This window comes from Nipponia nippon, unplaced genomic scaffold (assembly GCF_047370975.1).
Source record: "Nipponia nippon isolate SJK-2023a ecotype South Korea unplaced genomic scaffold, ASM4737097v1 scaffold_10, whole genome shotgun sequence".
Lineage (NCBI taxonomy): Eukaryota > Metazoa > Chordata > Aves > Pelecaniformes > Threskiornithidae > Nipponia > Nipponia nippon.
Window position 1 is genome coordinate 21,000,228 of NW_028262291.1, and position 72,089 is coordinate 21,072,316.

The window sequence follows — 72,089 nt, forward strand, 5'->3', positions numbered from 1 at the left end:
AAATGGCATGTTACAGCAGCCAGTAAATATCCACATGAAGCAGCCCTATAGAGGTGAAAGGCTCTGCTGAGCTTAACAGCTCATGAGCGTATACCATAGTGGCTGATACTGGTGTGCAGCTAATGCCCCTTTAGCCTCTTCCTTCTGAATCCCTGCTCAGTTGATGATCTCCAGTGTAGAAAAGTTGTGATTTAAATAGACACAAATAAAAATAAGAGAAGCGTTATTTCCATTTTACAGAGGGGAAAAGGGGGACAGGTTTGCCTGTAAGCAGGAAGCAGTGGCAGGGCTGTGAAAAAACGTGACACTTTCCAAATCCCTGGAGTTTGGCCAAAGTCATCCATCTTGTCTAGCTGCACGTGCTATGCCAGCTTTGTGAAAGCTTTCATCCTGGTGATGCAAGGATGAAAAAAAGCCTTGCTTGATTCTTAATAGTCTATGAGAGTCATCCTATGATACCACGTTAGGCAATCACGCAATCAGCAAAGGTCACAAGACATACAGCTATTCCTCTTGGCTTTATAGCCGCTTTCCAGAGCCAAGACTCCTCCTTCTTACACCATTTTGCAGTCAAGTGCAGCAGCAGTCATGCCTGCCAAGCACTGGGAAGCCATACCATAACAGTCAGGCCCTGTTAAGAAGCACATCAGTTTTTTGTCTACAGGCGCCAATAAGAGAACCATAATGGATTTGCAAAATCTAATTAGCGTAAATAGATTCTTACTGACTGCAACTGCAACTGCTTGGCAACATAAAAGTGATGCAAGTCTCACTTTTACAGATATGCTAGGTTTGTGGGGGAGGGGGAAAGAGCATTTCCAACAGATAAAAAGGAATGTAGGAAAGTTACTGCTGTCCTGTGTCTTCTACAAGCTAAAAGAGGAGAGGTCTTCTAGTCATTTTACTGTTCTAACTATGGGAGTTATGGTTACCTAATTCAAGACTCATAATACATACATAATAGTTTGCATAACTAGGAAAAGTCCTTGTCCTGAGGAGCTTATAGCTTTATTAGACTTATAGGCTTGTAGCTTTACTAGGTGACAGGTGGCATCATCCCTGTTTTACGGACAGAACACAAATCCGGAGCCAGACTTCAAATGCTTCACTGTAAGGCAAGTCTAGTAAGACAAGTGTGAAGGACACACAGGAAATGGAGAAATAATAAATATAAGGTGGAAAAGTTCAAGACTATAAAAAATAATATAATATCCCTTGCAGCCTTCCCTGACCAAAGCAACCAAGCAGTCCAATTCCCAGGCACTCAAACAAACTGCTCCTTTCCCCCCCGAGACTGCCATCTCTGCTGCTGGGGCTGCGGCATGGGATGGTAGCCAGTGCCTTGGACTCCACAGTGCACAGCCCTGTGCTTTGTCACCAACCCACCGCTACCAGAGATAGTGAATGCAAGCTGGGTGGCTGAGGTGGGGGTGCAGGTTCCCTTCTGCCTCCCTTGGCCTGCTACTTCTGGCAGAGGCATTTCTCGCAGTAATCTCTGGAAAAGCTCAGCTCTCAGGGCCCTTACCCCACTGATATCTATGACTATTTCTTCACTGATTAAAAGCATCTACACATGCTTTAGATTTGGCAGAGCCTCCTATCTCCTCACCTTCCTTTCTGTGAGACAATTTGACTTTCTGGAACACCCAACTTAAGCCAGACTTTCAGAGCAGATCAGCATTTGGGTATTGTTCTGCTCTCTTTTTCTACAGAAGTAAAATTCAGATTCTGGGGCCCAGTTCAAGGGCATACAAACAGCTTTTAACAGCCAGCCGAGATTTCCTGCATCTCTGACCACTGTCGTCCCACTGGACTAGCCAGTCAGTGTCAGGGAATGCTTAAACGTGCACAGAAGGCAATGCATCAAGTCTTTTCTCTGCACTTTAAGCAGTGTTTAGGCGATCAGTACTATTTCAGAGTCTGTATGTTCCCTTAAGGAAGCCAGTTCACGTTTCTGTGCCCCACTGCCTCCATCTCTTTGCCACTGTAACTCTGATCTCCTTCATAGATCGTTGTGATGCATGGTGGATTATTGCTGCATTGTTCTTGGTAATCCTTGATCCAAAAAAGGCATGGACAAAAATAAGAGTCCTGAGACTTAAGCCCATGGTTTCTGTAAGAGCAGCAAGCCAGGGCTGCAGAACAAAGAAAAAGGGCGACAGCCTGGATTGAAGGAAGGCCAGGTAGTGTTTGGCTACAGCTCCTCCATAGTTTTCATTAAAACTTTATAGAAATTAATCTCCTAGGTCAGTTTAGATAATAAATACCTTGCAGTGTGGGGGAGAATATCAAGTAAACCAAACATGAGAGCTCCGTATTGATTTAAAAGCACCGCATAGCAACAGAACAGGCCGCAGGCAACTTGTTCTCACTTGATTTTGGGAGCTGTAAGACCAGCCAACAACCCCTCCCCCCTAAGAATGCATACAGCATTCCTGAGGCAAGTGTTAATGCTGGACCTTGACCAAGAAAGGATTCCTACAGACCCAGCGGAGGAGAGGAGGATGTTACGCTGCTTGCCTCTTTCCCCTCTTTTCCCCACAAGCCCCATTCCTCCTGTACTTATGCTTCCCCTTGTCTGAGGACCTTTAACAGAGTGGCAAGAGGCTACCAGAAGGATGGGAGGCACAGCAGCACGCAGAGCCTGCCTGCCCTTGGCAGGAGTTATTCTGACTAATGGAAACAGCAGAAACTCAAGAGACAGGCATGGAAAAGGCTGGAAAGTGCTGAAGGGGGAACCTCCTCCTGGTGGAATGCAAAAGGATTAAAACTAGCAAGAGCACAGCTGCATTCAGCATCAAGTTATTCCCCAATTCCCTTTGCCGATCATTGCTCTGTAACTTGGATCGTTCCCTCCCTCCAGATCACTGCTGACTAGTTGTTTTCTTCCCCCAGGTATCATTCAGATGCACTTCTGGGTTATCACACAGTAAAAAGCAATAAATGCCCAAACAGCTTATAACTAATAGGTACTGGTTTCTAAAAGGGAGGCTGCAGGGCTGAGAAATTCCTCTCTTGGAATGTGAGTGCCACCTTGTGCTGGGAACGGTAACACTCAATGGATAAAAACCAACTTGTCCAGAAAATCAAACGAGAGAAGGGGGACAAGAAGACATCTTTGGAGCAAAGCTGCATTAGGCATTTTGGCTTTTGGAGATCTTTTCTCCTGGTACCAACCAGCATCACTCTCAATATCCTGCTGCAGGGTAGATTCTGCTTGGGCTACAGTGAGCAGCTCTTTGCAGATATGCTCTGACCCCAAACAGCAGCATAAAGCAGCAGCAGCATAAACCCAGCCATGTCAGACCTCAGAGGTAACCATGCATGAACAGCTACAGCTGGCATGTGTCAGCTCTGTCCTCAGCACGGACAAGTCCAGGAAGAAACAAGGTGTCACCTCAGACAGTAAAATTTTGCTGAGTGTTACCAACATCTGCACTGGAGCCTGGTTTGCAACAGATAAGCCTGTGAGTAATACAGGTGTGGAAGATGAACCAATAAAATGCAACAAGCATCTTACAGAGCAATTTCCAAATGTAAAATACTGCTATCCTAAACCAATATGCAGGTGAGAGAAGCCAGCTGGCTTGCTAGGGGAAAAGAAAAGCAGGATTTGAGTTTCATTATTTGTTTCTTTAGAATTCACTTTGAGGCTTTTACTCTAAAGATGGGTTAAGTTTCATCTGGTCAAATTACATGAGGTGCCTCAAAGGAACTTCTGAAAATGCCTGCTTCTCTACACTGATTTTTAGGGGAGCTTTAGCATAGTCAGCCTCATGGAAATGTTTTTTTCGTTTGTGTGTTCAAAAATGGGAGGTAGTTACTGTATGAAAATACATTTCAAAGTCAGCCTGAAAGATTTTGCATTGCTGTTGATCAATTGGGGTTTAATCTTTTTATAACTTGGAATATTTTCATAAGCTGGCTATAGACTTGGAGACAGTATTGCTTTGAGTTTTATTCACTTGAGCGTTCTTCACAAACTTAAGAGGAAAAAAAAAGCAGCTTCTGGAAAGTATTTCTGTAACAAGGTAGGAATTCCTTTGCAAATACCTTGGAAAGGAACAGGGTGTGAGTATCCTGTTCATGAAAACTGCTCGCAATCAGAATCCAGTAACCTGAATTTTGAAGTTAAGACTACAGCTAGGTACTCTAAGGATTAAAACGCCACAAGGACAATACTGTTTTCTGTTAGAGCAAGAGTGATAAACCCAGGAAATTCAGAATTCAAGTTATGTTCAAAAGAAATCTGTCTGTGCCACAGAAATGCAATTAGAGCACACAGCTCTTATCCCAAAGGGTCTTACACGAAGCATAATTCCAAAGCTACACATCTAAGCAGTCCCTCTGTCTCCAGCAAGACCAGAGTTGCATATAAAGGTTACCCTCTGTGTACATACTCACAAGGCTGAGTCAAACTGAAAGAGCTAGATGGATCATTTTTCCCATAGTGATTAACCATCACAACTGCATATGGGCAGAGGGAGTACATCTTGGCTTTTCTACAGAAGGTAACATCACATCCTGAAGGGAGAGGGAGGACCATCAACTGAACCTTCAGAATGCTGAAGGCAGAGAGAACACCACCAGACTTGAATTTTGTCTTCCACTTCCCTCTCCCAGACTCTTGCCTTCTTTGGCATTTGCAGCACACGAGCTCTGATGTAACAGGGCAGATGAATGTCATTAGTGATGTCACCCCGTTCAGCAACTAAGGGGGCAAAGAGGTGCCCATGTTGGTTCCCAGCAGAAGGTGCTGCCAGTACAACCTCACCAGAGAGATGAAACTGCACTGCAACTGCACAGGGGTGAAGGTCTCAGTTTGACTGAGGCAGTGGTCCTTAAGGTGGTGCCGGGCACTGACCATCCACATTGGCATGTGGACAAACATTAGCACCTACTGGGAGCACCGTTCAGGGTTCTTGCGGACTGCTAGCTCAGCAGTCCTAGACACAAGCTGTTAGGTGTTTTCATCCAATCTGCAGACACCTCTCTCCTCCCTCTGTAGATGTGCCACTTCTAGGGCAGCAGCTACATCTTGCATGCAGGTCAGCTGCATGGGATGGAAGTATTATCTTGGAAAAGCCCTTAAGACAGAGTAAAACATTAAACTCCCAGACAGAAGCAATAAGCAGGGAGCAGGAGGACTGTGTGACCCAAATATTTCCCAGCAGGGACGTATACCATTTAATTGGATGCTTGATGCCATTGATGTGGTATCCATGTACTCTGACCGACAGAGCTGCAAGAAGGGGTATGTACATATGAACAAATCACTGATTGGCCTAATAACATGATCCATAATATTTGATTACAACACTTTTACTGACAGTGTAATTACTGCCCAGCCTAACAGAGAAGCATTACACACAAGCAGGCATGAGACAGCAATCAGCTCAGCCCTTATCTAACCTGTGCGTCCTCGCTAGCCAACAGCAATCGCTTTCCCTTCCTTCCTACCAAACACTCCTCATAGCTCTTCCCTCTTGGGGTTTCCCCCTCTTCAAGCCTCTCAAAGTCCTGTACCTCCTGACACATCTTGTATGAGCAAAGCTGTAGTGGCTCAGACCAGAAAAGGTCCATCTATCCCAGCATGCAATCTCTCATAGTGACCGATAATGTAAGATTGGCACATAGGTAACAGGTTCGCACACTCCTTTTTAAGAGTAATACTGCCACTGTTTCCCCACCACTGCTTGAAGCTCAATGGTGTAAACTCACTCCCTGTCAAGTGACTACGCTTACAAATACTACCATCAGTGTTTCATAGGTATAATTACAGCTTTAGAATTTGTCAATAACCCTAGGAAATATTAATCTTCTGTGTATTTTTTCTACAAAGAAAAACTTTTAAGTTTTGGGGTTTTTAATAAAAAGATGAGATGCTACATTCCAGTCTTTCTTCAAACTTTCTTGAAATGTTCAGAACACTTAATATCTGAATTCCTTAACCTTTCCTTAACCCTTCTCCCATTTATTGCCTGCTATTTTTCTTCTATCTTAAGTTCACACTTGATGCTATTTGTATCTACCAAAATAACTGAAACACACACATATGGTTACTTTCACCAGAAGTTACATTTGTCATCCTGTGCTGTAAATTAAAAGTAGATATGCTAACAGCTTTGGGCTTTTTGCTAGAAATCCAATAAACCTGAAAAGATTTTCATTTTATTACACAACATATTCCCCAAGCTGGAATCATTCCCTATTAGTCACTTACCCCAGACAGCTGAATCATCTCTGCTACTCAATACCAGCCTCAGAATTCAGAGTTACCTTCTAGAGAAGAGGACTTACTCTAGGCTTAAACCCTATGCAATGCAGCATGGAACAGCATGGATTTGGGGGTGGGGGGGTGTGAAACTATTTTTCCACTTGATTTTACAAGACTCAATTTCAATATAAAAGTTAACAAGGCAGCTGAGAGAGGACATGAAAAGATAAACTGTGCCTCCTCAAAACATATCCCTTCCCCACCCCCAACAGAAGAATAGAATAATATTTTTTTATTTCAAAATGGTTTTAAATGAAAGCCAGCATTCAGAAAATGCATGGGACATCTACAGATTTTTAACAACTCAAGATTTTAAAAAACTCATGTGTTATTCAGCTATCAACAGACACACAACTTTGAAAAATAAAGAAAATACATTGAATTTTCAGGAGTGATTAACATGGCCTCAGAAGCTATGTTTGGTCCCATATTTAAATAAGTAGTTTGGCTTCTGGATTTCACTGTAGATCTAAAATAGCTGGACTCTACATGACTTTTCTGCGCCATGTCAAGAAGAAAACTTTAAGAAACATTTAAGTCACTTAAAAGCCTAAATCTCGTTCTTAAAAGTCACTGTAAACCCTGTCTTACTCTTCATACTGAAGGCATCAGCACAGTGTCTTCCTTTCTAAGAATGTATACTTTGAGGTCACACCCAAGGCTGGATCTCAAAGCTTGCTGTTACTTCTGAAGTTGGAAAGCGTTATGCACTGAAGCATTAGTGGTTTGGCGTTACGGGAAGGTAATCCCTCCTGGACTGTAGCCTCCTGTGACTGGATGGGCCATGGTTAATCTCTGGCTCTAAAACATTTTGGGCAGGTGTTGCACCTGAGCTACAGGAGAGGACAATCTCTGGATCTGGAAAGACTACCTTTCTGTCTCAGCATCCTGTATTATCCAAGAGATTCTGGTAACCCTGACCATGAATTACCCAGCAGTCCTGTCCTAATGCTGTATACACAATTTATGCAAATACGAGTAAAATCATCTCCTATCCAACACATTTCTATGATTGTCATTCCCTACCTTAGATCTACCAGTTTACAGCCAGTTCTATTGTAAAATGTTGCAGTGACACATAGTTCGGAGAAGAAAAGCCTATAAATCTAATTACAAAATAGAATTGACTTCTGATGAACATCATAAAGCATCAGTGGAAAAATCTATGGTTTGTGGGACCCATTGATAGCTCCACACTTGACTGAAACTCACTACCAAAACCATGAATCTTTGCTTGTTAAGCTAAAACCATTCCTGAGCAACACTGTTTAACTGGCCCCATATCTGTTTCAGTGCTGACATACCTGTACCTACAACAAGGATTCCTCCAACATCACCACCTAAGCTATTGTTTCTGTGGCAGGAACTGTTCTGATAAAATTTCATGCAAGGATGAATCCAAGTAAAACTATAGTTAAATCAAATGTAGTTGCCTGGGAAGAAGGAATAGATTTCCTTTGCCTGTGGGGAGCAGGAGTAACACTGAAACAACCATGTATACCTTGCAATAATAAAAATATTCCATGGAATTAGTGTAAATAAGGTATGTGATCTGAAGAAACCAGAAAAAATACCAGCCAAAAGCAGACATGAATACATACTTCACAGAGTACCTTGGGTGCATTTAACACATAGTGGCTGGCAGTGTAACTGAATAAAGCCAATGCATTGTGAACAACAGAGTAACACTGAACAACTGCAAGCTTCACACATGCGAATACCTGAGCATTCAAAGTACATACAGAAACAACACCTAATGCTCAACAAAATCATGTTATTCTTGCAGGGAATCCACAGCAATTTCAGGCACAATTTTTTCAAGTGCCCCTGCTTGCACCCTATAGCTGGAGTTACAGATGAGGTAGAAAAGAACATGCACGATCATGTCAGAAGGGGACTCATTTCAGACAATATTATGGTAACATCCAACAATCACAAGCTTCTGCTGCTTGCATAAGCATTGCTTCTTGGCACAAGCAATTTTCCAGAAATTCCCCAATGTCCAGGGAAACGTCCCGGTACACGTGAAGCAGGAAAGGCTTGATTCTTATTTGGCTATTTCCAATCAAATCACTCTTCCTCAAATAAATGTAAAATACCTTTCTGTATCACTCCAATGAGACATGGGAAAGGTTGGACTGCCTTATGCAAGGCAGACAGAAACATATCGAGTAATCATCTCTTCTGTCTCTTTGGGATTGACACGAATAGTATCCAATAGGATCAAACTGCCTGCAATGTATTTTGCAGCAATTTTACTGCACAGTAAGTCTATGCAAACTTCTACCTGAGTAGAGCGCTTAAGAGTGCTCCCTCCCCCACATGCTCACTGCATTCCCCCCCCCCCCGCGAGAACACTCACAATTCCATAACACTGTTTTGTGAAGAAACAGTGTTTATTTTTGTCTTGCGAAGAATCAACACCTCTGCTCCTACCCTATTAACTCACCACATCAAAAGTGCAAGTCAGCTAACAGTTACATCTGCTACCCAAATGTTCAAAAGCTCATGGTAAACCCCTCCTCAACTATATGGCAGCTTAGTATACACTGCCTGTGCCAGGATGCTCACAAATCCACAGCCAACCTGCCATTTTCGTGGTGGTTGTAATGTTTCCTTTTTAGCCTCACAACCTGTTACACATAACACAAAACTAGCTGACAAAGCCCATCTGTAATGTGCTTCCTCCAATTCTTCAGCCCGCTGGAAGTTGTGCTGTGGTCACCCTGAACCTACCCAGCTGTTGCATCTTTTCGCAACAGTATCCTGGGAAATGAGAGACAGAAAGCCTAGACAGTCACATCACTATTAACTTCACAGTGCTTTGTGATCTGAATTGGACAGCAAGAAACATCCCCAGGTTGTCAGGTTCTCATACATGCAATACAAACATTCATCTTCCCCTACTACTAAGGTCAGGCAAACATCACGATCTGCCAATTCACATATAAATGATGAAAAAAAAACCACCAAAAACAAACCACTTTCTGTGGCAGGGGAAGGACAGAATAGACAATAGACTGGGGTTGTGCAACCTCTGCCTACCTGATCAACTTGGTGGAACGCATTTCATTATTTTCAAGGTGTCTGCAACACCAAAAATCTGTGTAGCAGGACATGGCTATGGACCTGTCTACCCTGGAAATAACTAAAAGCAAATCCTCCAAGACAAGAAGGTTGTTCAATGCTCAACAAGAGCAATCCAGAGCTCCTGATGCCCAAAGAGCTACTTGTACTTACTTCCGCATCAGAGAAAAAGAAAAGCAGCTCTCATGAAGGGGTTGGCTGAACTACGAGTTAGTAGGAACATCTACTTCAGGAAAACAGCTTCTACATGTAAGGGCAAAATTCTCTTGCAATTTTTTCACCACCTGTTTCATCATCTGCTTTCATTGCTTGATGCTGGTTTAGCAAGCCCTAAACTTGCTCCTGGGCATACTGGTCAGTAAATACCAACAATGGCTGGCAATGTTTACTTGCTGCATCAACACCCTCTTCCTCAAATGCCCAGGTGAATTATGTTTCTGCAAACCAATCACCACCCACTAGACCGACCAAGACTGCCAGAGGACCACTCAGCATGAGTCTGCAAGCAGAAGCAGCAGGGAGACAGAAAAGCTGCAAGAAAAACTGACTATGGAACAAAGTAGGGGAACTGGTATCCCAGAGCACACGACAGTAATAACCTATGAGGCAGTGAAGAGAAAGCATGCAGATGCTCTGTTCAGCTCTTCACATCTTTCACTGACACAGCCACATACTTGCAGGGCACATCACCCTGTGAAAATGAGAGTAAATTTTTGAGGAAAGAGCTGTATTACCATTATTTATCAACTGTTTGCGGGTAAACTTCCTACTACAAGGCAAGCCCTTAATAACACAACTATCTTCCCTGTAACCCAACCTTTAATAACCAATTTTTATATGATAAATCCCACAAGACAACCCACCAGAGCTGACTCAGTACTCAAAAATGTCAGCATACTTACCAAAGCTTTTCTGTTCAGTCTTCCGCAAACTAAAAGACCAGGTCTGACAGGAAAGATTGTGCATTACATACAAGCCTACCCATTTTTTAAAAGTATATACACTCTGTACATGAGACACAGCTGGCCTTTAACAGAGACTGGACATTGTAAAAACAAAGTTACAAGCATTATGTTTAATTCTACACTCAATTCTCTGCTAAAAATACAGAAGGGAAGTGAAATGAAGGCAGATTCCACCATCTGATTTGCAGTCTAACAAATTACTGAAATGCAGTTGGAAGGATTTCTTTGAAAAAATTCTTCATTTCTGTGAGAGTCAGAGAGATGGGCCAAACCATTATGATCAGCTCACATGCAAATTCACCCACTCATTTCCACTAATGCTTTCACAACTGGGTAATACAGTGGTCATAGACCTCGAGCTCTTGCTCTTCGGGCAGAGAGTGACAGGAAAACACTATGCAGCTAACAGTGCATTCAACTAATCCAACAGCACATGTTTTATGATGTGACTTGCTTCTAGATCCCTAGATACAAAAAATCTAAACCTTAATCCATGGTTGAGTAAAAACACAAATACCATAGACCAAAGTGCTACACAGTTATGTCAACTATGACATTTTAGACCCGTTTCAAAAAAATGGCTTATAAATGAGCCAATCTATACATACAAACAAGTCCATTGTGCCCAGAAGTTTCCTAACATTCTTTATTGTAAACAAAAGAGCCAAAGATTGACCTGATGCTCCTCATTGTTACGAAGCAGACTCTGAAGTGTTAAGTGAACTATGTATGAGCAAAGAACTCCAACTGATGCAGAGTTTAAAACTAGGTTTACAATTTCCTATTTTATTGGCATGGATGTATTTCTAAACTTAAAAACCCTTCTGGCAAGTTATCTCAATTTCTTATGACAAAATTTCTCACAACACACAAATATTTACAACATATACATATTTTTTCAGTCTTTTACAACTAGTTCTTAAAAGACAAACAATTTATAGGTTACCACAGAACAAAAGCTGTGACTTAGTTGTTTTTAATTTCATAAAACTATCATAAGTTAAAGTGAATAGATTTTCTTTAAATTCCTTGTAGCATTTTACAAGTGCAACAGAAAAATATGAAGAACCAATTTAGGATAGCTGCAGTTCATTGGATAAATGTTGCCCGTTGTAATCACATTATTTCACAGCAAATTCTTGAAAAAATAAGCACCAATCATTCTTGCAAAGAACAATTTTATCTAAAAGTATTGAAAAGTGTTAAATACAAGGTGTTTAATTTACATAACAAGCAATAAATACACCATATCCAAACTTTTATTCTGCATACTGCTACCCTTGTACATATAATGTACTAAAAAGTCAGCAAATTGTCAACACATTTTCTTTTTTTTCCTCTCTTTTTTTAAAGAAATCAATTTGACTTCCAACCAACGGTTTGCTACTATAACAAAGGCCACAAACAGTACGTCTGGGACAGCATACAGTGTTAAAACTGACAAACTCCAAGGGGGAAAAAAACATCTAGCAAATAAATCGAAAAGCTGTAGATCATTGCTGGTGATAATAACATATACTAGAAAACCTTAATATGCTGCTACTATGATTTTTTAAATTGTTTAGTCAAATATTGTAAGAGCAAACTAATGCTCTTACTGATCAAAAATAATTATGTAGCCACACTGTATTCTCATTGTCCTGCATGGAAAGATTTGATGCAATTTCATAACTTTGCTTGAGCCTTTATTTTACAACAGAGCGTTACCTCTAACTCAGAATTGCACATAAGAAGGCTATTAAAAAGTACAATAAAAATCTGCACAAATCAGACTTAACAAGAGTCAGTATGCTGTACACTTTCTACAGTATTATGTTGATAGGTGAATAAACAATAGAGAAGTGCTGCCACTAAGTTTTTCAGAAAGTTCTTCAGTTGAGGAATAATCAAATGGAATTTTTGTAGGGCTTTTTGTTGTGTTGGTTTTTTGTTTGTTTTTTTTTGTTTTTGTTTTTTTTAAATTATTTTTTAAAAATGACATCCAGGTCAGTTTAAGACCTATAAGCTTATGCATTGAGCCTTAAAGACTGATCTTCTCTCCTCCTGGAAGAAATATCAATATCTATTGAATCCTTGCCAACAATAAGCCTTAATCTCTTCGCTGGAGGAAGAGGAATAAAGTCATCAAATTCATCATCATAGTCATCTTCCTCTTCATCATCCTCTTCTGATGAAGATTCATCTGCCGTTTCCTCTTCATAGTGACCATAATCATCTACTTCCATTCTTGACTCCAAAAGGGAGAGAGTTTCACTACAACACATACCATTTTCATGAAGGTCCTCAGGGTATGTCCCTCTATTTTCTTCCTCTCGTTTTAGCTGTATTTTTAATTTTGTTGAACTATTGCCTGATCCTGAGTTAAACCCATTATTTAGCTTTGCTACATATAAATTATTATCTTTTTCATGGTCTTTACTTAATTTGATGCTTATTTTCGAAGAATTCATTCCATCGCTTTCTTGGTCATTTGCCTTGCTACTGCTATCATGGCGTCTACGAAGAGTCAGTTTAGGGATCCCAGAGCTATTTTCAAGGATGAGTTGTGCATCATACCTCGTGATTCGTCTTTTCTTTTTACTTTTTGCAGTTCTAAAGCTGTCTTTTGCTTTAAAATTGTCAGATGTTACAACAGAGCAGCCACCAGATCCAGGGATACAGTCTTTATAGCCGACAGGTGTGTCCACCACATTATTCCTCTCTCCGAGTTCTGAATGAGAACTAATCAAATCTGGTACTTCATTTTTCACAGGTGTATTGGGCGTAGTATCAGTTTCTTCTATTTTTGCAGATGGTTTCACAAGTTTTCCTTGTCGAGATTTCTTTTTTGACATGCCTGCATCATTTTTCTGGCACCTGATTTCCCCCTTATGTGATGGTCCATGTGCCACGTCATTTTTGTTTATCACATGAGACTGCTGGTCTAAAACGTCCGATTGCATTCCGGTCAAATTATTCTTATAGCTATCCAACATATTTGGTTCAAGCTTTATGTCAGAGGTCTCCTTCAAATTCATCCTTGTTCTCATTGACCTCCTTGTTATGTATGTGCAGGGTGGTATATCACCATGCTCATGAGCACCTTTCACAGAATTCAGTTTATGTTCTCTTGCTGCATGCCTTGTTAAGCATCCACTAGAGACTGCAACTTTGACTGGTCCCTCCAATTCTTTATCCTTTTTAATGGGCAAGTTTTTATACAAAACTACTTTAGGCTCTTTGAGAACTAAATTTCCCATTTCGAGCTTTCTAGAAGCATTCTTTTGCTCTGGCCTTTTACACTGATTTCTCAACTTTATCTTTGAAAGTAAAGGCTTTGCAGGCTTTTTCAGTCTCTTTGGTACCCTGGAATTATTTATATGAGTTAGTTTAGATGAGGTAGAATTTGATGATGCTGGAATTCTTGATATAGACTGTCTTGTTAATGTTCTATTTTTGCTGCTCTTCTTTACGCCAATTGAAGATTTTCTGTTAGCTGTAAAAGAAAAAAGTGGTTTTGTTACGACACTGCTTTATTCCGAGTTTCCCACCTCCAAATACTGTAGTTATTTATTTTAAACACTTCATCAAAATCTGTCAAACAGGCTAGACAGTATGCAGTAAGGAGCAAGACTGCTTAACTTGCAACTCAGACATGAAAGGAATTATCAAACAAGTCAAAAGTACACCTGAATTCCAGGTACACTTCCCTCACTGCCCCCAGTATACCAAGTTTGTTTTTACTGAATTTCTTCTTCTACTGATCCATCCCACATTATCCACAGTTTTTACTGAGTAGTATTCCAGCAAAATCTGAGGATCAGCATGCTCCAGTATTAACCCCAAAATTTTTTCTACAGGGGAAGAAAAAAACCCCCAAAACCTTAACTACTGTAATGGTTTCAGTTTCAGGTATCTAGTTGCCTGTCACCTACTGTGGTAAGCAAATGAGTTTTGTCTGCCCAAGCAAACCTGCAACTCTAAAGCTTTGTAATTAGAGATCATAAGAGGGGTTTGAGAAATGTTTTTTTTTTTCTCCTTTTTTTTAAATATCACAGCAGCAAACAGGAGCCAAACAGAACCATAATATTTTATGTGGCTCCAAACCTCTTTGCTAGTTATGTCAAAGTTTAAGTTATTTATATTTTGCCTATACTGAGGGTGGCAGGGATGGGGAAGTGGGGGAAAGTAAACAAATAATACTGACTACTCCATGAAAAGAAGTCTCTCAGGAACACCACAAACAAAAATCCCTTCCAATTTCTTCTGAGATTACTAACTGTGCACTTTCCACATCCAGGACTGATAGTTCAGGTACCTATTCTGAAGTGAGAGGGAATAGCTGCCCAATTTAAAGGATCTCTAAAGGAAATGACTATTTGTTTAATAATCTCTACTAAGAGCAGTTTTTAACTGCTTTCCTAGAGAATGTAAATAACTCAAACTATCTGTTTTCTTTCCTAAACTGTTCTACTGCATGTGATAGTCTACCATATTTTGAAATACATACATTATTGACAGAACTTTAACTGACGTGTTTAGAAATATGACACTAACTATTTGCTTTTGATATCAAGAAAAGAAAAAAGAACACACCACCTATTGTTCCTGAAACACTTAAGGAAAACCGTGACTTTGCTATTTAAATTGCCTTCAGATTCCTGAACAAATTAGAGTTCTAAAGACCAGTATCTGAGATGCATCTCAACACTAAGAGAGGAATTACATCACAGTGAAAGTTGTTCATGTTTTTATGAAACCTTTAATCCTGCACTCCAAGCTTTTCCTCTTACTTACTTGCATTAGCTTTTTCCTGAGTGGTATCTGCATCAGTGTTAGAGCTGACGGACTGGCTGTCTGAATTTTTGCTGCTATCACCCAACTTTTTAAGTCTGTTCAATCGTTTATCTGTTTCTCTCAGTCCATATTTACTATTAATTACAGGAGTAGGTGCTGGCAATCCCACTCTTGATTTAAAAGCACCAGTTCCGCGTCTACAAAGAAAAAGAGGACACAGTGTATTAATAACTCTTAACAGAAACTCAGAACTTTGTTTCATATACAAGTTTGAATCCCAAGGATATTTGGATAAACAATACCACTGAATTTATTAACATTTTGTGGGCTGTTTTAATGCGTATCTCTATACTTATCTCATTTTAGTAAGGTGCACAGAAAAAACTTCCATTTATTCCTTGCAAGAAGAAAAACTGCAAAAGTAGGTCTCCCTTGCTTTATGTCTATTTTAGTATCGTTTCATAGTCAAATTATACTTTTGAAAATGAAATATGGTAGTTCAAAATACTACTTATATTAGCTTAGATAACAACTTAATTTCTTCCTAATCACATCAGGCTAGTAAAAAAACTCCAGCTTCAGTTACAATGCTTGTTACTGCAACAGCAAGAGTTGAAAAGTACAGAAAATGGAATAAAATTATCACATAGTTCTGTGTTCCTTCGTAACTGAAAGACTCTGGTATGTATTCACCATGAATATGAAGTGTCTGAGCAAACCTAGAACTTTCTTTCTTCTTCCTTTAAAGTAATCACAGAAAAGGATGAAGATTGAGAATTCCTGTACTTGCACGTGAACCACTACTACTAGGATTCCTTTGATACTCTTCCAGTGTGTTGTACTAGAAGAAGATCTACAAAACTTAACCAAAAGTGCACCGAAAAAATCAGACAGGATCTCAAGCTCCACAAGGTTAATTACTATGCAGACACAATACGTGTTCTCAAATTAACTGGTATTTTTTTGATATGGAACATTCTTTCAGGTTTTTTTTTTGAATTCTACAAATTACAGGCAGCTTAAGATACTAGACTGAACTTAGCACAAGCAACAGCCACTTCAGATCAGAAAGGAACGGTGCTATAAACAACCAACTGCCTTCTGACATGTCTTTGGTGCCCAGTTGGCTCAGTTAGCCAGCATGAACAGGAGGCTCACCTAAAAAGAGTACGTGCACATATGTAAAGATATGCAAATTTTCTTGGTGATGATTTTCAGAGGCTTGAAAAAAATTGTACAGCACCAACCTTCCCACAGCTCCCAAATGTACCCCACAGATTCTTAGAAGTCTAGCATTTTAACATCACAAATTAACATTACAAATTAACACATTTTAACATCACATTAATTAACATTAATTAAGTTACAGCATAGTCAAAATTGGGTCACTTAAAGATGATTTTCTTGTGGTGAAGCAACAGTTGCCTCATCAGTGCTGGTAAGGACTCATTTTTCCTTGCTCAACAGCCCTAAATTCAAATCTCTCATATTTGATTGCTGTAACACAGCCTTGTGACTGAAAAGCAAATTGCTAAAGTTAGAATTACCCCAACATTAGCTTTAAAATATAACATTTTAATATACTTAAAATGCAAAGATGACAAGTTAGTGAAAATGTTCAGATACGTAGAATTGGTTTGTCCTGAAAGAGGAAGTATGTCCATATTACATTAAAATCAACAATCAAAGGAACTTGAGCAAAAAGAAGTGTATCACTCCAAGCAACAAAGGAAGAACAATCGTGGTGCCCATTTATTCAATATTAAACAGCTCCCAGGACTGAAGTACATTTTCACTAGCAATTCTCTAGATAAAGTCTGAGACTGTATCCTTCACTTGGAATGATTACCAACATCGTATGAGCTTGGAGGTTCACACAAGAAGGTTTTCCCTTAAGTTGCAAGAATTGTTAGTGACCTAAGTAGGCAGTAAAAAAAGAAGGTAGGATTATTAAACTATTTATATGTAGGTGCACTAAGCTATTTCTTAAAATGCTTAATATTTTGTCCTTTATAGGTTTTTTCTCTCTACAGTTAGGTCAAACAGTAACAGAACTGTTATAAGTTCTGTGTAGTTCCTCTTGGAACTAGGTGATGCTCTCACAAATGATGTTGTGCCTCCATGCTGACAGTAAGCAGAAGTTTCAACATGGCAAAAACCAACTATGAAATTCTTTCAACTGATTTTGTGAAGAAACTAGGTTGGGACAGCACAGATGAAAAACAAATGTAACAACAACTTTGCTGCTATTGTGCGACAGATATAGGCAAGTACTCTCCAAACCAGTAGATCTTTACAAATACACAAACCCCCGTGTTCGAATAACATAGGGTGAAAACTATTTTGCCCATTCCCAGTAGAAGAGAACGTCAGGTCAATGTAGAAAACACTAATGAAATTTGCTTCTTCTAGTGCAAAAAAAGAGCAAAAGTTGCAGGTCAGTTGCTAATGGTCTCGTAGAAACTGCAACTGCTTTTCCTTCCAATTCTACTTTATTCAGTACAAATATTTTTAAGAATCTACACTTTTTTTTTTTTTTGTTATTCTCATTTTGGGCTATCTCTAGAACAGAGAATCAAAAGAAAATCAGAATGCAGGAGTTCTCAGGAAACATTCAGTAACAACATAAAAAAATCATTACAACAAATACCTAGGAAGCAATTACAATGTATCCAAAAATCTGAGTACTCATAATCAATGACTTTCAGTTTCACAAAATCTATCACGAATATGCCCAATTCCATTTGAAACTTATTTACATCAATGCATACCTTTCACAGGTGTAACATTCGCAGTATTCGTTATTTTCTCCAAAAAACCCATCTCCATAGTAACAAGAGATTTCTTCTCCAGGTTCAATATCTCTTAGAGCTTTCACACATGCTGTATCTCTGCCCGTTGATACAAACTGGAGAAGGAGATGATGGGGGGGGGGGGAAGAGTTAATCATTAAGGTTGAACAGTATCTGAATAAGAAAAAAAGTGAAACAGTTGGGGAGGAAGAGGTGCAGGGACAAAGGGAAAAAAAAACATATGGGGTGCTTTATTTATTTACTTTTAATTTCTTGCTTACCTTACAGTTAGGTCTGCAATCTGAAAAAGGTCCAAAAGATAAAGTCAATTAACTGTTGATAAGACCTGAAACATGAATAGTTGTAGATATCTAAAGTAAGGATTCACTCTGACTTCAGTAACTGTAGAATCTCAACTAAACACTGGGAGTTATGTTAGTACTGCACAAAGCTATACATCAAAAGATACCTATTTTGATATGGTTTGGTTTCTGAGCTCTTCCCTATGCTACCACAAATGTTCAATTTCCCTTCTCTTTAAGGTAATATGATTTATTTTAAATCCTACCTGCTTTTCCTTCAGCATACAAATGCAACAGAATCAGTTAAGCTTCTGTGCAAAAGGTTAAAGGTGGCATGAGACATTCACCTCAGAAATACATTACTGTTGACTAAGTCTACAAAGAATTCAAGGTAACCCAAAATATGCTCCACTAATTTAGCTGCCAGTTCCAAAGTCTCTGTGAAGGAAGAAGGCATCACTTTCTAGAGCCTTCTGTGAGTTTCCCAGTTCACAGCCAGTCAGCTCTGGTCTGGGAAAACAACAGGAGATTGTCCTACAGTAATCCAGTATGCCAGATTCAGACATTTTCTCTAAAGTGCTGTGTTATTCAGCTTACATATAACAACACTTTGAGTAGAATTGCTTACATCCTTTAACACGCTTCCTGTACTTACTACTCACCATGATTGATAAATGCAGCAGGACCAAGCCACAGTTGTGCACAGTTTTTCCGTGTGGAATACATGACACTGAAGTCATTTTCCCCATGTCTCAGTAGCATGTTTTCTTCCATTTCTGATAGTTCAGCAATACAGCCCACAAGTAATTCTATTTTATCATTTCGTTTCCTTTAGTGTAAAAAGAATAGCAGAAATAAGAATATATATTCCAAAATTACACAGTAATTCCACAAAAAGAAAAGTTGTCAATAACAGGAAGTGTTTTGTAAACCATTTCTCAACCCCTATAAACGTCATGTTTTAATTCAGCTAGAGACAGGATATTAGGCTAAATAGACTTTTTGTCAGACATGAAATAAATGTTTTTCTGCTACTGTATAGAATCAATTACATCAATTCTGACAGACATTACTACCATTGTTTCTACAATTTCCTGAAACTGTAAGCAAGAAATTACAAGAGTTGATTACTTCAGCTTCTACAGTTGTTAAAACCAAAAGCAAGATTTTTTCATTTGTGCACACTCTGTCCCCATCAGCACTTAAGACATTTTGACTTCCTCCAGCTGCTCTTGTTTGCATTTCCTATACTTCTTCCTTTGGCCAGGAAAACACAGCATAGCAAAGATGCTTACAACTCCATGGCTTCTTAAAAAAGGCCCAGTATTGACTCAAAAAAAGGCCAGAATTCACACAAGATGTTTTCCTCTTTCACGAGTAGTTCTTCAGCATCAAGCTGGTCCTTGAAATAGACCACGGGGCTGGCAGGGTACAGACACGGGCCATGACCAACAAAACCATGACGCCTTCATGTGCAGACAGCCAATCTGCCATCATAAACATAGCAGATCAGAGGCACCAAATACTCAGCCTAGGAAGAAGCGCACAATTTCCATTATCTTGCAATTGAAAGAGCATTGCTTCCACTGCTCTTCAGAGTGCCCATTCCAAATTTTGGCCACATTACTCTAACACAGATTAATATGGAGATACTAAACATACACGAAGGACACAAACTAGAAGCCAAGCCTTTTAAGTGCAAAATTCCCCTTTTATAGAGAGTGCCGAGAACTCTCAGTTTTGAGTCTCACTAGTTTTCCAGATATTGGCAGGGCTAAGAAGCAGTCCTCCTGCCTTGCTCTCTTCTCAGGTCACTCAAGATTTTGAGCATGAAAAATTCATTCATTTTCAACACCCCTAAATACAAAGCTTCCACCCCAAAGTATCAGCCAAGTAGAGAATTCAAACCGAAAAAAAACAACCCGAAAAATACTGATTATATCATGACTGTGGAACTTCCAGCTACAGTCATGAAGAGCTAGAAACTGGCCGCAGCCTTCTCAAAGCTTACTCCCACACATTGAGGCCGTAGCCCCACAGTAACAGCATGCTTACTTGGTACACTGCCAGCATCATGTCTAGCCACTCAATCTTAGCCCACACATAATAGCATACCATCATCTCAGATGTGCTGTTATGAGTATGTACTGCCACAAAGCAACACAAATATAAATTTGGGGGGGGGAGGGGAGGGGAAAGGCAGGGAAACATTTATGTTAAAATCTGAATTAACCCAGGGATCTGCTAGTGCTGCCATGGACATACTTATACTGAAACTCAGATGTGTCAAGATGAGATGGGGAAATACACTGGGGCTCCAACTTTGTGTTTCCAGGAGAGATTATCTTGCATAATCAAAATATGCAAATAACACCCCTCAGTTTCACAAAGGTGAAAAACTCATTTCCCCCACAATTATTTGTTGTATAACAAATCCATCATAATGTGAGTCTTGACATGGTTGTGTTTCTCACAGGAGGCCAGCAACTCATGATTAGAGGAAAATAATTATCTGACTGAAAACAAGATAAAAAAACTTGTATACTGAAAACTATATGGCTACATTCAAATATACAAAGGGGTGTCTTACAGATGCATGTATTGTGTGCTAAGTACTTAGCAAAAACAGACTCCAAATTTCATTTGTAAGTAAAAATACATAACTTCGTTTTTCACTGGTTGCAGTTCTAATTCTAAATTATACTTTTTAAATATCTTTTTTTATAATCTGTCAAAATAATTCACAGAAATAGAATGCAACAGTAAACTATATTTCTTACCATTCTTTCGTTGCAACAATTTTGGCTCCATTTTGCTCAGAAGAATACCGATTACAAGGCAGTATCTCAAACCCACTGTCAGTTGCAAACATTCGTAAATAAATAAATACCTGCAATGAAAGAAAACTGTACTTTTCAGTTACAAGCAAAACAAAAGTAGTGAGGAACTTTACATAAAATAATGAAAGTCTGTGAACTGCACAAAAAAAACACACAAAAAATGGATATTGCCATACTGGATGTTGTTTGCTGAAATGCATTTCTGATTATAAATTTTAGCTATACACATTATGTTAATCTTATTTCTTCAGAGTGACTTGCAGGAATCCTCACATGGATAACATGACTATCCAAAGAGTTTAAAAAAATAAAAGATGCCTCAAATGGTACAAAACTGGCCCAACCAAAGAAAATGGATAATTTCTTCTTAAAGTCACTGAATAGTTGCATTCAAGAATTCTTCTCAGATCTTTAAGAAACACTGCAACCTAACAGTCTAGAGGATCCAATTTTATTTTTTTCAGTTCTGAAAAAAAAATATTACTTCCATGACAAATCTAGATAGTGAATTCAGGGACTGCTGGATCAATTCTTTTTAGATAAAGTGTGGTTGTACTACTCAAAAAACACTTTGGGAAAGCAGAATTTGTTGACTATTTTTTTCTACACTGCTAGATTTGATACACTTTAAGCCAAATTCCTTTTGGTTGTATCTGAAAACAATGTATTCATTCCTGAAGGAGGTGAGGGTTTTTTGGTGGTTTTGTTTTGTTTTGTTTGGTTTGGTTTTTTTTAGTAAAAAACCCCCTATGATTTCCTTGCAACTTTGAGAGTCAACAACCTTTATGCTAAAATGGATCTGGGGTGTGGGAAGTGGAGGAAGAGGAATAACACTCCCACACAAAGTCTCTACATCCAAAACAAAAGAGGTATTTTGAAGTAGCAAGGCTTCTCTCCCTTTTCCTTTACATTTCCTTGTCACACAATTTGATTTACAATAGCTGTAAGGAAAACAAACAAACAAACAAAAAAAAACCCACAAAACACCCAAACCAATGCAAAAAAAAAAAAAAAACAAACAAAAAGGGGGCAGGAAGGGGAGCCTTCCAAAGGAGGAAAGAAGTCCTTGAAACTCTTGTCTCCTGGAAGTAGGTCTTCTCTCTTCTACTATGACTTAAGCCAACAGCAAAAGATGCAAATGTGTTTTCCTTTCTACATGTGTATTAAATACAAGGCAATGGTAAGTTAACTCAAATAAAAGGGGCGGGGAGGAGGAATATAGCTGGGTTTTAAAAAACAAAGGAAGTTTCTGTTAGAAAGCAACCAAACAAATAACATAACAGAGCAGTGGATTACTTTATTTTACTACTGCTACATTCCTAAGAAATTTTTACATTTTCTTAGCCTTTCAACCATCTGAAAAAGCACATTAATTACAAATACACCTACATGTTCCTTGAACAACCTTTCCTGCATTTTGTTCTTGTTAAGAAAATAGTGCCGGGCCCAGTCACCTGACGTCAAGGACTTGAAGGCTTTTTCTAAGTGCTCATCTTTCTTAAAACGTTCAATCACCTCTTTTAGTTCTTCTTGCCTTCCTTTAATAGGTCGAAATCTGAAATAAAGAATAAAGCTATTCCAGTCCACTGTTATTCATTCTCAATTCTTCCTTGCAGTTACTCGCAGCACAGAATTCTTGTGTTAGCCGTATAAATATTTAACTCCTAGCATAAAGAAACTGACCATTTTGTACTCAAATCGTAGGCCCTCAGTTCCTGAGGTAATGGTAGAGGTAAGGTAAAGCCAAGCATACTACTTGGAACGTTAAAACCCTCCATTCTGCAGAGAAGCACAATTTACTTATGAAATAAATCTCTGATAAGATTAACCAACATTTCAGTTTTCAATGCCTATCATTTGGAACAAAGCAGCTAAATAACTAACATAATACAAGTGTTACTGTCCTTACTTTCTTAATAAATTTACTATCATTAAAAGTGCATGTGTAAAACAATCCAGCAAATAAACTGGATGCTGTAAGTTTCCTAATTAACACTGGTATCAAGGGATCTATGCACAGTTCTGGCTTTCGTAGCTGGGCTGGGTGGGGCAGCAGCATGCATGTGTGTGAATTTAAATTTAAGCCCTCTACAACCTCACATACTACACTAATTTTTTTAAAATAGGGAGCAAACAATTAGACAGCGCAACTGAGGAGACTGAGTAAGAAATCTCAAAACAGAAAAAACTCACAACTATCTTGAAGAGTTCTTTCAAATTAACTTTTGCCCAACCCAAAGCCCTATTATATTGACAAATCCACTGTATGGGTTTATGTAGATTGCAAACTTAACATTTGCTTTCATATAAAACACACCTCAATGACTATACAAGAAGTATCTATAAATAGTAACACACAGCATAGATACTACATCTGTGGAAGACTGAAGTTCCACAAGTTAGTGCAATTGTAAGAATTTTTCCCTAAAATACTGGCTACAGAAAACAGCTAGCTGAAAATCATGGGTAGGTAAAATATGAAAATAAAACCCCGTACATTAGCAGAGAATTCTGCCTTCTTCCCAAAGCTTGAGATTTGAGAAAAACTATCCTTCGTATCTTCAACAGGAAAAAACTAGTTATAGAAAAAAAAAACCACCATACAGTTGCAAGAAGCAGGAGCTCCATTTTTGAGCTGCAACACCAGCAAGGGAAAGCAGAACTTAATTAGAGATTATGTCCAATCTCTATAAATTGCCTTTGACTGAGCACATACCCATATATGCTCCACTTTGGGGCAAAGGTGGGGTGCATGTACTTTTAAGTGTATGGCACATCCCAGGGGACTCTTCATGAAGATAAAAATTTTCTAGGGTCATGAGAAAATTTTCTGCAGCTCCTTTCACAACTTGCACCTTTTGCTTACATGGCATATGACAGAAGTTTTAAACAAGCTAACAGCTTTTGATTAAATCCGTAAGACTAAGTCCCATTACTTGTTGCTTGAAGTGTGTTACCATGCTGATTTTATTTCCTCTTACTTACCAAATGAAGTCTGTATTTGATGACAGAAGTAAACAAGGGGAAATAAATTCTTGAAGTCAGTGGAAGGAAACCTCACCAACTCCCTCACTGATACTCTGTTTTTTAAATTACCTTATTGCTTATCCTGATCTTAGAACACTGAATGTTGCAAGTAACTTTTCAGATGACCAAATAAGATTTGCTTCTACCATGCAACTTGTATGAAGGAAACAAAACACCTTAAGTGTTACACATCCCAATTTTATTTCACCTTGTAAAATAGTAGGAGTTTAATCAGAAATAACTAATCATGACGAGGATGCAACTTCCTTCATTAGGAGTAAAATGCTGTATTTATGCCCCTGATACAATAAAGGCCTCCTAACAGCAGTATCACTTACAGCAGCAGTGCAGGTTATCAGTGTTCCATGCTATGGCTTTTACATATCTTCTCTGCATTCTCCATCTGAAAAACTTCCTTCTAAGATAATGACTAAGAATCTTTTAGATCTTTTTGAGTATGGCAAAAATTATCAGCATAAACCTGTATGCTTTCAGAGAAGAAGATACAGTAAGGAGTTCTGAGAAGACATTAGATAAGTTTTCTTCTGGCTGGGATAACATCTAACAAGATAGCAAGAGTCAGGCAAGAAACAGATGCCCACTTAGAACTGTAGTATGTACCATGCCAAGAAGTTTCAAATGAAGTTCTTTACTAAAGAATATACTTAACCCATCTCCCCAAAAAGCTAACTGCCTAACAAGTGCTGAGACCTCATTATGGAAGAAAACTCCCTTCAGACTACAGATGACATGATCGTTATTATTTCTGTTCTGTAGCACAGCAAAGTCTCCCTTGACTTGCCAGTCAGATACAAGGAGAATACCTCCCAGTTCTCCCAAAACCAGAAAGACTTCTCCCAGATTTGATAGTCATAACTCACAGAGCATCCTCAGACATTAAAGGAATTTAAAATGATACAGCCTGAACTGAACCTGACTAATTTCAGAATAGGACTTGCTCTCATTTTCAATCAGAAACAGTTTTCCCAACAAGGACCCAACTGTGTTTACATCATGAGAAGTACAAAGCACACCAATATGCACAAACACGACAGGTCAACAATTTGTTTACATCTTTAACTGCAAACATTATAGGAGGAAAAGCCACAGGATTTACAGCTAAAATTGGTCTTCAGCTATGTCTATTCTTGCGGGGCTAAATGAATGATCGCCTTCTCCCTTACATTTTATATGTTGAAATGCACCAATTATTTTTTAGCTAAGTGACCTGCAGGAGCAAAGACAGGTGGAAAAACCATCACGCTCAAAGTTGCATTAGCACCTGAGACAGGCAAGATATGTGCTGATAGACATAATCATACTTATTTATCATCAAGAAGCAGCTTGGTCTAGGCTAGCTAAAGAAAGGAGTATCCCAACTCAACCACCAGTGGGGGGAGGGGGGGGGGGAAAGAAGAAAACAAAAAAGCAGGGCAGATGCTAAGCTTAAACAGTGGCTCTCAAGAGCTACAGAGAAAGAATCAACACCCTATATTTTCTAGCAATTAGAAGTCTATCTTATAGCCCCAAAGCAACGCTCATATTTCAGGTCTTTCACAACATACCATTCTCAGAGGCTGACTAGATGTCTACCTGACTAGCTACTTTAGATAGCTCAGAACCTGGCCCCAACCCTTTAAAAGTCACCCGCGTACGTCCATGGATCACATTCAGCGGGTGTTTCTATGGGTTCTCATCTCAGGGATTCCACAGTGCTGGTGGAATTCCTTTAAATGTCTAGCAGAAACTCATGTAACATCATTCCTGATAAGTATAATAGTTAGTGTATGCCCAAGTCTTGAAAAGGCCAAAAAGAAGGCTGGCAACAGGAAGGGGGTGAAGAGATTTTAAAACCCCAAAACATTAAAACGTCAGATGAATGTTACACTGCATGCCAGGCATTTGAAACTTGCAACAGCAACTGGGTTTTTCAAAGAACATGACTCTCGACACCCAAGGGTTCAAAAATTAACAGCAAGGACCTCCTGCAGCACCTCTATCAAAAAGTTGTACTGATATTTTTTACATGGTGACAAGACAGATATAATGAGAAAAGATAAGCAGGAATCCAAACAAGCAAGAAGTGTCCACAAATACATAGAAAGATGCTGGAAACCAACATCATGATGTACAGCATTTCACTTCAAGGGTTCCCAAATCAATAAAACAGAATGACACTTTGCACCCTGAGCCTGAGTTGTTCACAGTTCAACAGTACATGTAAACTGCACTGAGAAAATACGAAGTTTATGAGCAAATCCAGAACACTACAACCCAGACTCCTCATGAAAGCTTCAGTACTTTCACAGGTGTATCTCCATATATACTTTAAAAAGTACCTTCTGATTTGAGACACTGAAGAAGCCAGTATGCCAAGAAAGCCTAGAAGTTGAGCATTCCTTAAGAATTTGAGGGTCTGCTGATAGACACTTCACTTCTCCCAGGAGTATCATGAAATAGCAGTTTATTCACTAGTCTTTCCCAGCACTACCTACCAAAAAGCCAATCGGTTTTGAGAAGCAACCTTAAATACTATCGTTTTGGTGTTACAGGGCTTCCTCATTTACACGACATTAAAAAATTTACGCACCTGCTGGAAGAGTCTACATGACTGTTTTTGAGCACCACCGTGAAGAAAGCCTGAAACAACCCCACAGCTAAATGTATATATATACACCGAGCCAAAGAAACTGGCTTTTAAGTGTCTGTAAAATAGGAGACTAGTTTAAAGAAGAGAAATAGAGAGATAGAAAGAGCACAAGAAAACCAACAAAACAAACGAGCCAACCCAGTTGCTAAACAGAGAGTCAATTAAAATCAGAATTGTTTATCCAGACTTCATGAACAGTACCTTTATTAGATTCCATCATGGAAACTGAACAAGACACTCTGGTGTTTGAATCTGCTGACAGGCACAGACTCCTTGAGGCACCCTACAAACAGCTTCAGGGGTCAGGTCTCACAGAACATGGAGTCTGCCGCAAAACAGTCTGTCGTTAAGAGTAAGCTAAGAATGAAAAACTCAGCTACCATAGTATCTTTAAAGAAATAATAATAGCCCTTCTTCCTGACAAGCTGCAGAACAGAAACTTTTCATGCTTCCCTAGGAAATATTTTTTTTTCCCTAGTCAACAAGATTCAAAAAAAGCTATGGCTATTTCAATTTCAAAATCAGATAGAAGATGACCTTATCCCAGTTAAGGGCAAACTGCGGTGGTCTCAATAAGGAAGATGTAGGAAAATGGCTTGGGGAAGCAAAGCTCTTTCTCTCTCTCTCAAGTTTCTCTTACCTCGGGAATACTTAAAGAATCTTGAAACTCCAAGGTATAAAGCCAAAGGTCAGTGAGATGCTTGCCTATAAAGGAAGTTAAAGGAGAGTTTCTGGTAAGTTCAGAAGCACAGTACCTTGCTCAGTCTCAGTCACTGAGAGCAGTGAGTTTGAACAAAAAGGATAAATTGATCCTGCAAGAGATCCAGTATGGAACTCCACATAGCATACCAGTGCATGATAAAGAGTTACACTTCTAAACCTATTTCTTAACTTCTGACTACGGAACATCAAGAAGAGTGAATTTATCGAAACATAGCATCCCATTAGCCTCTTAACAACAGGCACTTTGTCTGGATGATATTTTTATTTAAGTGGCTATGGATAGACAGCAAGTTACTGTTCATCTAATACCAGAGATTCAGCACAAAAGCTAAAACTGCAAGGCTGTTAAGCATTCAAGATAGCACAACAAGAGTTGAAAACCATCTACTAATAAGTGGAAATAGTTTATTTAGTTAACATACACTTTGGCTCCCCCCCCGCCCAACCCTGTAGTATGAGTATCTTAATTAAAAGCTAGTTTTGTAAAAATCAACTTGTTCTGTGTTTAATCAACAGCGCTGTTATCCGGGGAAAAAAACAAAACAAAAAACCCAAACATGTTCTTTAAAGGCCAGAGTTCAAAACGGCATTTTTAATACAGAAGGTAATCCACATTACTTAAATTTCTTGAACTGAAACTATACACACACCAGTGTGGTCAAAACTCCAATATAGCCGAGAATATAAGTAAAGAAAATTCTAATAGCTGCATAACTTCATTCTCCTTAATATGGTTAGCAAATAAATGCTTTTTTTGAAATAAATATGGGGAACACAAACCCCTCCCCAACACTTTCCTTCATTCGTATACTGACACTCCACAGGGTAAATTTTATTTAGCAGTTACCATGACTACTGGATGCAAGCCACTCCATCTTTTGGAGATATAACACCTTCTATTGAAGTTAAAGGTGCAACTAGAAAAACTGTGTAGAAGTAGGGTGGTGGGTATTGGTTTGGTTGTTCGGGTGGGGGCTTGGTTGGGATTTTTTTTTTTTAAATCCAAAACATTCAGCAGCAGCAAAACAGTTAGTTCCAATGTAATCACACAGTGATTACACACAGTGAAGGAAGACAACCATGAGCAAGCTAAAGGATTTTAGTGAATTGTTATCACAAAAATTAAAAAAATGGAGAAAGCAGATTTTACACAAAAGTAAAACAAAAACATTTTGCAAAGTACACAGACACTGAGGTCTGAAGAATGTAAAAGCTTCGTTTTGAAACAGGGTGTCACTATTTAAGAGCTGTGTACCTCTAATCCAGTATCTCCATAGTGCCACAACACTGAAGTTGAACTATACGGCCATGTAACCTTATTTAGCAGAAGCCACATAACTTGTTCTACCTCCAAACCTCATTCAAGATGAATACTGAGCCCTTTAATTATTACATTGAAATGAGCTAAGGAGCACAGAAGAGATTCAGCACAGACTCATGAATGCAAGTGACATAGAACTGCTTTGCCTTTTTTGTCTTTGCTGCTCAATGCTGACTCTAAGGGACAAAGAGTGACGTACCCTGTCAAGTTCAGGAATGACTGACAGTTTAAATCAGGGCCAGCAATTGCTCTTGGCGCAGTGTTGAGAGAAAGCAGCTTCCCATATATCATCATCCCCAAACATTTCATGTTTGCTATGAAAAACAGGGAAATTCTTAAAGCTTGGTCCTTTAGTCTCACGTTATCAGACAAAACCACCTGCACCACACATCAGTTTGTAACCTCACTGAAAGCAGCAATATGGAGTTAGGAAGCACCCCTAGATTCTCCTAAAACAGATTATAATGTGTTTGACTTCCTAAATCACTTGCAAACTTAGAAAGACATTGGAACTGCTCTCAGTATTCCCTAGCATGATGCTGGTGCTTTAGGGAACCAGGAAACAACAGTGACTGGCAACAGCAGCAGTATGATCAGGAGTCTGGCTTAAGATTTAAATACTAACACATTTGTATACAAGATAGTCAAGAGTGGATTAGCCATTAAGGCATGCAACTTCAAGATTCTGCGCTCAGCCTAGGGAAAAATCATCTGAAAATGAGAGATGGTAAGATAAGCAAGAATTCACTTGGCTTTCTACAAGTGTCAGTTTTAATCTCTAGTGTTAAGACAACCTTCAACCCAGGAAGTAATAGCTTGCAAAATCAGTTTTGTTTTTACAAAAACGACAGGCATGCAAGACTAAGTAAAGACTAAGTAAATCTTACAGCCAGGATAGCCTTCGTCACAAGAAAAAAAAAAAAAAAAGCCTGATATAACAGGAACAAAACCTCTTGGAACAGCTATACTTGACAAGATTATACTTCCTAACATATTTTTTATTAACTGCTAACCTACTATTTTGTCAAGATAAGAGCTACCAATTTGATGAAAGAATGACCACAGGGCCTGTAAAGAGGGCCAGAATCTCCGAAAACAATCTGCTTTCTCTTGAAAATCCAAGAGGATGAAAAAAGTTACTTTTGGGTAAAGCCACTGAAGACCTTTCCAGAGCTACATTTTATGCTGTCTGTCAAATCCCTGGTGACAAGAAGATATTTCAGAGGAACACTGGACAAACTCATTAGGGGATCTGATTGTCATCTTTTGAGAACTAGTCTTCAGCTCTTTCAGACATTACTGACTTGACAGCTTATAGAGCTAATAGCCCAATTCCAAAGATAGAGGGCATTCAGGAATTGCAGGACTTTATTTTTATGGCGTCCGGAAAAAAAAACAAAAACCCAATCATGTTCTTGTCACCACTCTACCATAGGATTCAGTATAAAGAAGATGGAAAACAAAGACATTCCAACAATAATCTAGATATTTTACTAGAATGTTATGAAGTTTTTTTCCCCCTAATCAGTATATTCTGAGCAAAACAAGAAGTCTTCACAAACTCTTCAACTAAAGAAACGAATGAAGTACAGAACGTGCTTATATAGAAGACACTTATACATACAAAAATACAGACTTGGCTTCCAGAGGTAAGGTAAAGTACAACTTCAGTAAGAGGCCATCAACTTATGCTGGGCTGCTAGTTGCAAAAATACAAACCTCTTATGTGTTTCCAACAGCAAAGCAGAATGCTGGCACAGTCACTTCCACAGCATGTCTTCAAAGAAATCAGAACAAGGGAACAGGAAATATTTGCTTGCCATCATAAATGGCTGTTTTATTTTAATACACGCACTATGTAACTAACATGACTTCATCATACTGAAGCAGAAGATGCCCAAATATAAGCTGTAAACCTTAATTTCTACTACAATCATGCATTTGGGTACTGGCATCTGGTATTTTGAAAATGGTCTAGTCTTTTCATATTTGCTTTCCCTCCATCTTCCCTCAAAGCCATACAACAACAATAAATCTCAGGAGCTCTAGAAAGACTACAGCTTACTAGATGGAAGGAAGATGATCTAAGCATCACAGCTACAATAACAAGCAGATGTCATCACTGTACCAAAAAGATAAACAAGAACTATGCTGATGCCTTTATTTTAATTTATTCCAACAATAGAAACTCTCTCAATAGGACATTATGAAAGAGGCAAGAAGATGTGTTTCTGGTAGAAGTTGTAAGCCTCACCTAAGTATTTCCCACAGTGCTCCAAGATTATTAACTATTGTCCTTGAAGACTGCCTGTAACTGTTCTCCAAGTCTGAGAAAGGAAGAAATACATGATGATAGCCTTTGTGTAGCCTTTTGATTTAAATTAGTAATTAAAAAAGTATTTTAGGTTTTGAAAACATATCAGCAGAAAACAACATTTCTGAAAGTAGTTTCTCCAACTATTAAACCATGAGTACATCATTTCCTTAACAAAAAGCTTAAGAATTAACTACCTGTACATAACCTGTAGACTACCATTCATGCCACAAAACAAAGTCTTTTGAGCATATATACTTCACTCAATTAACTGCTGGAAATAAAAAGACACTCCAAACTGAACTATAAGAGTATCTACCTAGACACCGTTTCGGGCACAATGTGCTATTGTAACCAATAGCATAGAGGGAACAGGAAGAACTCAAGCATTCCTCTTAAAGATGGATGCTGCACTCTCCAGCGAAAAAGAAAAATCTCTTTGGAGTAAGTCTTTACAGTTATTAGGACCACACTGCTGCAATGTCATGTGCAACTCTTGCTGTCAGGTTATACCAGCAACCATGTTATGTGACAACACCAGCAGTCATTTTTGAAGCAATCAGCTTGTTACATACATACAAAAATCTATTTAACTGATACTCTGGTTATGTGACTGTGCTACACAAGTAAACTGTTCTTTAAAAATAGCCACAGCAACAGTTTGAAGGGTTGAGCAGCCTGTTTCCCATGATGGGCTGCCTGGAAATCCCAGGTCTTACTATTATACAATAATAAGCACACAATCCCTGTCCTTAGAAACTTATCATTTATATATAGCTTCTCCATTAAGCTAGCAATGCAGATCTTGTATGCAAACGAAAGCTTAATAGAGAGCTACAGGATATGCTTATCATCAGTGGTACATCTGTAAAACAGGAAGAAGCGTGCAACAACTAAACCCTAATACCACACTGAATTTAGACCAGAAGTATTCAGACAGGTGCATAACAGTGCTAAAGTATGTGTAATTCTGGTAAGCAAGTTCCCAGTGTGCACATTAATTTTTCTTATACATACAGACATGTCTGAGTAGCATTCCTTCAGCACGAGTCTGCAAGAACTTAAGACCAAGCGGCACTAACACTGAAGTCGTCAGGGACTGTATCTTTCTTGTGATGTCATAACAGTAAGGAGGAAAAAAAAGTGCACCCAGGCACATGAAATAAACAGAAAAGTCCCCAAACACTAATTCTGCCTTTGAAATCTTTTGAATAACTAATGGTTTAACACTTATGATTAGTTAACTGTTTAAAGTAGGAAACAGTGTCCATTATCAACCTGTTCTATAGCATAAACATGCGTGAGGGCTAATAGAAAGACCTATGACAGCGTTACAAATGCACGCTGCTACAGAGCTCCGAGTTCCAATCTCACATGCAACACCATTTTAAAGGTGGAAGCTATTCACAAATTGCTATTTTTCAGACTTTTGTAAACATGCAAGAAATTCCACAGTTTTGCTCTGATTACATCAACCAAGATCATCAATTTTTTTCCAGAAAAATAAAGACAAGTTACCTAGTATTCATTTTGTGTGTCTGAAAACCTAAATAGGGATCAAGAACCAAACTAGTTGCTAGGTCATCGTTTTCACACAGTTCCTTGGCGGACATTCCAGAGGAAGGCACATAACGACTTTGACCCTCAAATCCTGAAGCACCGCTACCTGCAAATAAGAGAGCATAAATTAGACATCCTTAGGGAATGTTATAAAGCCCAGCTACACTTGGGGACAGCCAGCCACAGGCTGGATACAAAAAAAAAAAAAAAATAGAACAATTAAGTAAGATGATAAAATATCTGAAGAAGCAGGAGCAGTTAATTTTTTACTCTTGCTTTTGTTCATTTATGTAGCAGCCAATGGAGAAAGTATTTTAGAATATATTTTATGCATGTCTAATTAATTTTGGTTTCCTTCTCTCTTCCACTCCCCAACTACAAGCATCTTTCCAGACTACACAGTTCAGTCATGCCTGCCTTTAAAATTTCTGACCTATAAACGTGAAGAAGCCATGAAAATATCAAACCTGATTTTCCCAAAATCTGAATAAATTATTTACTCTGAATTTGTATTTAGTCCTTCATTGCAGACTAATAGCAAAAATAAAAATGCATGTTCCTTAAAAACCATTCCATAATGACTATTGATATATGTGACTTAATTCAAAATGGGATTTACTTCTACATGTGCGTTCACTAAAAGTTGGGCTAGTAATTCAAATTACATGTTACCCACTTCCAGTCACACTAGTTCTCACTTAGTGTCAATCATGTATTTTATGCTTATACCAGTTCAAAATTAATTTACATCCAGTAATTCTCACATAACTTTTAAACTGATCTTAAAAGATCTATATTCCTGAAGTGGGTTAACACATCCAACAAATATAAACATAATTAATACTTCTGATGATAGCTACGTGCTGAATGCAGACCTGCTTCATGAATTAAGACCAGATAGAAGCCCCACTTGCAAATCGACAGATGAATCACATACAGTACTAAGCTGCATAAACATGTACATACATCTACTTGATCTTCTCTCAACTCCATTTTTGCCTGTCTTCGGATTCTCCTTTCCTGCATGCTGCAATTTGGTCTGATTCTGCGCATGGTCATTAGACGACTTGCTTCCACTTCTCCTGCCATTCACCACCATGTTCTTGGATTCTCCCAGCCACTTCATTCCCACAGACAATCTGACTCAGTTGCATTTAGTCACTTTTCAAAAGGCTTGGAGAAGTGGATGAATAATTTCAGTTCCAATTCCTACTGGAAGCAAAACATAAACATGATTAGAACTTACTGGGAAACTGTTTCCAAGACAGACTTCAACAAAAAGAAAAAAAAAAAGTCGGGAGGGCAGGGGGAAGAGGAAATACGGTGATCTGCATATGCATTAGGAAGAAAGAAAAGCAGTTCATTAGCACTAGGCACAGGGAACTGTTGCAAATACAGATATCCACAGGTGAAGTATTGTCCTACAACTTACAACCACATCTGGAAGCAAAGACGGAATTCTAAAGCTGATAAATTGCTAAGGACAGCTCTATTGTAAGAGCTAAACTACAGATACATATATACCTATGCATTTATATAGGCATACATACACATGGATAAATACACACACAGCTACGTGACTCTAAAAATGGAGTATTTTCAAATACACACCCAATTAAGATTATATTTCCTAATTAATAAAATCTGTAACCTGTTTGGAACTCTGCAGCAAAGAATGCCATTATACAAACATTCTCCAAGAACTAAAGATGAACAGTTAAAAAAAACAAGGGGGGGAGGAGGGACAGGATGACAAAACCAACCAGAAAACTGACAACATTTTTGGAATGGGGGTGGGGGAAAGATGTTAAATCTTTATTTAAAAATCAGAGTTCAGAAAACCCTCAATGATGATCTAGAGGACCCAGGCTACTATTTTTACTGTTCCATATAACAAAAAACCAGTCACAACACATCTGGCTCAATAGGCCAGTAGTAAGCGGGGTCACAAGTAGAGCTGAAATTTTACAGTACATAAATGCCCAGCAAAGCACATGCTAGTTTTTGTCTGCAGCCTCAATGCCTTTTGCATAAATAATTATAAGCAAGCTACTACTGCTTCTGTACACAGTTGTGTCTCGCTCTGTATAACTTGCAAGAAAAAAGCCAACTCTGATTTACACAATTATTTTACAATTACATTTATGCATTAGTAATTCATTTACTCGGTTTTAATTCATCCTCCTCCTTACTGCTTCCTCATAATGAAATAAATTGTGCCTTTTCTTTTTACTGTTATTAAAAAAAGAGTGTTAATCTTCTGCTCACAACAGATAACAAGCATCACCTAACAGGCATTTCAATCTGGTGGAAGACATTTGCAACAAAGTAACAGATGTTTTGAAATAGTGTCTTTTCTAGAAATTCTGTTTTTAATCAGTTAAGAGTAGCAAAATACTGGATTTCTGCTAAACACCTATGTGATCCAGCTACTTAAAGCTACAGAAATATTTATGGCCAGATGATTACTAAGTTACTTACAAAGATTCAGAAGACTGAGGTATTAGAGAAAAACAGTAGAGACAAGTGATTTAACAGATGTATTGGCTCAAAACATCTTACTAGAACTATCATCCAGAAATCCACAGGTTTTAGAACCTTTTGCATATTGTCACAAAAAGACAGTAAGATTATTGACAAGTGTAGAAGAATCATACGGAGGAAAAGCTGGCTGATCTACTGCCTCAATATAAAGAAAAAGAATTGAGATAATTTCAGTGGACAAGGAATTTTCTTGCTGCTGGTGATAGAAGGGATTGGTTTTGACCTCAAGATTTAAAAAAAAAAAAAAAAAAAAAAAAAAAGGTCTAAATGTCTATTTTACTGCACCAGCAAGCTTTAACATAGCTCTTTAACAGAGCTGGAACTGAACAGTTTGACTACCAGAATGCGAAAGTCGCTCTGCATACTGACAAAATTCTTCAGGAAGTTACCAGATACAGCCTTCAGAAAACAAACCAGACACTTAAAATTTGCTAGCAAATATCCTATTTGTTGCATTTAGCTATACGTAGAACCAGATATCTTTACACAATATCTTTAAAAAAAAAAAACCAACCTTGGAAATCTTGCAGCTAAAACTGTACTAGACAACACTAGGCTTTTTTTTTCCTTCATAGAGCTTGCCTGATAACATACATTTAAAAAGAAAAACAAAAAACCCAAACCCCAGAACTTTCTTGTTAAGCATCCCACCTGAACTTCTTTCAGAAGACAGCTACCCTGTGAGAATCTGCACTATCATGTAAACATTTAATGACAAACTCAAACTTCCCTCTACTTCTCAATTAATTCATTTTACAGCTCCATATACTCTAATTAAACCCCGTTCCCCATTTTTGTAACAGTGGTAATAAAGCGCATTAAACCAGAAACTACTTCAAAGACTTCCACTAAATTCAGTCTTGGTCTCTTTGAAAACCAGGACTGAACTACACTCTGGGGTGTGCTACAGTTCACAAGCAGTACAGGTAAATGACATCTACCATGAAGTCTAGTTGTAGATGAATACTGGTATGCAACAACCTGGAGGAAAAACATTTAATATGGTAGTGTTTCTTACAACTAACAGGTGCAGTAGCTACACTTTCAGCTGCAAAAAGGCACACCCTGCACAAAGAAGGAAACTAGTCTTTCCTAAGTCCAGTTTGGGGAGGGTGAGTACTATCTGTGCTAAGACATTTCTGCCTAGCGAATACAGTAATAAAAAGGAAAGTACAATAGCAAAGGCAAGAAGGAATGTGGCCACTAAAACCATACTAAGCGTTAGGAAAAATACTTGCTTTTGCTGCAAAATATATTGATATAGATGACAACAGAAGTCCTCCCCAAGCAAAATCAAGTAATTTAGTGAAGCCTAGCAAACATTCTTGTGAAAAATCACTGAGCCTCACAGCTTTATGAGCAAGAAAACCTTTGTCTCCATCTACTGCTGCCTTTTATTTTCTAATATCAGCCAAATGACAAAACTGAAGAATGCAAGTGTGCTTCTTCAGCCTCTATTCCTTCTCCCAATACACAAACACTGCTTTCAAGAGATGGTATCAAAAGCCAGAACAGACAGGAGTCTTTCCCAGTGAATATCACAGCTGCTAACTCCAACAGATAACCTAAAAGAGCAAGAGATGACCCACTCATCACCACCATGTGATCTTTCATACATCTTCAGATGTGACTTGCTCTCAATACTTTCTGCATCAGACTCATGCTGACAAGTCCTTTAGGAATGGAGGGAGAAAAAGAAGAGATGAACACCATCTTCCTATTCAAGAAAAAACTGGAATATACTTACACCTCCACATACTTAGAAATTTCTGCTAAAGGGCTCCGCCATCAAATAACAACACCATGCATGGATCACTTATGACTTTGGTTTTATCTATACTGTTAAGTTTATCAACACAATTACAGCTTCCAAGGGACCTTTTTTATTTCAACGTGCATGTCCACATTGCTGTTTTAACCCTTTATTAATTATACTACTACTCTTTATAATTATACTGCCTTTTATAATTCTATTATGGTATTTTTACAGGCACATTTCCTCAAATGTCAGAATATAGCTCAATCGCATTCAGCACATCTCATCGAGGGATTTAGCATTTCATTGCAATGGTACTCCCAAAAATGAAAACTCAAGTTTCTTTTACCTGGTTCTAAACTTATTAAACCTATTAACACAGTTTCTGAGCATTATTTGCATTTCAGTAACATTAAGAAGCACTAATCAACAACGGAAGCACAAACACAATTAATGCTGTCATCGCATAAGATACTCACAAAGCCAGATTTATCCAGAAGTGTTTACCAGACTGATTAAACAGCACTATTCAGACTTATACCACATCTGAAAAGCCTTAGCCCTTTTATACTGGGAAGTGTAGTAAATCCCTATGAACGTGAGTAAAGAAATCGTATGGCTGTTAAAATGGATCTCAAAAGCCATCTGAGCCTCCCAGGTTTTGGGCTCTCATCTGTGAAATCCATCAATTAAGAGAAGTCTTGTTGTCGGGGGGGGGGGGGGGAAGGAAGCTGCACAAAAACGTATCAATACAACCCTAAACCATACAAACACATACATCAGTAATCATAAGAAATTCAAGTATCCTTTATTTCAGTCTTCCATAACACAGTTTTTGCATATTGCATATAAATGTTTATTACTTAAAGGACAGGGACAGCTTCTAAACAGAGGCAGTGGATTTTGTTCATCCCTCTCCAGGACACAGGCAAAGACACCAGGATTAGGAAGTTTCCTAACAGGCCTGGTCATCCTCCCCTTTCCCATGGTCTCCAGTACACAGGCAGTCAAAGGACCTCCTTCTAAAATATGGGTTTCTTGATTATTTTTTTTAAGAATTTAAACATTTAAACCAGTTTTGTTTGTTTTTAAATTAACAATAGCTGTAAAAAGTCTTCCTCAGCAAGACAGTGGCCTAAAGCAAATATAGGACAAAATCAAAACAAAAGATGCAATGACCACAGTCTCAGCTTTTCTGGACAAATCTATGGTATCAAGAGAAAATACATGCTTCATTACTGATAGCTCTAAAAAAAGCAAGAGATCTTTGAATTTGGGAAGCAGAGCAAAACTATGCAACCAGTTTTTCTATAGGATTACCAGGCTGTAGACGATTTCACTACAGCCACGCCATCTGGGAAACAAAAAACCCCACCCACTCCTAAAAAGTGTTCAAGTTTCTAAGACTATGAAAGACCCTGAGCAAAATCAATGCTGAATGAAAACTTGCACAGCTTTAAGGAGTTATTCAAAACAGCCTCAAATCTTATTTCAGTTACTGGTTTTGACAGCTCAGACAAGTACCATTAAGCCAGAGAGGAAAGGGAGGCATAGAATGCTTCTGGCTTACAAAGGGTGTGAAGCCAATGCACAGTGTCACTTTAAACAGGAACATAATGTTATATGTTACACTACAAATTATTATTGATGATACTAAAACACAGCAAACCCAGGCATGGAACAGAGGTCTTTGCAACCACAGACTGTGACAAAAAAAGAAGGTATTTGGGAGTTTACTTCCCCATAATCTCTGTAGTCAAAGTTGTATCTTAAAGAAAAGCCAGGTGGTCCCACAGGACTTCAAAGATCCTGGAGCTGAGGCTGCAATTCCTCAAAAGGATAAAAGCTACCTAGGAAGGGCTACTTCAGTCCCACCCCTGCAGATGCTTATTTTAGCCACCTGATTTCACACACGCTTTTGACTTTCTTTGCCCCTGGGATGAACTGGTTCAGCAAATTAAACCAACAGAAAAAAAAAAAAAAAAAGAAAAAAAACCTTGGGTTTTGAGTGTTTCTTTTCAGCTAGTTCTCGGAATAAGCTCAGTGCAGAATCGGACATGGCACAAGCGGCACGTGGAAGGCTGTTAAGACTGTGTCAAAACTGACTCAGGTCAGTTCAAACTGTTGCAGAACTGCAGCCCCAGGACGCAGGTTTGTGAGAGCATACATGGATCCAAAACCGACCCAAACCTAGACTTCAATCCCCCACCAATAGCTCAGTCTGTACATTCCCACTTTCTCTTGTGCCAGTTCTTTTGCAGCCACATGATTTTTGTGTGTCAATTTAGATACTAATCCAAGTACAATGCAGGCACAGAAGCAATAGCATAGGAGTACAAATGAGTGGCAGAGAGGGAATGCACATACAGAAGTGCTTCAGCAGCTCCTGCCCCTTCTCCTCCCCCCGGCCCTTCCTCCACTAGGTGCCCTCTCAGGGTGAAGCTGAATAACTGGCTAAGCAAAGTACCCTAAATGCTGCATGATCCCCCTAACTCACTGCAGCAACTCCAGTGTTCAGCAGACTTTCACAGAGACAATCCAAAAATGCCCTGCTTCTGGGAGAGGGAGAACCTCCTTCCTGCCCTCTTGCCAAGTCACACAAACATTTCCACCAATTCTGGAGCTCAGTGGACCTCTCCATAACTCAGTTTAACCTCATTAACCCAACAGGGGAGAGAGCAGGTAATTTTCTGCTGGTTTCATGTGCTGAGCAGGTTTAGCAAAGAATCCAATGGGCACTAGAGCAAGCGAGGAGCTGGAGGAGCAACAGCAGGACCACTGAAAGGGGAAGAAAAGTGTCAGGTGTTGAACAGTTCAGCTATGTGACTTACACATGTTCAGCTGAACCCAGCAGTTCAGGGCAGCCCCACCACGTCTGGCACAAACAGCACTACAGTTCAATGAAGACTTCAAACCAGCATAACACCAAAGCAGCCCTGCTGCCCCCTTGCCTGCCTGTGCCCACTTCCATGCCATTCTCCCTCTGTGCCAGCAAAACAACTGCAGAGCCAAGTGGTGACAGAATCAGGGGAGTCACCAGAAAAGTCTGAACCTTGTTGGCTTGAACCATGGTACAAGAGGATGCTACGGGAGGGTGGGGGGACAAGGTCAGGGAAGCGGTCAGGAGCACTTAAGCTGGGACTGCTCCCAAGTGCTTTACATTCTCAAACCACAGCTCTGGATTCACTGTTTAGTAAGTGCAAGGTATGATACTTCTGTGCTATGTTAGTTTCAGCAACTGTCTGTTGCATTAAAGCACAATGCTGTTTGAAGTGAAAAGAATACTGGGAATTGTAGTTCTGCAATAGGATAGTGCTAACAGAGCAAAACAAGTATTCAAGAGCCCTGTTCAGTCCTGTTACTGAGTACACAAGGATACATCATCCCACTTATTCATTTAATATGCAGTGCAGTAAATCGTTATTTTAAATAAGTCTTATTTTCCAGTTTGTGAACCCAAATGGGTATAAAGCAGAGATGTTTCTATGTGTCTATCTGGCTCTAATAACAAAATAGCATGATAAACAAACAAACAAATCCCATTTTTCAATGAAGTAAGTCTTGATTTCCTCACACAGTGTTACTTGCAAGGAAGAAGGCTTAAAGAATTCAAGACAAAAGTTCATTTTTAATGAAAACAGAAGAGGATGCATCCATAGCTAAAGTGACCAGATATGGAAACAGGACACGACTCTGTGTGAACTTACTCTACAATACATCTTAACCTCATTGATTAAAACCTCCTACTACATATTTATAGTTACACTATTAAACACTCTGATCGTATTGCCATCTCATATGTGTCACCCTGCACTGACTTCAACTCACCAGAAAACTACACCAAGTTACATACTTAAGATTCTCATACTGCCTGTGATACAACTAAACAAAACACCACGTTCTCTCTCTCTCACCCCCCACCTTTACTTTTTCAGAAAGTAACGTTTTGAAGATAATTTTACTTTAAAGTTTCAGATATAGGTGCTGGACAAAGATGTGCTTTATCCCTGCCTTTAAAGCATATATATTCCCCAATGAAAAAAAATCACAAAAAAATCCCAAGATGTCAGGCGTTTCGATCTACCTGCAGCAAGCTCTGAGCCCGGAAAGGTCACTCAAAACAGACCTTAGTAAAAACCAAGCAGTACAAACAGGGCTTAAAACTCCTATTACGGCCCGTACAGAGAAAAGCCATGCCGTCGTGACCACTAACCATTTAACACCGGCAGTGCCACGCAGTGCCAAGGAACTGCCGGCTTCCTCCCCAGGTTCCCCACACGCCTCCCTGGGCTAGAGCTACTCGCACAAAACCCAGCGGCGAACCAAGGTGGAAGCGGGCGGCGGCAGGGGAGCCGGAGCGATGCGGCCGGGCCGGGCGGCGGCACCGCCTCCCCAGCCCCGTGCTGCCCCCTAGGGCTCGCCTCCCGCCGGCGCCGCCATCAAGCCCCGGCCCCGCCGCGGCCCCCCACCTCCCCCGGCCCCCAGGTACGGCAGGGAGGCGACATCGCCAGCAGACGTCCCTCTCTCCGAGCGGCCACGGGTCTCCCCCCGTCAACCACCCCAGAGTGCGGGGTCCGTCTGTCAGCGCCGCCGACAGCCGCCCTCCCCCTGCCCGAGGCGGCGGGGTAGCCGGCGGCCCCGCGCGCTGCCCCCTCGGCCGGCCCGCGGCGGAGGGCCGCCCCCGGGCCGCGGGGCCGGACAGCGGGCAGGGCTCCCCACGCCCCCTCCCTCCCTCCCGCGCCGCGCTCCCCACGCGTTGCCCGCCCCACGGAGCGCCCCCCCCCCCGGCCTGCCCCCCCCAGCTGAGGGGGCACAGCCCCCTCACGGCCCCAGGCGCCCCCGCCTCACCGCCCGCTGACAGGCGGCCCCTGGCGCCTCCCACGCGCGGGGGCACCCTGCTCACGCGGCCCACGACAGTCGCGACCCCCCCCCCCACGAAGCCACACACACACACACACTCTCACCTCCCGGCTGCCCTCCGCGCTGGGTCCCTCGCTGCCGCCGGCGCTGCCCCAGCCGCCACTGGGGGAAAATGAATCATCAAAGGGAAGGGAGCGAGGGAAAAAAAAGGGAGGAAGCTGGGGGGGAAGCGAAGACCGAGCGAGGGAGGGGTGGAAGGGGGAGGAAAACTAAGGAGAGGGGGAAAAAGCAGCGATAGCGATAAAAAATAATTCCGAGTGGGGGGAGGAAAAAAAATGGCGGATTAAAATCCAAGATGGCGGCGCCGAGGGGCGAGCGGTGCAGGGGGGAGGCGACGGATGGAGCTGTCTAGAGATCCCTCCGCCGAGCCCCGCGAGAAAGAGTCCTCCGGGCTCCCCCGCAGAGACCCCGCTGGGCGGCGGCGAGGACCGGCCGCCGTCGCCGCCGCTTCCTCCTCCTTTTCCTTCTTCTCTGCGGGGAGCCCTCTTTCCGCCGGCCTGCCGACGCAGGCAGGCCGCTGCGCCGGCCACCGCGCTCTGAAGTTTCTTCTTTCTCCTGGCGAAGCGCGCGACCTCCTCGCCCCGTCCGGGGAGACACCGCCTGCCCCTGCGCTCCCGGCGGCGGAGGGACACCGCGGACAGGCACCTCCGTGCGCCCGCCGCCGCGGAAGGATACACCAATGGAAAGGAAACACAGTCCACCTCCCCCCCAACCTGCGCCGCTCCCTGCCTCCTCCCCCCTCCGCGGCCGCTTCACGCCGGCCGGCGCAGAGGCAGGCCGCCAGCCCGCGAGCCTCCGCGCCTCGCCCGCGGAGGAGGGACAGCGCGGCCGGTAGCTCCCATGACCGCTCGGCACGGCGCTGCACTCTGGCGGAGGGATTTCGCTGAGAGAAAACAAGGCTGGGTCCACGCCGCGGCTCGAACCGCCTGGTCGTATGTGCGGGGAAGAAGTCCCGTCGCCTCACGCAGCGGTGGGATTCCTCCGCCCGCAGCTGCCCTTTAAATGCGAGGGACTCCCCGCCGTGGGGGCGAGCGGCGGCGGGTATTTTTACCGCGTTGGCGGGAGGTTTAGGTGCCCCTTCTACCCTGGCCCTGGGATCTGCGAGCGACAGTTCACCCTGCCCCACCTGAGGGAGCGGGGACCGCAACTTCAGCACCTCAGGGAGCTCCTGGGCTCCGGCACCTGCTCCCCCCGCCGCAGCCTGACAGAGGCATTTAAAAATGGCCCCCGCGGGCTGCAGGGGCTGGGACGGCACCTCCTTCTCCGCGCCACCGAGGGGGGCAGCCCCGGAGGGGGGAGCGGGGCCGGGGCCGGGCCGGGCCGGGCCGGGCCGCTCGCCGTCCCGCCTGTCCTCCGCCGGCCCCCCCCCCCCCCCGCCCCCAGCCACGTCCCCCAGCGCGTGTCCTGGGGCCGGGCGCGGGTGCGAGCGGACTGCTGGGGGGGGGCGGGGGGGGCTGCTGGGGCAGCAGCTCCCTGGGCCACCTGCCGCAGCAGAGGCCCCTGCAAACAAAAGGTGGCTTCGCTGCTGTCGGACCTGATAGAGACTGCGAGACGGGGAGTGGTGAACGTTACTGCCCGTGAGCAGAAACAGGCTGAATTAAATGCATTTGTTGAAAAAAACTTGCTAATGCAATAGCTGCTGCACATTTCTACATTTGCAGGAGTTGGAAAACTCGAAGGCAAACGTTTTTCTGCTCAAAGTTCAGAAGTTTTATTATGTACTTAATACCTCATGTTGGCCTTTATGTTTCTTGTCATACGATATGCTGATTACAGTACGCACTGTTCTCAAACAAGTTTTATTTTTATAAGTTTGCTAGAAGCTTTTAGATCATTTGCATTCATTTTAAGGTAACCATAAACCTTTGTGGAAAAGATTTGCCACGTAACATCTTTCCTCTCAACAGCTACTCGCCAGGAATACCAAATCCTCAGTTTTATTCATAATAGGATGCTAATGTTTTTTAATAAAATATAATTTTGCGTGGAACTGGGTTTAATTTTGCTTTAATTATACAGGTGAAACAATATCTGGAACTGGCTTGTGCTCAGCAAACCAAATTGCTAGCTAAATTGATTTGACTATAATTTGATAACAAACAGTTGCCTCTGAAGCTGAGATTTTGTGTGCCCCATTGCTAAACCAGATTAACACAGACTTCTACAGTTAAATCATAAACCTCTGAAAGATTTACTTCAAACCAGAATGGACTATTAATAGCATTGCAAGCAGAGACACTGTGATAATACTAGTCACAGCATTTGTATACTGTTCTATAGATGCACCAGGTTGCTCTATATATTTATGGGAATGGCTGCAGTCATCTCAGAAGTTTAGATATTGCTAGACTGGAAGATGCTGGCTTCAGTCTTAGCGGCAACAAGAGTTTTCCATAGCTCCAACAATGGGTTGGAGTCCTTAATGTGGTTGAAGCAGTGCACACAAAAAACCCTATTTACATCCCCACCATAGACTCCAGCAGGTTATTTGGTGATGAAGCCCTGGCTACGTCTGAAAGGATGTTATTGTTTTTCAGCATACATCTAAAACTTATTTCCTTTGCTATTCTGGTAACAATTATAAAAGTTAAAGAAAAAATAAGTGCTGTTTCCAGTTTGATTACAGTTGGGTTTGTTATTTCTACAGTATAGCGTTTTCCTGTTGTAGGTCTTTCATTCAATAAAACAAAAGACTGTCTTTGAAAATAAGAAAGTTGTGTGGTCAAATCATGATAGGATGCTTCAGGAATAAATTTACTACGTTAAACAATTTTGAGTGCCCATGTTTTTTCTGGAAACCAGCAGATACATGGCGACTAGCTCCAACTAAATATAATTTCAGAAATTTATTATATTTTGTATTGTGAAAGACCCATAGATAGTTTCAACATCGGTTTCCCTTCCTAAATTAATATTACCATATCAGGCTTAACCCTCACAAGAACATGAAAGGTCTCAGATAATAAACTTGTATTGTTTTCTAATCAGTTATCAAAGGATGGTAATGATGGCATTATTTTTTAAAGGCATAAAAATTTCATTCACTCACATGTTACTCAATATATCTATGGTGATTTTGTGACTTCTGCTGGAAAATTTTTTTCTGATACTATAAGACTGAAAGATTTCAAGCATATGCCAGGCAATGTATGAGTTTATTTCAGTGTGCATTGACAAGAATCAGTAGTCTTTAATTCCCAAAGTAGTATTCCTAAATTGTTATAGTTATACAAATTTGTTTTTTTGCTGATCTTGTAGATGCTCCCGCTTTGGGAATAGTAGTTTTTACATTTTCGACATCCCATATATGCTATGACAGTACAGTCCTAGTATTGCAAACATTTTTGGTCACCCAGTTTTCACTGAAAAATTGTAGTTATTAAAATATTTGTGTGATGAGTGGTTTTGTAAAAAACATATCCTTTAAGAAGCAAAACTTGAGCTTTAGATTTGAGTTACGTGTAGAAGCTGCTGCTGCAGCTGGGGCTTTGTATTGGTCCAGACTTCTGCCCACAGCTGCAGGGTCAGAATCCAGCCCTCAGCCCTAAGCCTCCGTATTCAAAACCACCCCTGCAACAAAACCTTTCCAGTGATATGAAGCCAAATCCATCTTAAGCTGAAAAAGATACAGTTCTAGCTGAGCAAATGGTGTTTTGTCCCTGTATGCCTGTATATCCATTCTTAGTTTATTTGCAAATCTGACTTAAATACTGTAGTGGACTACAAATATACAACCACAATTGAAAAGTCCATCACCCACTTGACAGTTTTACTCAGCCACGCAGGCATTTGGGGTTTTTTTGCTTACTTTTATTCTGCAGTACTTTTACTCTGCAGTACTTTTACATCTGAAACGAACATCTGGGAGTGTTTATGTGCCAATAACAAAGCTGAGTGGTCATATATGTTCTGGCTCTTTAGTAGGCCTGCCAGGCTACAAGGTACCTTTGTGCTGTGAAAGTTTTAAAGCACACCATGTCTCGTGCTATAACATATAATTTTGGAATTTTAAACTGGAAATACTGTGCCCAAATCCCTGCCATCAGTTCTGCTGATTTTAAGAGCCCAGCAATAGCATCCAGTGAAGTAGAAGCATAAGGAAACAGAAAGAAATACAAGGATAGAGCTGAAGTAAATTGTCAGGTGTAATGAGCTTGATCTTTCATTTATGGTAATGTTTTATCTTCTGTTTACAGCAAGCAGATGCTCTGTAGTCATTATTTTTACTATTGGGAAGAAATGATGTTGTGCAAAGGGGTAACAGGTTTCACATTGCAAATGACACTTTTCTATTGACATGGGCACAGAGAATTTGTTTCCTTTCTATACTGAGCGAGTAAATATCTTTCTGTGACATCTCTGAGAGGATCAATCCCTTCCATCTGTGCAGGAGTGTGGCCTTAAGCACTAGCCACAGCGCCTCGCTAAACTTGCTGTGAGGCATACCATTGCAATCAATATGTAATCACCTCTGGCTGATGTTACAAGTCAGTTTTTACTGATGATTACAAACCCAAAGTTGAACATCGCAAATGAATGTACATAGGAATAAAACTAAAGACATTTTATATCAAAATCTTATTAATTTACCAAAAATGTACATATTCTTAGTAACAGATGGTCAATAATAGGTGATAGATGGCCTCCTCTGTGTAAATTAATGGCTGTAATTCACTTGAGGGGATCTGCTGATGTCATAAGCTGCCAGAGTGCAGCTTGAGTGATTTATTAACCACTGCAGAAATCCTAGAGTGAATTACATCCTTGTATTCACTTAGAGTCTGCAGATACTGTTATTTATAAAATACAGAGGTTTGTATTTCTTCACTATTACAGGGATCTTTTCTGTGACTCTAGGTGCAGAAATGATGAGTATAAGAGCTCAGCTTCCTGCCTGTAGTAAAAGCAGATTTTCTCCACTAATGCATATCAACAGCAACCCTTTCCTTTATTTTTAAAATAAGCTAATCAGTATCTGCAGAGGTTTACATAAGTCTTGTTTTAGTTTTCCCCACACACACCATCAAATACAAATAACGTCAGTATCTTCTGATCCAGGAACCTCTGTCACTCAATGTTATAGTCGCTGCCTCTGTGCACATTAGGCTATGTCCAAAACAAAAAGATAGAAGAGGGCTGGGTGCTAAACAGGAATAAGTGCTCTCTCTAATAATTAATGGATTTTTCTGTTTAGGAAGAAGGCAACAGATCCATAAGGCTAGAAAAGGCACCTGGAAACCAAAGTTCTTTGTGTACAGGGAAGAAACTGTCCCGTCTCCTAACACTCCCTCTGTTCAGGGAGAAAACCCTTCCTTTCCTTTCCTGCATGGTCAAAGGGAAAATTTTCTCAGTATGGATCCCAGGTTTATCACACCCTTCTAACATGTGAGCATATGCAAGCAAATGAAATAATATTCATTTCCATTCCTTCTTCCCCCTCCCAAAAAAATAGGAGGCGATTAGGATGATATTAAATCCTGTTTCTCAAACAAGGGATTAATTTCCAAAAAGTAATGCAAGTTGTAGAGGGAGAAGAAAACGGAGATGAGAATAAATGATGAAGAGTTGCACAGCAGGAAGGAACAGTCAGAATTCATTTGCAAATAACTCCGCATATTATTTTTGCTAAAGATGTGGAATTTCTTGACAGAACCCACAGCGAGTGTTTGGACGCCAGCTAGATTCCAGTGAAAACCCTTCCAGCCTTCTCTCTTCTCCGAGATTAGTTTTGTTTGTTGATTGTTAGATTTTACCAGTCCTTGGGAGAGTGCTGCAGTTATTGTCCTCAGCAAGGAATACTGCTTTGGTACCAAATACTGCTTTACTCCTGCTTTTCTTCACCAACATCCGTCTGAGTGACCTGTCTCTACATAAGAGGTATGAATAGAAGGAAGGCAATATTTGTACAGATAACAAAGGTTAGAATTTGAAGAAAAACAGGCTCAAGAAATTGTTCACTGCCTTGAGACAAAGCCCTTTGAAGTCATTATGAGTTTACTAATTTCAGTAAGCCTGTTATTGCTCTTACAGTGTCACGGACAAAGCCCAATCACATCAGGATCCCAGTATGTTAGATATTATACAAATGCACAGAAAAGTATCAAGAAACAGGGGGAAAAAAAGCCATTTTTTTCCTCCTCCTTTTTTTTTTCTGCTTTCTGGAATGAAATGCTGTCCTTTGGATGCTTTTAAAACTGCTTATAGATTCGTAGTAGCATATATCCAAAAGCTTGACTCTCATTGCTTACCTTTACTTTTGTAAGAACGATACATAGAGCAGATGACCAGCTGGACCACAGCCTGTGCATGATTTGCAACTTCCAGGTCAGTTCTGAAACAGCCTCCTTCATTTCCTCTCAAATTATATCTAAATCCATCGCTTTCCTTTTCAAACTCAAGTTAGGTTGGTTGGTGGTTTTTTGCTTGTTTCTGTGTGTCTACTTGCTTAGTTTGGACCCAGTTTATATGAAGGATGCTGTGCAAAAAACCTGAGAGCTTGGCAAGTATCACCCTTAAGTTGTATTGATCTCCGTTGTTTTCATGCTTTGGAGGGAGGAGTTGTTACTGTCTTCCCAAAGCTCCATTGTCACTCAGAGATTCGTTATATTGGCAGGGATTTTAAATTTTCTTTTGTCATACGAACAAGGAAGCCTACTAGTTCTGTACGAGTGCTATGCTTCAACACCTCTCACTTGTCTCCCTTTTATAGTAAGATTCTTCTTCCCTATACAGACTGGCAAATCAGTGCAAGACTGTGGGGTCCCAAGGAGTTACGAGGTACTGTATTTCTCCCTGTTCCTGCATTATTTCTACGAGTTCTGAGACGATTTGCTCCATAAACAACAGTGAGCTGCCTAATGCTCTCAGTCCCCCAGTTCCTCTAAATGGCAAAATAGAGGTAATTGTTACAGTTGATCTAATCCTGAGTAGCTACCGAAAGAAACAGTGTGGTATTTATTATCTATAGATCCATGGTAAATAGCAGTGGACCAGGTTCTGCTATGCAGTCTCTTTGGGTTGCCTAGACTGCACCTGTTATAAGGGAGGAAGGAATTTCATTCATCCACTACAGATTTCTAAATCCAAAGTGATGGTATTTGCAGTTCTGTCACTGAACAGTCTCCAGCCATATGGACAGCAATGGGATGCTTTGCTTCAAGTGGTAGAACAAAAACAAACACATTTTTTCACCTTGCAAGCTTTGTTACTGTAAAAGTTTTTGTTTGCTTGTTGTTTTTTTTTTTTAAAGTATTGGGTCATGGAAAATTTCTGATGTGTACTGATCTGATTCCAAAAGAGCATGCTGATCAAGGCATTATTTGTCCATATATATTACCTGTATTGATGATCTTACACCTGGAAAAAATAGTGTCTGTTTCTAAAATGATCCAAAGGGAAAAAAAGGACCCAAAAATGTGCTTGTTTCATATTTTTGTTTGCAGATTTTCATGCACTGACACTGTTCTGCTCATCGTCCGATTATAGAATCTTATTGTAATTTCTTCTCATAACTGCTTTTGGTTATATTGGAGAGATATGTGGATATTCATCTTTCTCTCTCTACTACCAGAGTTTGGCAGGCCTTTGGTTTTCTCCTGATGGAGGGTGGTTCTCAGGTGCATTTTTTTTAATTCATGGGATGCTCACTCCTTTTATGCTCCATCAGTACTAAAGAGTTACCTCACAGTGAGCATTGGATCCACATGCAAATCATGTATCCCTTCTGACATAAACCACACAGGCACTTTGCCAAGAGCAAATCCCATGAGAAGGGCATTAAATCAAGCACAATGTTCTGTTTTCCCTGTGGATACCTCAAGCTCCAGCTATTGTTTCCAGAGAGGCTGCTTTACCCAGCAGTGGTGCAGTGAGGAGAATAATTTGTGTGCTTGCAATTTTAACTTCATGTCCCAGGGCTGGCATAAGAATTTTTCCTCTCCTGGGAAAAAAAAAAAAATTAGAAAACTGGAGCATTTCTGTCAAGTGACAAAAAACAAGTTGAGCGCATCACTGCAGCATTCCCATCAAGCAAAATGGAGTTTACTGTGTTCATGACTTGCTCAGAAAGGGAAAAGATTGTCTTCTACCACATGATTACACATTTCAGAAGCATTCAAGAGGTTAATTTAGGGGAGGGGAGGGAAGGCTGAGGAATTAAACAAATTCTGTCCTTGTCTACTTCATTCATCTGGTTTTGGGAAGAATAAAAATTATGAGCTGAAGTAAGTTTGGACTAGATGATATATCAACACCTGCAAGAAAGGAAAATGGCTTGGGATTTACTATGTGCAACTATCAAGCATCTTTTTTTCTTTCATCTCTTTTAGGATGGAGGCTAGCATCTTACGGAGGTAGATTTGAGACCAGGTTGGAAGGAAACCAGAAAAAATTCTCTTTAAAAGCCAGCCAGTTTTTGTTAGGCATTTGGATACAGTACCAGCTATCAGTTACGTGGACAAAACCACTTTGGTTTTATTTGAGGTTGAAAGACATACACCAATCTTTGTGTTTCTCTGGTGATACAACTCTACAGGTGCAAAGTATCTGCTTTGTTGTACCACCCTTACAATTCTGCAGGTGGGAGTGTCGCACAATTTTACAGGACATTGGCTCTAAAAGAGTATTTTCTCAGCCTCAGGAGAGGTTCATGAAGGTCCAAGGCAAATCTGCTCTGTAGAGGTGGAATTTTCTGTGGCTTTTCCTTTGGTTTTCCCAATCACTAGGGATTGGTGCTCAACTTAGGCTGATTGAGAGAGGTTGTCGCTCCGCTCTTTCTATAATTAGAGATTGCTGTAAAATGTCACAAAGTGGGCACTCTGTCTCTGGCTGCTTTTGAAAATTTTTGTCATAATGCCCAGTTGGCTATTTTGTTTGTGCAATGGTGGGTTCTGCTAGAGTCTCTGGGACAGATAATGAGTTACTTTGGTTACTCAGAGTGTAAAGAAAAATAGATCATTTGTCTATGCTTACTTTTGAGGCTTTGACTCAGTGTGCCTGTGATAAGAATGTATATCTCAGTGCAATGGAATTACAGCTTTGATAACATCCCTTCCTTAAATATGATAGACGGTCTTGCTGGACTCCAAAGAGCAGTGCAATAAATCTGCCTCAGTTATTATTACTTCAGGAGCTGTCATAATTGACATGCTTCCTTGTGACTGTAAAACACATTGAAATATGTCACTGGAAATAGCCTTTTCACTCTCCTTTCAGCTCTGTCTAGAACTGAAGTTTGGAAAAAAACATCTGGCTACTGTCATGGATATATACGGAGGTGGACTGATGCTTTGCTCTAAGCTTTGGAAAGACTGTGTTATTCATCAGGGCTGAATGGAAGGCAAGAGATGGAAATTTTGGCTGTATTTTCATACAGGCAAGTGAGAAATTACCAACACATCTGGACTGGGCTTTGCCTTGGTGACAAAGGTGTTTTGGCTTGAAACGTTTTTTTTAGTCCTTTATGGGCTCCATCCTGATGACTTTGGCCTTTGTGTGAAACTGCAAAATGGCAGATGTAAGAGGCAGGATTGCAAGCTCTGAACTTGGTGATCAGGGCTAATACTTTTAATGACAGAAGGATGGGATCAGACAAACTCAAAAAATTGGGATATAATGTGTTCTAGGTCTGCCTGCCTATTCTTCTGACTTTGTTTTTCTGCAGAAGACACCTTCCTCTTGGTCAATCTCAAAAGCTGTCTGCTTTTCCATTTAGTTGTAACACTTTGCTAGCAGTTTACAGAGGAAGCATTATGAAAACATAAACCCCTTCTGCTGAAAATGGTGCCATTAGAGTTTAGGAAGGACTGGGATGACAGATTCCTCAATGGGGTTCTAGTTTTGCATGTGAAACATTTCACTAATCTCCTGTCTCCCTTTGTTTCTAATCCTCTTCTTTATACATATCAGTAAATTAATGAAATGTACCCCAAAGGTTTGCTATGTGACTTAAGAGTGTTTAAAAAGTGCATTGCAATGAAGTCAAAGGTCCTCCTGAAGTTCAGCCTTTCACATTCTTCTCCTCTCCCCTTAGCTTAGGGAAGAATGAACTTGCATGCGGCTTTCTAGCTGAGCTGGGAAAAAAGTTCTTTAGTATTTTTAGAAGACAAAAATTGTCATTCTTGTTCAGACCATCTAGAAGGAAAAGAATCAAAGCTATAGTCTGGAGTCTATTGCTCCTCAATTGCAAACGCAGATTGTACCCACATATGTTATTTGATTTGCTGTGACTTTCCAACATTCCTTCTTAGTCTTCTGACAGAGTAGCCATGGTGGTAGCAGTGCAGATGATAGGTCTTGCAAGATGAAGGCTGATTTGGCCATTTCATCTTTGTTGAAATATCTGCGGGTTTTGAAGATGTGGGTCAGGTTTATAGGAGAATATAGTTTTGCCAGCAGGAGAAAGGAGGCCCCAGTGTGCAGATACTGCATTAATGAAGTGTTGACAAAGAAGCAGCCTGTGCTCCAAGGCTGAGGGCAGGTCTGCCTCACATGATTCAGGGCTCTGAGTCTGTAGCTGAAGGCCAGCCACTTAAATGCCAAACCCATTTACTTCTCTGAAGAACTCCAAGATGCCTCTGAGGGGAGGTGGAGAGGAATGGAGAAACTTCTTCAGTGATGCACCAGGATAAAGGAGTTTCCATGTTCATGGTTGGATGGATGAATGATCAGAGTAGATGCTTGCACACATGTCTACATACAGAAAGCAAATTAATCTTGCTTCTCTTTCTGTGCTTTGCTGTCCTTCCTCATTCCTATTACCTGAATGCAAGAGAACATCTGATGATAGGGGAAACTTTCCTTGAAACTTCTGAATATTGATGGGAAGACCCTTTTTCTTTTAAGGAGATCCTGGCTTTTCTAATCCGTGTTTTTTCACATGAAGAGGAACTCTGTAGTTCTTCTTTCAGAAGTGCATTGTGCCACCCTGTCAGAAAGCTGCTTTTCCAACAGATGTCTGCCAACATGAAAGGTCATATTGGCCTGACCTGCCACGAGCAGAGAGTGACTGTTCTCTCTCAGGGAGTCAGAGCCCAGTTTATCAATGCAGCCTCCTTCACATCCCAATTACCCTGGAAAAAATAACTACTTGCTGGCTGCCAGGCAGCTAATAAATGCTTAGTCCCAAGAAAAGGCTACTAGGTTCAAATCTGTAGGCCACATGACAGGGGAGTTGGCAGGCAAGAGCTGTCTAGGTGGTTGCAGGATGCACACAGCTTGTGATTTTTTAGGGAAAGTTGAAGGCAGTGGGAAGGCCCTGGTTTCACTGAGGACCTTGAGGGTAAGAGCAATGCCTTATTAAATGACTAATTAGGCTGATAGACTGCCTTATGTACCCACAACAGAATTCCAGGCTTGAGATCAGGCATTAAGGACTGCCTTGTGTTCCTGTGCATAAAGGGCACTGTGTGTAAGCCCCAGCTGCCAGAGATGTTGCTGCATGTGCAGCATTGTGCTGAATGCAGAGGGATTAGTGTACCTTGACAGCAAACCGTGAAGGTTTTCCTCAGCTGCCTCAAAAAATACAGCGAGTTTATTTTCACTTTGAAACAGTTTCTGTGCTGAAACTGGGAAGCACAGAAGAATAATCATCCTTTTTCCAGTTCAGCTTTGCTTTTAGTAGTGTGTTCATCTCCACAAGAAAGCAGAAGAGCTAATATGTAAGAACAACCCCTTTAAAGGACTGCATGACTGAAGCTAGAACTTGTTCTTTATTATAGCTCCCTGATAGGTCTGCGTCTTCTTTCCATTATGGTCAAATAATATAAATTTACTTTAATTTTTTCATAGTAACACCTAATATCTGATATGGGTATGCTCTTGGCTTCTGCCATCCTTTTTTCTCCAGAAAGTATAGATACACAGAACAGATCAATGATTTCAGTTAAAATATAGATGCTTAAGGAAAAAAAAAAAAGGTTAAAACCTGCTTAAAGTGATATTTGGGTTGCAAATGAAGCTTAATGCTACACTGCAAAATTGTAGCTCACGAGATGCTATCCTGCATCAGCTCCTTTGTGAGGCTACAGTCTCATATGGTCCCCAGTCTACCAGGCCCATTGCACCCCATAATAACCACTAACCTGTTCTCTACGCTTTTTTCCTTTTCATCCAGTATCCATTAGGTGTAGCAGGCAGGGCTAGTAGGACAGGGTTGGCCAGTCTCACGCATCCTTGCCCCAAAGAGGCCACTTCACACTGATGCCCTCTCTCTCTAGTCACTGTCTTGTCAGAGCTGCTCTGAGCATCTGGTGCCTCTCAGGCTGGGCAATGCTCATAAGGCTGTTGCATCTTTGAACCTCAGCTGCGTGTGTGGATTTCAGGTGATACCTTTTGCATTCCCATAGAAATGCAGATACTTTTTTTGCATTCTTCTTCCAGTTGCTTTGTGTTGGGGATGAAACTTTAGATGACAACCATATTTGACAAGCAAGCAGCAGTGGTCTAGTTACAGTCCCTGTAAGCTCTTAAAAGCCAAATGGCTCCTCCTGACTGAGAAGTCATCAGTCTAGAAGCAATCTATTACTTAAACTAGACATAAAAAAGAACAAACCTCTCTTAGCTGTTCATTCTTTCCTCATACATTTGTTTACTCAAGGCAGAAAAATGTGTTTGGTTAAAGTACAAGTAAGCAGTATTTGTGGGACTAGCAGGGGTGGTTCTACTTTTGGTGTCTTTTTCAGCAGCATTTTGTAGCTAGTGTCTAAGTGCCATACTACTGAGTTGTTCTGCTAGAGCATGTTCTACTCATATTCCTCTCTGGAATGGAAACTCCACAGGTCATAAGCCAGTAATTTAGTGATTCATGATATCAGACAGATACTATATAGCAGACATTTTGCAAAATCCTGCTGCCTTTGTCTAGCTGTTCATCTATCTGTTTCTTGATGTGGAAAGTTTTGTCGTAACTTGTGGGTAAGATGATTTGATTTTTATTTGAATTGTCAGTTTCTTTGGAGGCAAAAGGTTTTCTAAAGTGGAGTTTTGCAGAGGGAATCTATTAATGGACTGCATGTGTCTGTAACGTCTTGTGGTGAGATGGTAGGTACACAGGACAGACTGACAGTGCCCTTTTTTGGGAGGGGGCAGCACAGAGTCAAGCTTGTTTTCAAACAAGGGATTACTGGATCCTTGTTTGCTCTCTTGCTGCTTGCAATCGTATTTGTGATTCTACTCTTAATCCTCCTATTTTAGGAGAGAATTGTGAAGAAAGGTGATTCATCCATCCCAATGCCTGACACCCTCTGACTCTCTGGAGCCTGGATAGTTTGTGTACCCTGTACAAAGTTGGGTAACTGCATAAGTTTTGTGGCTGCCTGTTGTCAACACTGATCCTTTTGGGTCATCTCTCTCTCATTCTCTTGACCATGCAAGTACTGACATGCTTAGACATCATGGCAGGGACATACATGTTCTTTAATGGCCTTATTCTTTACTTTTTGGCAAAAGACACTAGTAAGTTTTGCTTACCTGTTTTGACTCCGTCATCTTCCTCTACCATCTCAAAGTGAATTGAGAATTGTAAGTTCTTCTGTCAGCCCCTCTTCAGTGCTGGAGCCATTTCAAGGTATCAGTGAGGCCATGCAGGTCATGCTGTCTACAACACGTTGAAGGCAGCCATATTTCTTGTTCTGGTTTGTTTGGTCAGTTATGCAGTGCCCTGCTGGCAGCAGGGCCTGGATGCAGATAAGGTAACCACAGCTGCCAGCAATGAAGTTAGGTTAGGAATTTGCAGAAAACAATGGAACAGCAGTCCATGCTTGTGCCACCTGAAGGATGTCACATGAACTGTGTGTTCTTCATACGGCTGTGCCTTAGGACTAGCCATGAACTTCAACTGATATGATTGCCCATTGGCTGCAGAGTGTTTTCCTCAGGAAACAACTATTTGTGCTGTGCAATCTCTGCTGGCTTCTGGGTTGTCACATGGAATGTGATGCGTGGTGTCCTAAATGGGTTGATTCCTGGTTACCCGAAAGAGAGAGACTGATACTGCTGCTTATAAGACTATCTGTCTGAGGTATCTGGGCTAATAGACTCTTCAGTCATAAGATGGTTGCCAGAAAAGGATTTGGACTTTTCTTGAAAGTGAATTTCTGATGAAATGTATTTCCCCCACGTGCTGGTTTTGTCTGGGGTAGAGTTTATTTTCTCCATACCAGCTCGTATGGAGCTATGTTTTGCATTTGTGCTGAAAACAGTGTTGATAACATAGAGATGTTTTCGTTATTGCCAAGCAGTGCTTACACAGAGTCAAGGCCTTTTCTGCTTCTCACCCCACCCCACCAGCGAGTAGGCTGGGGGTGCACAAGAAGCTGTGAAGCGACACGGCTGTGACAGCTGACCCCAACTGACCAAAGGGATATTCCATACCATATGACGTCATGTTCAGCATATAAAGCTGAGGGAAGAAGAAGAAAGGAGTGGACATTCAGAGTTACAGCATTTTGTCTTCCCAAGTAACCGTTACATGACAGTCCTTTTTGGCGCCCAGCGTGGGGCTCAAAGGGTTCAAGATAATGGCAGGTTTGATTGGAATGTGCTAGGTCAAATTTATAGCTATTATTGCTGTTTAGCTTTTAATTGACAGGCTCCTGTACTTGCCATGGAGCTTGCTTGCCTTACTGTATATTAGAGTCTAGTGCTCATTAGTGGCTAGTTTTTCCTTTCACTGCTTGCTGTACTGCTGTACTGCTTATCATCTTACTCTGCTGTGCCTGGGAACATTTTTATGACAGCAATGGTGATGCGCCTGGGCTGGCAGATGGCCAGGGCATCCCTGCTGTTTCTGTGCTGCTGTACTGGACAGGCTGGAACTCCAGTGTGAACTCAAGTCGAAGGGACTGTGACCTGTGGATGGGTCCACGTGGGAGCAGGACACCCTGAAGTGTCTGTGGCTGTGGGTGAGTCCAGAGCAGGTACATCTCAAAACATCTGTGGCTGTGGTTGTGTCTGTGCCGCAGCAGGTATACCTCTGAAGGGATTGTGGCCCAAGGGTAAGTCCATGCTGGAGAAGGTACACTTCGAAGCATCTGTGGCTGTGGATAAGTCCATGCTGCAGCAGGTACACCTTGAAGCATCAGTGGCTATGCATGAGGTCATGCTGGAGCACCTCAAAGCGTGTAGCCATAGATAAGCTCACAACAGAGCAGGTACACCCCTGGAGGGATTGCAGCCATGGGTAAGGCCATGTTGGAGCAGGTTTACTTCTGAAGGGACTGTGGCTGTGGGTAAGGCCACACTACAGCAGATACACCTCTGAAGGCATTGTGGCCCATGAATAAGGCCATGCTGGAACAGGTGCACCTCAAAGTGACTGTAGCTTTGGGTAAGTCCATGCCACAGCAGGTATACCCTTGAAGAGACTGTGGCGCATAGATCAGGCTCCAGTTGGAGCAGGTACTCCCTTAAGGGACTGCAGTCTGTGGATAAGTCCGAGCTGGAGCAGGAGCAAGGGTAGGAGTTCATTGCAATGTTAAACCCTATAACCTGGCCCAAAGGGATGGAGGCCAAAGGGGTGGAGATTGTAATGGAAATACCTTTAAACTGTTGTAGCCCGGGATTTGAGTTGCATGTTATAGGAATTACTATAGCAGGAACCACCTGAACCAATGGAGGAGAAGCCTTACAAGAAGCAGTGCAAGTACAGCAGTGACCTGACCTGAGCTGGCTTTGATGCCCGATAACTCCACGCAGCACACCACCTCTCCTGTCCTGAGTGACCACCATAACAGATAGAGCCCAAAGTCATGGACTAAAAGAATGCAATGGACATTTGTGGACATTTTAAAGACTTTTTACAGTCATTTCACAGGGGTGGTCCTTAGACTAAGGGAATGATATCTGTGTATTATATCAAAGGATGGGAAGGGTGGTGGTGGGTAATGAGGATGTATTGGATAGTGTGGGACCTGAGCATGATGGAAATGGTATGGAATAAGGGGTGGAGAATGTGCTGGTTTTGGCTGAGGTACAGTTAATTTTCTCCATACCAGCTAGTATGGGGCTATGTTTTGGATTTCTGCTGAAAAGAGTGTTGATAATACAGGGGTGTTTTCGTTATTGCTGAGCAATACTTACACAGAGTCAAGCCCTTTTCTGCTTCTCACCCCACCCCACCAGCGAGTAGGCTGGGGGTGCACAAGAAGTTGGGAGAGGACACAGCTGGGACAGCTGACCCCAACTGACCAAAGGAATATTCCACACCATATGACGTCATGCTCAGCATAAAAAGCTGGGGGAAGAAGAAGGAAGGGTGGACGTTCAGAGTTACTGCCTTTGTCTTCCCAAGGAACTGTTATGCATGATGGAGCCCTGCTTTCCTGGAGATGGCTGAACATCTGCCTTCCAATGGGAAGTAGTGAATGAATTCCTAGTTTTTCTTTGCTTGTGTGTGTGGCTTTTGCTTTACCTATTAAACTGTCTTTATCTCAGCCCACGAGTTTTCTCACTTTTCCTCTTCTGATTCTCTCCTCCATCCCACCGGGGGGGAGTGAGTGAGCGGCTGGGTGGTGCTTAGTTACTGGCTGCGGTTAAACCATGACATCCCATCAGGTTGGTACAACCCTAATTTATTGACTTTCAGTTCATATTTTGAGTCTATACTTGTTTTCCTGAACCCTGAAAAGTGGGGATGCCTTGCATGCATTTGCCCAGAGTTTCCTAATGCTCTGAACAGCGGGGACTTGCACATGCTGTCTTCTGTGGAAAACTGTTCCTTGTAATATGTTCAAAAATGTATTCTGTAACTGCTTAATGTTCACCAGTATTTAATAAGAACATACTGTTATCCACCACAAGCTATGAACTTAGAAAACTGCAAACTAACCAGAGACCAGGGACTGTCCCAATACTGACCTTCTGAATACTCATTTCTTCTTGCTCACTGTCCCTAATTCTCTCTTTTCTAGAGCACAGCAACATGACCATTTTACTTGCCATCTGCATTTTTATAAATATGAAAATTAACAGGATATTTTTAATTAGGTGTTAATAAAACCCTCTTTCTGATTTCTTGCAGGCTCCTTTGGAAAGTTAAGCCTCCCATAAAACCCTCTAGCATTGATTTGGAAATTTAATGATGGTTTTGCTTCAGAGGTTATGAAAAAAAAATTTCTTTGTGAGGGAGGGAGAAGTGGAAGGGAAGCTGAAGTTTTGAAATCAGTCTCCTGCACTGAGGAAGGCCAGCTAGAGCTAGGTTCATGAATAAAACTTGTTTTTAAGGAGCAAAGTTTCTAAGTAAATGAAAAGACAAACTAATTGAGAGCTACCATTCAAGGAAGCTCTTGAAGCCAATATCAGCAAAACTTTTGGTTCACTACCATGGCCCAGGCACAATTGCACTATCGCAAAATAACTGAGGCAGAAGAACATTACCATTTACCTCCTTTATGAATGCTAAGTATGAACATACACAATTGCCCCATTCTGGGTGACTGTGACAGCTTTTTGGGGATGACGATGCACAGACAGGACATTACCCTCATCTTTATCCAAACCCATGAAAATCCCTCACCATCGAGTATTCACGTGGAGGAGCTGCTGATACTGCTTTCAGAAGGAAGGATAAGTGTTAGGGCTTTGATCTGACAGCTTTAAGACCAGATCTTTGCCCTTTTCATCCCTCCTATGCCATTCAGTTAGTGTCTTTTAAAAGCTTTATGCTAGCCTTACATATTTACCTACAGCCATGCATCAAAATCAATACCTTCTCTTTAAAATTCATTTGATGCGTTACAGTACTGGAGAGAATTTCCAGTAGGAAATTGGAGATTAGTTCACAAGTAAATATCCAAGGCCTGGTGCCAGGCAGCTATTCTAGTTTTATAAGGACAACTTCATAATTTTTGCTTTTATGTATGTCAAAATCATAACTGAATGATTCTTCCTTGTGATTATAAAGAAATCTGACTGGGATCCTTTTCTCTTCTTTCTTTCAGTGGCAGCTTCTGGACTGTGAACACAGTTGGGGAAAAATCTAGCCTAATCAGGCTACACAAGACCAAATGCATCCTCCATCTTGGTCCCCTGGGTCATACAGAGCTCTCTTCTGCATTGTTCCTCCTGATGCTTAATCTAACCTGCTGTGCAAAAGAGGCTGCTCTAATTGTGTTTGCTCGCTACACAAATTTGTGCGGCAAACAAAGATTTTGCCATACTTTTCTTTACGCTAGAAATCTTAGCAAAACACTTTCTCAACTAAAGGCTTTTTCTCCCCCAACAATTTGGGTCCAGCTGTTCGTTTAACAAATAACGGTGTTGCTCTTTTCTTTTAGCACCCTCTAATAAACAAAGAGTAAATTACTGGCTGACCTACTTACTGGGATTGCTTAAATTATCCTCAATATGGCAGTATAATTTGATGCCTTAAAATACAGGGCATACAAGTTGCAAGTTAAAAGAAGAAATATTGAATGTTAATGAAAATGCAATTGGGTAACATAATAGCCTGAGGAATATTATGTTTCATATCTAATGTTCTCCTCCCTTTTTTTTTCCCTTCGTCTGCAGCATTTTGTTCTCCCCTCTTGTGGAAGAACTAATTCCTGAATCTCTGAATGATCTGGGTGAAATACTAATGATCTGGAACTAAAATAAGAAGTTTACAAAAAAGATAGATGTGTTTTCTGTCTTTAATAGGCAGTATGTTTTAAAGGGAAGGCGAAATGCATGCTTGCATTACATCATTTCTTGCTTTGTGCATTTCTTGTGCATCTCTGTGCAATTCCCAGTGACGGCCCCATTTAAAAAAGAAGAAAAGTGTTTCAGGAGTAGGGGGAAACAATAAGATAAAAAGTTTTCTTTTTTAAAAGTCAATGGAAATGGTTCAAAGTCAACAGTCTGGGCAATTGTCTTCCAGATTTAGCGAAGCAGTTTAGTAAATTCTACCTAATAAGCATTTTGTGTTACAGATTCATGTTATAGCACTGAATCTAAATTTCTTTAGATCAGGAATGATACAAGTCTATATTCATATTTGTCTGTTTGGGACAATTTCTTTCAGTAATAAGTAAGATATGAGAGAGATGCTATCCTGTCAAAATTCTCTGCTGATTTTTATTTCTACTTGCTACCTTCTTTATCCCAATGTTGATTTGAGTCCTCATATTATAAAACATTAACATGTAGTGCACACTACTGCTTACCTAGATAAATAATTATCAGCTAACTCTAAGCTTCATATATGATAGAGTTGCAGTTCAAATCTTGACAAGGATGAATCCACTTTTCATTATTTCTGCGTAGGCATGCCAAGCTCTCAGTGGTCTCTAACTGAGAGACCTTCAAGGCGATTGTATTCTTCATGACTCACCCTGTTTTATAATAGAGTTTGACCTGAAGTTCCTGAGCATGGCTGAATTTCAGAGATGCTAAATACACATCCTAGTCATCACTTTAAATGTTACTTCATCACAAATCCATGAGTAATGAGATTTCTAATTTCCACTTAGTTGCTTAAGCAACCTCTTAGGATTTGGGCCTCGGTGTATATGCCACCGAAGACTTCCAGAGAATATGTGGTTACTGGTAAACCGAACAACATTGCAACTTCAGCTCCGTGGAAGCTTTTACTTCCTTGCCTTAAACAAGGACCATTTATTACACAGCTAGGAATTCTCTCTACCTGGGTTTGTTGGATTTCTGATCGAACAAGAACAAGTGGCAGTCATCTTAAAAAAAATTAATGTCTGATCCAACGTGCTATACTCTGCCAGAGGAAGGGGTCTATTGAATGAGAAAGATGTAGACAGGAAACTGAGAGAAAACATGAGAGCAAAGAGTAAAAGTGAGAAAACTCGTAGGTTGAGATAAAGACAGTTTAATAAGTAAAGCAAAAGCTGCACACACAAGCAAAGAAAAACAAGGAATTAATTCAGTATTTTCCCATCAGCAGGCAGGTGTTCAGCCATCTCCAGGAAAGCAGGGCTCCATCATGCGTAATGGTTACTTGGGAAGACAAACACCATAACTCTGAACGTCCACCCTTCCTCCTTCTTCCCCCAGGTTTATATGCTGAGCATGACGTCATATGGTGTGGAATATTCCTTTGGTCAGTTGGGGTCAGCTGTCCCAGCTGTGTCCTCTCCCAACTTCTTGTGCACCCCCAGCCTACTCGCTGGTGGGGTGGGGTGAGAAGCAGAAAAGGGCTTGACTCTGTGTAAGCACTGCTCAGCAATAACGAAAACACCCCTGTATTATCAACACTCTTTTCAGCAGAAATCCAAAACATAGCCCCATACTAGCTGGTATGGAGAAAATTAACTGTACCTCAGCCAAAACCAGCACAAGTGGTTAGAAAGATGTCTCAAATCTGCCTTAGCAACTTTCAACAAAGAACTGTAAGCATTTGCATTAAATTGAAATGCTTGGTCACTTCAGTGGCTGTGGAACAAGACTAAAAGTTACCCTAGTGACAACACTGTGAACTCTCAGCTCCTGATTCTAACTAGAGTCACATTTACATTCAAACAAGACAATGAGAAAAAAGAACTAGATATAGAAGAACTTGGCTGTACTACAGAGGTTTGATAACTATCTAGTGGTAGTTGAAAAATGCAAAGAGAAAAGTTGTGGAGCCAGGTTCATTCACAGGATGTCTTTACAGAGGAATTAGAATACAGCTTCTCTTCCTATGTACTGCTGTCATGTTGTCTAGGAGACTGTTGAATTATCTCACGAAGAAAGTGATGAAAGCTTTGTTATGAGTCATGTAAGACTGGACTGATAAAGCACTAGGAAATGTTACAGAAGCAATTGGGTATTGGCCCTAAATGGGGAAGGACTCTGGATTCAGCAATCTTTATTTCGATAGTGGAGACTAGGAGAGAAGAGGAAAGGAGAAACAAGTAAAATGCATATGATGCCATTCAGCTGCATTTCTCCATCTGCTCAGGATCACAAGTGTTTAGTTAGCATTACTGACATAGGCTTACTGTAACACCTAACTCCTTGTTCAGCGAGAAGCACTAGAAGAGAGTTTTTAAATATAAGTGCCAAAACTATGCAAAAATCAGAGGGAGGATTAAAATCCAAACCTCCTTTGCCTCTTCAAACACTTCTTGCCTGCTCTTTCCAATCAGTTTATTCTGGAATAATGATCACAGAAAGATCTTTGTTGGCTGTCCTTATAGTAAACACTATGAACTCTTAAGTTTTCGGCATTCTTCCCCTTAGTGTTTGTCTTCAGTGAAAATCCACGGAGATACTTGAACTAACCAACTGTGGAGTAGAGGGTGTAAATTAGCCTGTATGAATCTTTATGCTGCTTATGCTTTATGGCTTACAGGATCTGAGCTAGCTATTTTACTACTCCATGCTATGATGACATTGGAAGTCCATGAATCTTCCGTCTCCATTTTGCTGTGAGTTTTTTCCTATGTCATGGCTAGTTTGAGCTGGGTTGTTCCCAGCTTTTCTGTGTTCCATGGCAAATGTGTGTTATTGGTTTTAGCACCATGAAGTTCTGGAAAGAGAGAGCAGAAATCTTTCATTGCATCACCTTTTCTTATGCAACAGGGTGTCTGTAAATGTAATAGACATGCCAAATGAGAAGTGTTTCTTCAATTTGGGACAAAGGGTTGAAGGAAAAGAGGAGAGTATTTTCTCAGCAGTAGCAGGAACAGGGTTTCTCACAACACTTGCATGGTCTACTGAGACAGGTTCCTTCTTAATTTCCATGCCAGAGGTCAATAAGTGGAAGATCATGTCTTTCAGTGGAAAAACCTGCTCTGAGACACTCCTTCCAAGTGGTTTGAAAGGGTGTGGTTGTATGTGCAAGTCTCAGCAAGTGCAAGTTGCACTTCTTTACTTGACTGGGCACCCTCTTGAAGTCTTCAGGAGTAAGGCAATGCCCTACCTGAGAGGAAGCAGACAGAGAAGACAGTATTTAGAGCTTCTTCAAGTCTGTGGGCAAGATAAATTAATGCACTGGGAACCAGAGATGGGATGCAAGGGAAAAAGAAACACAGATTAAGTAGTCAAGAGACTATGGTTCCATGTTTAGGCTGGAAACTTGCTAGGATGTCCTATGGGCTTACTGTGGCTATTGACTCCAGGGTTGTTTCCCATTAGATCACACTAGAGTCTATCCAAATGGATAGTGTATATAATCAAGACACTTTAAGGGACCTAAACCTGTACTTCGTCCATCTCTTGTTTTTCCTTAGAGCAGCTGTGTCCTAGACTTTGTGAATAAATTGTAAGAAGAGACGCCTCCTTCTGAGACACTTGTTTTGTACTTGTGAAAGAAGGTAGCCTCCTTTGTTACTCCACAAAGGACTGTTCTGCAGTGAAGTGTGTGTCTTGACAAAGAAGAAATAAAACATGCTCTGGCAAGGAATTTCTCCTACGAGATGGGTGTAGTGGCCCATAAAAAATATATGTATTGTGAAGAAATTCCTATCACCACATGGACCTAGGGGCATAATTGCAGCTTAAGTTTATGGCTACATAAGGCAGGATATTTGAATGAGCAACATCTCACAGGTGAACATAGGAATCTGGCTCAAGAAAGCTTGAGCTGTGCAAAGTAGTCATTTTGTCCAACAGGTGAAACCCTAAAATGTTATTGGAGCAGCTGGAAAAGGATGACGGTCTCTAAAATCAGGAGAGAGAAAAGACTTTTTCCAACCCACACTGAAGCAAAAGGTTTTTTCTGACTCACGTTTGTCTTCCTAAAGTAGCCAGTCTGAAACCTGGTGCACACAGCTTCTAAAAGCCCTGGAAGCTCAGTGTCTGCTAGTTTGACGAGATGAAACAGAGCACTAATTTGGTAGCCCTTAAGAGTCTGGCATGGTGTAAAACATGATCCTCAGTGTGTTATGAGGGAAAATTTGTATTTGCTGTAATCGAATCTCTCGTGCTCAACAGTGCAGTGATTTCATTTAACAGTTGAGAGGAAATGAGGAGTGCTTGGTCTTACATCCAAGAAGATACTGACCATAAGAATTGGAAGGGCAAGCCACAGTAGCCAGGGATGTTGTGTATGGGTTTTGTCTATTCCAGTTTTCAAAAGGACATAATTTTACATCTTGACAGTTTGAGATTTTTTAATCCCCTCCAAAAATCCTTGCTACAGTGTTTTATCTATTTGTACCTTTTGAATATTCCCTGTTGCCATTTCAAATTAGTAGAAAAATGGTCTGCAGAGAAAGTAGAAGCATCTGGATGTGGAACACTATTAAATATACAGTGTAGCAGAAGTTGGGCAGTCTCCACTTATTTTCAGCGCTGCTGCTATTCATTTGAGACCATGTACTTAGCTGAGCCTGTAACAAGCACTGGGCTTCTGTTCTGAATGGCTAGCAGTCTTTCTGTCTAAACAAAAAGTTGGAGAGAAACAGGGAATGAAGGGACTAGTTCCAGAGAGCTGCAGAGCTGGGCAAGTCTGATCCTTACTCCAGTGCTTTGCCGACTTGGCCATGCTGCTTCCTCAAACTATCCAGGGAGCAGAGCAGTACCAGCCGCTGCCAGGGCATGATGCAGTTGCACGCAGAAGTGCAAGTCAGGCAGCAGGCAGGATGCAGTGTGAAAACAGCATTGCTTAATTTGAACTGACAGCATTTGATGCAACACATCAGAAGCTGTAAGGGCCAGGAGGCATTTCTTTTTAGCCAGACTGCTGATGTCAGCTTGGGTAGCAGGTGCTCCAGCTAGACAACACAGGCAGGATAGAAAAGGTCTTGCTTTCTCACGATATCTACTTGTTAATTTTACTGTTTTCCCCTATCCTTCTCAGCTTTCTTTTATGTTACACTGAGACCTCTGTGATTTTCATATGGAAGAAGTGAAAACCTGTGCAATCCTAGTTCTGCATCACTTTTCTTACAGAGGCAGGATTGGCAGGAAAATGGAGGTTAAATATTTGCACTTTCTCAGTTTCCATTTATTTCAGGAATCAGCATACATCTGCACACATGCACATGTTGAAATCCAAAGCTGGATGTCCAGTACTCAAGATTCATACCATACTTTAATTGTGTGTTGTGCAGTCAGATTATATTCAATGATATGATGTATGAAATGGCAGACAGAAGCATTCTGTGGGGACTGTCACTCGACAGCAACAATCCTATCAAAACATTGGCAGGAATGCATAGTTTGCAGCCCTCCATAAACCCTGGGTCTCACTGGAATCTAAATCTAACCTGCACGGAGTAAGGAATTGCTACACTTTAAGTAAACTGAGGTAACTGGAGAAAGCTCAAGTGCTGACCTTCCTGTGTTTTGGACCCCTGCTGCCCCAACTCAAGGAATTCTATTCTGAGCTTGCCAATTAATACATATTCATACTGCTTATTGAATGAGACAACACCCTGGCTATTAAATCTCCTAATTGTTGATGGGTTTGATATTGTTGCTGTGGCTGTTAAGCAAAATATGTAATTTTTACTTTCCTTTTATTTTGGTCTCTTGGCAGTTGTTTTAGCATGTTCAAGTTGCTTTTGATATCATGGCTTGGCTAATCTCTGTACATTACTATTATTACAGTACAGCCTGGAGAAAAACTTGGGGTTAGGGTGCTATAGTGGAAGGCACTGTATGTACATATTAACTGCTTCTCTGCAGTGTTTTGTTCTTGCAAACTTGCTCTTGCAATACACAAGACAAAGAATGACAGAAGAAAGTGAGACCGAGAAGCCACATGCCCTAATGGCCCAGACAACTATCAGCAGAGCCAGATCCAGAGTCCAGCTCCTAGACCCAGACCTTAGCTCGTTGGACTGGGAGGCCACTGGATGCCAACAAATCACGTGTGGTCATCCCGCAGGTGTGCCCGGGCTTGTGCATTTGGATTAGCTGCCAGTTATGGGGTAGGAGATGGATAAGGGGAATGTTTGGTGGTGGTGATGATGTGATTCCGCAGCAGAGGGAAATTCCTTGTGTGCCCTCCCAAATACCTCGGGAACTCCAACAAAGAGAGGAGATAGACTTTTTCCTTGTCCCATCCTAGCCAAAAAAAGCCCCTTGCTGACTCACTTTCAGCCTATGGTTTGTTTGTGAATAAACTGAGGTGTGGAAATTAGTTACCGATCAACTGGGGTTTTGTTCCTGTACTTGGTGTCTTGGATGGCAGTTGGGTTTTTTAATCCGGGAAGACTGTACTAAACGAGTAAGAGGCAGTTCCTTTGTTTATGCACTGTTTGCATTGGTATGCAGCTATTGGTATGAAAAGCAGCCATTCCCTGAGCATCCCGACTAAACAAAAACCTTTAGAGCAAAGTGCTTAGAAAGAGCAAACAAGAAGTGCAGACTTGGGAGGGAGGGCGTCGGGGGTGTGTGTGTGTGGGGGGGGGGGTGAACACTGGTTTTTAATTTACACTGATATTTCTTCGACGACCTAGGAAAGAGTTAAACGCCCGAATCTCCTGATCCTCTTTTCACCTCCCAAGGTTGTGCCTTACAATAAGAAAGGCTTTCCTGTCCCCTTTCGAAGGAAACAAGTTGAAAACCATGGTGGCTGGGGATGGCCCCAAACTCCGTGGCTGGGGGTGGCACCATGCTCACCACAGCCTGGATTCAGCAGGACTGAGATGCAGCCAGCATCAGCAAGACAAAGGCAGAGATAATGAAAACGGGAACTAACCCAAAGAATTAAGGGAACCGAGCAACATCTGATGAGAGCTGAAAGGAAAACCCGGCTGGTGTTTCTGAGCACTGTGTGGTCGCTTCCACTGGACGTGATCTGCTCCACCGCTGAATGCCAGGAGGTGAGGGCAGAACAAGCAGGTCCCACCTCAGTAGGTCCCATCGCAGTCAGAGCATAACGTGCTCCTGGCCAGCTACAGGAGGGAAAGCGGTATTAATGGAGTTTACTCTTCACCCTCTGGCAGAGTTTTGCAGAGAGATGGGAAATGGAGGGAAGGAGTTAACCTCTGTGCAGTCAGACCGTGCCTCCTCCCAGCTATTTTCTCTCCGACTCCTATGTTGTTGCTCTACAGTGGTGCTCGGTCTGAGCTGCCGATGGAGCAACACCCTCATTGCACGCTGCCCAGGCGCAGACACTACCGTCTCCAAAACTCGACGATTTACCTTTAAAAAAAAAAAAAATCACAAAAGGGCTTATTTAACGTATGCTCAGGAGTCTGTGATAGTGCCTCTGCTTGGTGATCACAGTGCTTTTTGTTTAACCGTATTGAGAAGAGAGGACTCCAAAGCCAGCTCTTTCTGGAAACTTAATGGTCAGATCCCTCCTGCTTCTAACCCGTTTTCTCACTGTCTGTCCGGCCAAGAGTGAGAAAAGTTTTAATAGTGCTAGTTGGGGAGGCACCATGTGGGGAAACCCAGCTAATGCGGTCTTGGCCAAGGAGGAACAAGGGGGTCAGTGGACATCCCTGTCCAGTTTCCCACAGAAACGAGGTCAAATAGATGCAGCTCCAGCGTTGCAGTGAGCCCTCTCCTTCATGAAAAGTTCAGTGCAAATGATTTTGTAAATTAGAGCCTTTCATACACATGCCCCAGAATCTTTTGAGATTTCATTTTGGGCAAGAGTGGGGTCTAGGAGTTACATTTAAGATGCCAAACAGTCCTCTCCTTTTCAATCACAGAAGAATGTCTCAAGCTTTAAACTTCTTGAGATAAAGGTTCAGGCTAGCTTCTTCATACACTTTCAGACTGATTTAAAGAGCTATTTTAGCTGGGAAAATGTAGGTAGTTATGCCAATGTTAACATTTATTCAAAAATGAAAAAAAAAAAAAAAAAGAAAGAAGTATCAGTACCTTAGGGGTTTGGCACAGGACTTTGAGGTTTGGCAAGGAAGTACTGGAGTTAAAGAGGTGTTTTTTGCCATCCCTGCAAAAAGCCTGCCCAATTTGGTTGTGTTATAAGACTCTGAAAGTTACTACTCCTGCATGTGCAGTAGAACTTGCTAGCAGCCCTGCTCTGCTGCTGTGTGAATGCTCTGCCCTCACTGGATTATATTCCCACACCCTGCTGAACCCTGCACATCCTTCTGCAGGCTGAAAACTGAAAATATGGTCACTGAGTTTTCAACAGCACTAATTTGGTTTTGGAGCTCTGGCATGAGCATTCCCAGAAGACGATCAATGTTTCCTGCCTGTGCTTTGGCTAGCTCACCTTCTTTCTTCTTCAGTGCAGGAGATCCCAGGCCCAGGGTCATGCGTCAGGGAGATCTGGCACATATCTCTTTATGGTAATGTCAGTGCTGGCTGATGGGGAGGGCGGTGGGAGGCTGTATTAGCCTGCAGGAAGATCCGGAGAGTTTCTCTGGCAGCACTCAGACTCTGTCAGAGAGCATTTCAGCCCAGGGACCCCATGTCTGTACAAGGTCTTTCTCTTACATATGGGGAGCACCCCTTTCCATCACTTTGCCTGCCTGTGTGTCCAGGGGAGTTTGATGGTCTTTCCAGTGGAGCTGCTGAAGGAGCTAGAGCAGACTCCAATGTCCCTGGACTCTTGCAGGTGGGGGTAGGACATAAGATTTTGTAAAACAAATTGGACCTTAACAGAGATTCAGACTTTGCATCCTCTTCAGTGGGTTTCTTCCATGGAAGAAACACACTTTGACTGTTGTCATCAGCAGCTGTGTGTGACTGTAGGTGTGTGATTTCTCAGCTCCTTTACCTTTATTGGGGCCTATTCACAAAGGGAGAGGCTCTCCCAAATCAGAGAGAGAACTTCCCCAGCAGCCAGCATGGAGGCCAGCAAGGACTAAGCACCATTGCAAGATTCTCCACAAAGAGCAAAGCTTGCTTCTTTACCCTTTTCTTTACCGAAAGAGCAGCATGTACAGGAAGAAAACAAAAACACTTCTTCCCTTAAAAAAAACATGATAGAACCCCCTACAACAGGTATGAAAGCACCTGCATGATAGAAGACACTCTACTACACATATTTCCTGAAAAGAAGATGAGGGAACATTTAGCATGTGGTGGACATTAATAATTTCATTTAATGCAGTGCTGGAGGCACTCTGATACATCAGCAACCAAGCAAAGCTGGGAACTTAAGTAGAATTACATTTCATGTAATATATAAAACACACTATACAATTTGGCATTCAGCAAATGTTAGCAATCAGTAATCCAGCATAGATGATAAAGAACCGAAAGTGATGGCTTCTCCTAAACCACAGAGACGTACAGAAAATGTCAATAAAATCTTGCGCTTGGCTTATACTCTCTCATTGTAAGGTGTTAAAGGACACTTAGCCTAGAATTTGGAAGAGGGGGAAGCCTCTTAGACCCTACAGTCTATCCAGTAGCCAATTTCCCACTAATTTCTTTGATTTCAAATCGTGTTTCCTCCTGTTGTTGTGTAGAAGGGGACACATGGGGAAGGAGGGTGGCTGGAAATGGCCACTCAGGCTGATCGCAGTTCCCAGAGAAACACACTAACCGGAAGCACCCTCTGAATTCCACAGTCCCTAAGCGCAAACTTTTCTTGTTGTTTCCTCCTTTTTCTCTGCCAGAACTTCCTCCTTTACTTCTCTTCTGTGCCTTCCCATTTCCATCCTTGTCCATTGATTTTTCCTTTGGGTACCAGGGGCCTGGAGCAGAGTGGTTCTGAAATGCATCAGAGCTTTAGGAGCTTGTACCTGACCTGCTTCTAAATTATCAGCTTGCTGAGGAGACTGACTTCATTCATCACAGTGAATTGTCTGTCCATCTTGTGATATTTGTTTATGTCAGAGTCCTTCAGTTCTGTAAGCTTTGCCTGATAATGAAATCATCTTCTTCATTGCTAGCAGTTTGCTTTCCTCTTCCCTTGGGATTCAGCTTTTAAGTCTCTGTGACAAAACCCCAGCCATTGCTTTCATGAAAGCACTCCCAGACACCATGTGATTCTGCTTCTACGTGCATTCCTAAGCAACAGCCACCACCACTGTCAGCTCTGCCATGAAGATCATCCTGCCTTCCCACTACTTCTTCTTTTATAAGCTCTTCTGCTTTCAGAGATCAGTGTGATTGTTCCTGTGGGGCTGATGCAGAAAGGAAGAGTCACAAACTTAAATCAGAAAGGATCACTATTACTGCCTAGCTCCATACTTCCCACCTAAGAGAGGGCACAAAGCTTCTTGTAACTTGTGGCTGAAGTAGAGAATTGCCTAGATACCTATCATCTCCATCAACCAAGAGAAGACAGCAGAGCAAATTCTGGATCAGATCAGCAGTTTGCCTACCCTGGAATCATATTTTCTTAGGTGCTAAAATACTTCACACTTTAAAGGCAGACAAAAAACTGTAAATGATGTAACATTTTAATTGCAAGATTGTAGGTAGGGTATTGACCCTAATACTTCTGGATTCTGACATTAGCTGTCTCCTGACAAGAAACAGGAATGGTACTGCATAAAGTAAGATGTCAGTATAGAAGTCTGGATATTCCAAGTGTCCATCATGCCAGTGTACACATTATTATCTATCCTTACTTTGTGCAGACTCACTCACAACATCTGGCCTAAGCAGTAACTCCTCACTCTCTTGAAAGGTCCAAGTAGGATGTTTTTGTCCATTTTCACATCTAGGGTATTTGCATCTGGAACTGCATAGTTTTTAGCATGATCAAGGAGATGCACGGTAGCCTGCACTACGCTTGTCACGTAACAAGGGCTCCTCCTCACCACTTGGCCCTGTGTTGGTGATAAGGTCTGAGTTTTTATTTTAAGATTTGAACTGGAAAAGCATTATTCTTTCAAGAATCTCAAAGCATGCTCTGAACATTAGCAGTTCTAAACTCTACTTAGGATTTCTTATGACATATAACTTGATTGCAAGGTAGTCTTCTGCAGTTTAATTCAGAGGTGCATATAAGATCAAATTCTTCCCAAGTACAAGCATGTGCAGTCTCACTTGGTGTGAGGGCTATTTGGTGTGCCTGCAGTGCAAACTACTGAACTGAATTTCGCCCAGAGGCATAAACCAGCCTTCTGCTTCCCATGCATAGTATCAGAAATATAATCACGTAGCCATGTTCTTAGAAGACTCCTAGACAACACAAGCTCTGCTGATAGGATCCCAGTTTTAACTGAACTGTGAAGCCAAAGAGCTGTTGACTGACACAGAGGGTGGTGATAGTACTAGACCCTTGTAAAAAGCTTATTGACTTTTCTCTGCATAATTTTATTTTCAATTACAGAATCAATCTCATCTGGAAAACTTTAGTAGGAAAATAGTCTCTTCATTGACAAAATCAAAGCTTTGAATAACATAATTTAGTTTTTTATGGCTAGCAGTAAACTTCTCCATTTAACACCAGGTTTAGTTTTGCCTTGTGAAA

General features: G+C 41.0%; 1 protein-coding gene across 5 annotated transcripts; it reads right to left on the reverse strand.

The window, feature by feature from the left end:
* Positions 1–11,203: 11,203 nt before the first annotated feature.
* KMT5B (lysine methyltransferase 5B) lies at positions 11,204–42,690 on the reverse strand. Of its 5 annotated transcripts, none has more exons than XM_087745892.1 (10): positions 41,899–42,690; positions 33,601–33,843; positions 32,593–32,740; positions 22,429–22,594; positions 20,980–21,089; positions 18,862–19,028; positions 18,179–18,198; positions 17,877–18,013; positions 15,106–15,302; positions 11,204–13,804 (listed from the first exon to the last, which is right to left on the reverse strand). In XM_087745892.1, exons 2-10 carry the CDS (start codon positions 33,758–33,760, stop codon positions 12,336–12,338), a joined length of 2,574 nt encoding a protein of 857 aa, XP_087602018.1. In that variant the 5' UTR covers positions 33,761–33,843; positions 41,899–42,690; the 3' UTR covers positions 11,204–12,335. The 5 variants fall into 5 exon arrangements, with proteins under 5 accessions (XP_087602018.1, XP_087602019.1, XP_087602020.1 ...); XM_087745893.1 differs by having other exon boundaries at positions 33,601–33,846; XM_087745894.1 differs by lacking the exons at positions 32,593–32,740; positions 33,601–33,843; positions 41,899–42,690 and adding an exon at positions 27,357–27,376.
* Between the last annotated feature and the right edge of the window lie 29,399 nt (positions 42,691–72,089).

Coding starts and splice junctions, on each gene's coding strand:
- KMT5B (XM_087745892.1), bottom strand. CDS start 33,760: ATGAAGTGGCTGGGAGAATCCAAGAACATGGTGGTGAATGGCAGGAGA. Junction 18,199..18,861: donor TGCTGCATTTATCAATCATG/GTGAGTAGTAAG, acceptor GACCTTTTTCAG/ATTGCAGACCTAACTGTAAG. Junction 18,014..18,178: donor ATTGCAGACCTAACTGTAAG/GTAAGCAAGAAA, acceptor CTCCTTCTCCAG/TTTGTATCAACGGGCAGAGA.